General features: G+C 47.6%; 1 protein-coding gene across 2 annotated transcripts; it reads right to left on the bottom strand.

The window, feature by feature from the left end:
• Positions 1-220: 220 nt before the first annotated feature.
• Positions 221-39,597, bottom strand: LOC142571111 (uncharacterized). Of its 2 annotated transcripts, none has more exons than XM_075679409.1 (9): positions 39,332-39,597; positions 20,662-20,742; positions 19,280-19,433; positions 11,090-11,214; positions 10,540-10,682; positions 6,519-6,788; positions 4,830-4,864; positions 423-550; positions 221-331 (listed from the first exon to the last, which is right to left on the bottom strand). In XM_075679409.1, the coding sequence occupies exons 1-9, from the start codon at positions 39,485-39,487 to the stop codon at positions 257-259; spliced, it is 1,167 nt and encodes a 388-aa protein (XP_075535524.1). In that variant the 5' UTR covers positions 39,488-39,597; the 3' UTR covers positions 221-256. The 2 variants fall into 2 exon arrangements, with proteins under 2 accessions (XP_075535524.1, XP_075535520.1); XM_075679405.1 differs by having other exon boundaries at positions 423-565.
• Positions 39,598-72,089: the final 32,492 nt, after the last annotated feature.

Genomic DNA, 72,089 nt, shown 5'->3' on the forward strand with positions numbered 1-72,089 from the left:
CATGAAGTACAAGGACCAAAAGCAGATATGGCTTCACATGCACCGACATCTCAGCTTACACAGAGCCAGCTTGCATGCCCAGGAGCTCCATCAATTAGCCAGTTGTACAGTGAAGATCGCCTTATTTCCTTGCATTCCGGGTCCAAGGGAGCTCTTTCCCACAATCATTTCTTGCCTTTAGTGGCATGCGCTTTCAGGATGAGCCGACAAAGAAAAAAAATGTTACCAAACGAACAGTTTATTCCAAACACAGCTGCTAGTCTCTTGCCATGGGCTGGTCCAGGCGAATCTGCTTTCTGGACGAAGCTCTTTCAGAACTTCTCCAAATCCTCTGCACGCGCACGCCAGAAAAGGAGAAAAGTCATAAGCCGTTCCCAACCATATCGAGTCAGGTGCGGAAATATGTTGATGAAGCGCCGTACCCGTAGCATCGCCGACGTCCTCCACTGCCTGGCGATCAGCTCGAGATTGGTCAGGCTGGCCAGGGAGTCCTCGCCACGGTACGCAGACGCTCCGCGACGCAACTGGACGCGTCGCTCCCTTTCGGGCTCTGCGAGAGTCGAGTCTGCGTCATAGTGAACCCTGGCTTATTTCAGCATATTAGGCTATGCTGCTGTTGAAGAAATTAAGAGCTGGAGCTGTATGGAGGCTTGGTGGAATGCTTATCTATTGCCACCTGCGGCGCTTGAAAACAAAGTAGACGTTCTCCAATGCAGGAACAAGTACGTATTTCCGCGCATACGTGCTCCAGCTCCACGAGTATGATTTGCCAAAATCGTTGTCCTATTGTGCTCGGCAAAACTTCAGGAGAGCTAAAGAGTATGACGAGGGAGGGAATCTGAGTGGGGTAAAACTGATTGATTCATGAAGCAGTTGGCTATGAGGGACACCATAGAGGAGGGCCCCGGATTAATTTTGACAACCTGGCGTTCTTCAACGTGTGCCTATATACAGGGTGTTCCACATAACTTGAGCCAAGAACTTAAAGATGAAAGGCGCGTCGGAAGAGAATAAAAAGAAAATTATGGGGTTTTACATGCCAAAACCACTTTCTGATTATGAGGAAGGCCGTAGTGGGGGACTCCGGAAATTTGGACCATCTGGGGTTCATTAACGTACACCTAAATCTAAGTACACGGGTGTTTTCGCATTTCGCCCCCATCGAAATGCGGCCGCCGTGGCCGGGATTCGATCCCAGAAAATTAAACCGAACGCATACTATTTGCAATAGCCTATAGCAACTCAGACAATTTTTTGTTTTCCCCATAACTCACTAATTAAGTTTAATTACCCAACTTTTTAATTATTGACTGAGGACCCCAAGTATGATACGCAGACGCAGATTTGTAGAGCACCTTCAGAAACCACCGATCGAGTTGTTTCTTTTATGATACGTCTCACGTAGTCCTTTTTTCCGGGTTGCAAAGAAAGTCCGCGGAATGTGAAAAAAAAAAAAAGCCATGTGACGGAGCGCTTGTGCTGCTCTCAAGCGTGCGTTCGGTAAACAAGGTCGGCTGCATCGTGACTGGCGACTGTGAAGCGGTAGGGCGTTCCTTATCTAATCGGCAGCGCTCGGCCAGCAGCATGTATTTTCGCCTTCATCCGACGGGAGCCGATCTTGTTTACCAAACGCACGCTTGAGAGCAAGCAGCACTTTACCACTGCGCAAGCGCTCCGTCACGTGACTTTCGTATTTTGCGGGCTTTCATTGCAACCCGGAAAAGGGACTACGTGAGACGTATCCTAAAGGAAACAACTCGATCGGTGGTTTCTGAAGGTGCTCTAGAAATCTGCGTATCATACTCGGGTCTTCAGCCAATAATTAAAACGTTGGGTAAATTGTGAGTTATGGGGGGGGGATGAGTTACTCTAAGCTATTGCGAATAGTATGCGTTCGGTTCAATTCGCTTCCGACGCGCCTTTCATTTTTAAATTCTTGGCTCAAGTTATGTGGGACACCCTGTATATAAGTACACGAGCGTTTTTGCTTTACGCCCACCATCGAAATGCGGCCGCGGCTGCCAATAATCGAACCTGACACCTTGTGCTCAGCAGCAGAATGCCATCACAGAGCCACCGCGGCGGGTAGGAGTGAAACTGGTGAAAAGCTCTTAGCATCTAGACGTCAGAACAGCTCGAAAAGGAACCGACTTTAGCGGTAACGGAGGAAATGGTGCTCGACCCTCCTTTGGCGTCGCTGGGCCTCTACAGCGGCCGTACTCGAAGCCGCAGGTTCGATTGGTGGTTCGTAATCATGCTCGTGCATGACCTAGATATGGGTGTACGTTCAAAAGCTCCGCATGTTCATTTTAATCCGAAGCCTTCTCGGCGGAACCCAGTATACCAATAGGAATTTCACAAGCTCAACTCACTCATATGTCGCCTGGCTTCAACTATCACCTTCAGGCACTGTATGCACAACTGTGCACGCCAAGGTAGTGCACCAAATGTAAAATAATCAATGAAAATAATTATATTTGAAATGCCTTATAAATCGTGAAGCACTCATAACTGCGAATCCCGAATTTTAGGGCGCAGCTCTTAGGCGGCCGTTCCAGCGTTGAGTGTCGGCGTGCCTCGGCGTCCCTCGTAACCGAGGGAACAAACACAGCGAAGGATGAAAGCGCGAACGCGGAGCGCAGCGGGTGGTGAAAGAGGGCGATAGCGAGGAGAGCGCGAGGAGGAAGGCGGAGGAGGAAGGTATGGCGAAAGCGTGAGGAGCAGAACGCAGTGCTGCGCAAGATGGGCCCTGCGGCGACGATGGCTAATACCCAGAGTAGCGCGTCAGACATATGGAAACAAAGTGTTGCATGAGCAGATGCCCGTCTGCGGCGGCTGCTATGAATCGCGTGCACACGTCGCCCCCGCGCTGCCTCTCACGATCTCCCGATTAGCGAGGCAGTCGCGCCACACTTTTCTCCATCTACAACGTACCTGCAGCATGAGACTGTGCTGCAGCCAATATATACAGGGCGTTTCATCGAACAGTTTCAAAAATCTTTAAAAGTTGCCTGTGGCAAATGTCACAATTCTAGTTGATGAGCTGGTCTACTCGAAGCGGCGGACAATTCTTGCAAAAAAAAAAAAAATGAGATGCAAAACCGACTAATTAATAAAAATTCACAAATTAAGTTTATGACTAATTACATTATGGCCCATATTGCAATTTACAAATTCTAGCCGTGGAGTTCGTAAGGCGGATCCACTTGGAACGAATTTTCAAGATGACACCAGTTTCGATATATAAATTCCCGAACTTTGCGGAGAAATGCATTGGCGTTCCAGTTAATTCGTTAACAAAACGTCGTTTCATGCACTGAAGCACACAAGTAACTAGAAGGCCAACGCATTTCTCAGCAAAGTTTGGGAATATATATATCGAAACTGGTGACGTCCTGAGAGTTAGTTCCAAGTGGATCCGCCTTGCGAACTCTACTGCTAGAATTTGTAAATTGCAGTATGGGTCATAAGATAATTACCTAAAAAGTTAATTGGTGAAGTCTTGTTAATTAGTCGATTTTGCATTTTAATTTTTTGTGCAAGTAGTTTTCGCAGCTTCGAGTAGACCAGCTCATAAACTAGAATTGAGCTATCTGCCACAGGCAACCTTTAAAAAAATTTGAAAGTGTTCGCTGAAACACCCTGTATATATAGCGAAATGGAAACACGCATAGATCTGCGCTCAAGGTTCGCATTAGGGAGTATCGTAATCGTCGGTGAATTTTTTCGTCCAGTGTACGAATATGGTCTCGTTCTAGGGCTTTACGAATGTTTCATTAAATTTTTGCAAAAAAATAGATTGTTTGGGAAAGTTGTCGAAGGATGGGGTAGCACAAGATTGTAAGATATGCATACAAAGAAACAATTGTGATGGCGCCGTCCTTTTTGATTGCAGTTCGTGACTTCGAGTAAGTTTATTGAGACATATTCCTGAAGGGGGCCAAATCGGCAACAGCAAAGTAGCTGAAGGAGTCACTGATCAAGGTTTCTTTTCAGTCTGTTGTTCGTAGCTTCTCGCTAAATAAGGTGTGTAGGTATCCCACAAAAGATGCGTTTGCTTGAGGCAAACTTGAAAAATGCGTGCAGAGCGCATGGGAGCATACAGAAGCCCAATTTTGACTTATTTTTATGGTCTCAAGGTTACCTTAACCTTCAGGCAAATTTTCGAGGCACCGGCTTTACAACGTTTCAGTTTTATCTCTTGTTTGTATTAGCTTTAGCACTAGTCTGGGCTACTTAAAAGCAACGAGATGCAAAATTCAGCTTCAGCCCAGCTTTTGGGCGTGGTGCTGCCGCAGAAAACGGTCAACAAATGTTCTGACTCCGCTTTTCATGGGCTGTTAAACGATACGATTTATATACGGCACAGAATTACTACCCGAGGAAAATGTTTCTTCGCTTTGGTGAACTTTGAATGACCGCGTATCAGCACGCTTCACAATACGGATTCGGCCAGCAGCTGCACTTTGTCGCGTCATCGCGCATCCCGCACACAGAAGCAAAGTACGCCGGGTCAATCCTATGCGTTTTGCTGGGGAGCGCGGTGTCGGTGTGCGCCAGTGGCGGATGTAATTGCTAAGCACGCCGTTCAACGTTAACCACACCATCGTCAGGCTCTGGCGGACGTGGTCGCGTTATAGCTTAACTTGCTCGCGTTTAAATTTTTGGTATTTGGCTTTGCAGAAAGTTGCTACCAATAGCGGGACGTCCTGACCCCCCCCCCCTCCCCTCAATAGCGTAAGCTTCAAAAAAAAAAAATTGTTACGACGCCGGTTGTAATTAAACATGAGCACCGCAAGATCAGTTTCACAGTGAGCATAATTTCTTACCTACGGTACTGGTCGCCTTGCTCACTCCAGTGGTGCTGAAAAAAAAAAAAAAGACATTGGCTAGTTGTGCTAAAAAAAAAAAAAAAACAGGGTTGGGGCAGAGAATAAACTACATATATAGTAGTAGGCAAAGTATGCCTACATACAACAAAGGCAAAGTATGCCTTGACTTCTTGATGTCACAACTGAATACACAGAGCGGGAAACACATGGCAAACAGAGAGAGAGAGAGAGACAGAGAGAGAGATAAACGCGTCGCGAAGGGCACAGAGTTAACCGGAGACAGCAATGTGTGTCGTAGGCCTCCCTGACGTTGGTACTGTGCTTTGCTCAGAGAATTATGACGCCTTCAAAATTTCTCGCACATCTATCAGAGCTAGCATGTTCTAGCTACGTTACAAAACTACAACGCATTCACGTGACCAACTTCAGCCATACGTATTGTTGGCGTCAGCTGTACCACAAACACGACGTATTCATTTCGAGTAAATATTTTTTTTTGTGTGTGTGTGTGTGGTGAGCAAGAGCACTAACTGAAAGGCATACGGTCAAAACAAAGTGAGCTGTCATTGCCGAAAATTACTCGTGGTCCTGGCATTTCCGAAACAATTATTCGGACAAGAAGTCGCAGAGGTAACTTCAGTGCTCATCGCGTAGCTTTTTTTTCTTCGCCGTTGCCGCCTGGATCGGCCACTCAGCGCGACGTATAAATTAGGCAGATACCACGCATTGTGCGAATGCCTTATAGCGATGCACTTGCTGCTCAACGCATGTAATCCAATGTTTTAACGTTTCGGCTTGTACGTACTTCACTTCGGCTCTTAAGTGAGGCGGCCACTGAGGCCTTACCGGCCAGACGCGCATCGCTCCTCATAGTATGCCTCGCATTAATGTTGAAACACGAAACGCATCGTTACAAAACACGACCGCAAGTAGCCGCGTGATATTTGTGTCCGTGATGCAACGAATGCACTGAGCACGGGTGCACACGCATATAGCCATGGATCCTCGCTCGTGACACTCGACTGTCGCAGGCCCCGTACATAAAAAGCGCCTTATTCGGGCCAGTGAAAAGCGCGATGACATCCCGCTCAGGCGTCACTGCGAATTTAAACTGCAAGTAAACTGGGTTAGCTATCGCCCTCACTGCAAAGAACGGAAAACGTGACGCAGTAGAGGCCAGAAAAGGAACACAACAGGACGAGTGATGTGCCGAAAGTATAAGCAAAACATGGCGGTTGTACGCGTTGAGCGGGAGGCACACAACCACCAGAGGAACAGTGCTCAGTAACTCTAAGTTCTATGATGGCGTCATTTCGGCGCTATACGTTTCTTTTTTCGCTATAAACGAACCAAATAAAAATAATGGAACTTTCACTGTAGATGACTTCGGGCGAAGCTGCGAATTTTTTGTGATACTGGCGACACTGCACGGACCCGCTCAGTGGCTGTGGCGTTCTGCTGCTGAGCACGAGGTCGCGTGTTCGATTACCGGTCACGGTGGCCGCATTTCGACTGGGGCTGGAATGCTAGAACGTCCGTGTACTTAGATTTATGAGCGCGTTAAACAATCTCCGGTGTTCAAATTTAATCTCGAGCTCTTCAACTGCAGCGTCCCTGATAATCCACTGTCACGTTTCAGGACGTTAAACTTGACAATTTCAAACCCGGTTCGCGGACGGGGCTCACCGAGGGTTTTTGGCGAGGCTAGCACCACGATGATAGTCAACGGCGGCTGCGCACACGCTCTCGTCAAATGAATCACTGATGAAGCTGTCCAGGGCGTAGTCGTCGTCGTCGCCGAAGTCGTCGGTGGAGCAACCGGGTGCAGAGTCGGCGGATCGCCCCTTACGGGAGCCGCCGGGTTGGCTGGCGCTCGACTGGTCGCCGTCGGTGCGCGAGGGCCCAGGCCGAGAAAGATTTCCGCCGCACGACCCCGAGCAGCGTTTGAACGTAAACCTGTAATGAGGAGAGCACATATGCGGCGAGATGTCAACGGGGCCCCGGAAAAGTACGTGGCACGGGAAGCGCGCGCGAGAAGTCGCGCGCATTGGGTCCGCGTTGCTCACCACGTAGGGTCAAGTATTTTCTTTTTTTTTTTAGTTAAGCGACGCACCGGGGTTGCTGGTGAAGAAGGTGGGTGAAGACGGGTCAGTCTAAAGTTGTACGCTATTATCCTCGTGAAACAACGAGCCATTTTTTTTAGAAAACCAAAGCATAAAAAGCAGAGTAAACGATAAAACTTCAATTGAATTTTTTAACCAGGTGCTGTACCTGTTTGTTTTTGACATTTTCCTTAAATGTAGACGGTAGCGCGCCGGGGTACTTTGACATCTGCACTGGAATGCAAAATGTTCTCTGAAGGAATTGAATTTCAAAAGTCATTGTTCGCAAACATATATTTGAATTTGATTTGGTTGGAAAATAAAGTTTAACGCGCAAATACAGTCAGGGTCCACGGAAAAAAGGGAGGCCTAGTCGTCAGCGAGGCCTGGAAGTCTAAGGATTGTTTATTCCGAAAGAAATACAGCCCAACTTGCCTTTTCGAATTTAGCGTCCAAACGGCGTCACCGGCGACGAAATTGCAACTACCGATTTCTCTATTTTATCGCAGCGCGCACCCTTTTCCGCAAGAAAAGCGTAACGAAGTTGTCGGGTTGAATGATTGGTTATTTTTGAATGCAGTGCAATCTTATTGTTATTACTGAGCAATTAAGTATTGAAAATTTCTGAGAACGTACGTCCGCTGCAATATCGCGCAAACGCATGTTTGAAAAATACGCGCATAAAATGTCGCTGTGTGGAAAGAAATTGCCTGCTTCCGTAGCTATTGTTTTATGCTGCATTACTTTTTTTCGTGTGGATTTGTATTATTCTCGGATGTTATGCTTTGAAACGACTACAGGAATACGTCCACTCATAAACTTGCTTTGCCGGCTTGTGGAGCAAGATATGCTTTCCCTCATCGAGAGAAATAACGTAGCGAAGCAGCCTTTACAGGTGACGTGTGAGGGGCGGCGCAGCTTTGCAACCCAGCTGCACCTCCAGGCTAAGTCCTATCTTACTGCGTAAATGAACTGGCGCTAGATTACTCCCAATCACTGATCAGATTCAATAAAGTTTGTTGAAGAGAAGTAACAAAAACGGTTCACCCTATTATGCGTAATAATCGGGGAACGCAACTGACGCAACAAGATTAAATCTGTGCCCCAGCGAAGAGACTATCTCTGTATACATTAAACACAAACGCGTGCAATTTGAGTTTTTCAACGCCTGCCCGCTGTGAAGCTGCAATAATACGACATGGTGTTTCAGAGGACTTACATTTGACATTTATTTTGCAATATTCGCAGTGACTGAGGTGCTTGCGGGCTCCGTCTTCGAAGACACGGTATATTGAATAGAGATGGGCGCCGTGGCTGTTCGAATTCGTTATCGCATGGAACCTCTGGTGGTCACACACGAAAAACTTCGTCGCCATTACTCGAGAATTAATGCCGCCCTCAACTTTTGGATGAGACAAGAGAGCATGCAGCAAAGCTAAGCCGCACACGCCACCGCCTCGTTCTGGTGGATGGCTCACGGCTGGTAATATTGCGCACAAACAGCCTTAATCGTTTTACTGCCAGAACGCATGCACCGCTTCCAGAAGGCTCGGTGTGTGTACCAACTGAGGTGCTTTGGCCAACCTCCCAATTCTCGGCTACCTGATTCACCGCCAAGCGTCCGGTAGCTTGGTTATCGTCGCCTCAAATGCTTCGCATTTTATCTTGTATACGTCGGCCAAGTCGCTGTCATTCGTGAAGGATTCCATATGTTGAACAGGAAGCCGTGCAGATTTGCTGGAATTGCGGGGCTTTTACGCAATTGTTCAGCTTCTCGCACCCTGCGACAATTCGTATGAGCGCCGGCTGGTTGCGCGACCGACCCAGGTTGTAGCTCTCAATAAACCTTTCCACAGAGTCGCGGACAGGCACCATGTTCTTACGCACTCGAAATCCGTCGCTTACTGACTACTTTAAAAGAACTTCAAGCTGGGCTAGCGCTGGTACATGATTCTAACAATCCTACCTTCTTAAACATACGCTTTTTCTAATTTAGTCCAGCCAGTCAAGCATTGTCCTCGTCAAATTTGGGCTCATTTGTCTGTTTATTCTGCTCACCGTAGTCGCAGATCGGCTGATTACACCTGTGGAATCAGCCGTTATACGTTATATGGTTACACTTCGCGTCCGTCGTAAATCATCAGTTTTGACTAAAATACAGGCTTAGCACACAGCACATAGCACCGTAATGACTGGGTATTAAAGGGGCCCTGAACTACTTTTTATCGAAGTGGAGAAAGACATTTGAAGTGAAGATAGGCTATTTCAGAACCACTTTGCCGCAAAAAGTACTTCAATGCGTTCAGCAGAAACGGAGTTATCGGCAACCAAACACGGCCTCAGATGTGCTTACCTTCCTCCTCCAATGCCTTGCACTGCGAAGGCTAGGGTGGAGACGTCACCCTGGCGCGCGGTTCAAATTTCCGATTTGGTGCCTGTGCCGCGCTAAACGTAAGCCAAACGCGGCTGTCCTCAGAGAGCCGCAGCACGCTTAGCCACTGGACTCGTGGCGGCACCTCGCGGCGGCCGCGGTGTAGCCGAGCGCAGCGACCAATAGCAGCCGCGTGTTGTAGTGTGCTTTATGACGAAATAAAGCACACAGAAGAGAGCGAGGATCATGGGGTTTTTGAAACGAGAGCGTTTGAAAAAAAGGTGACTTCGCGCTCCGCTTGCGAGCTCCACGGACCGCGTAAGACAGCAGAACTTGGCTGAGATATTCACAATAGCGTATGCTACCCGCGGACTATGTTATTTTACCAAGCCCGAGGGGTGGTTCCGGGCTCCTTTAATTGCAATGGTCGCTCGACAGCAAAAGTTCTCAGTGCCCGAATAAGTTCCGTGCCATGGTTCAAAATACTGAATTTCCTGGAACACTTGCAACTTAGACTAAAATTTGGACGCGCAAGGGCTTTGTACGGCGACATATCAACCGCGCCTTTCTAATTCGAAGCCGGATGCATTGGCTGCGACGAAATGTTTTTTTCTTTAAATTCTGAACACGTACATTGGAAAGTTTTAAGCTTGGAAGTACACTGTTTACCAACCGTCGTGGTGCTCCGGTAAGCGCTATACGTATATGTACGTAAGCCTGTATTCAACCTGTCACAATAGACGCCGCCGCCGCCGCCGATGACCTCGGTCTTATTCAAACGAGTCCTAATCTATTACACCTGTCGCGCACACTCACGCACAAACACAAAGAAACAACACCTGGGAACCTAAAGCGCCTTCTAGCAGAAGTGTACAAGCGCATACACCTTAGTATCGATTTAATGGTGTGAACTTCAGCGTTTTTTCTATTTCATATAGGCAAAAAGGTAGCCATTATAAAGCCTAACGCTTATAGGTATAAGCGACGTATTAGCGTGCATGTCTTGATCTTCCATGTTTAAGCTGGCGCCTCTACAGCGATAGGACGGCACTGTGCAAAATTGGCCACTAGTGATAAGTGCATAGTTGCGAATGCGCTAGTGGTTTCCGCTCCAGTCGACGATGCAACTTGACCGCGCAGTCTGTGTCCGTTTGCTTCAGAAAGCTATTCTGCGCACGTGCTAGACAGCCATTCATGTAAGCAAGCCACTCCTGTCTGCTTTCCGAGCACTTGCCTCGGCGGTGGATGGCGAAGGCTGTCGTCGTTAGTGGACTGCGGCCTCCCGCCCTGTAGATGCAGCTCCCGAGACAAGCTGCGGTCGGTACCGTGGTAGACCCACTTGTACGGACGTAGCGTGATGTCATCCGTCTTGCCGTCCTGCGGAAATGGAAATACCGACTAGGGAACCCTGTAACTGTAGCGAAAACAATAGCGACGCGCGGACACAGAAGCATAAGGTGGCGTATTGATGTATCTCCGAATGTAGGCTCAGCCAGAACAGGGCGCCAGTTACCCGTACAGCCGCTGGTGGTGGTTTGAGCCCAAGTACGTCGAACAAACTCATTCAAGAAACGACCTCAGCAACGTCGCAGAATCACCTGTATTCTGTCGCTTCTTACCACAACCACCTTCTTTGCCATGAATCCTGGCCATTCGGAACACGCTGAAGTTCACAGGAAGGTTAGCACATAACTGGCACCTGTGGCCAGACGAAACCATGGCGCAGTGCCTGCGATTATCCAGCGTATAGTGTACACCATAAGGTCCATATAATGTATGCGCACCTGCACGAAGGCGACTGACTCTCTGGAGGGCACCACAGTCCGCATGGGGCTTCTTGTCATCGTCAGGAGGCAGCAGAAGGACAGCGCGACCACGATCGCCGGAATCACCGCGGACGCCACGTACACTGCACACACATACGAGCCCTGGAACTGAAATAATGGCGCCAGCAAACCCGAAAAGAAATGGGAACAGTTGGGAAAGCTGATGTAGAAATTAAATTTGGCGCAGAGGAAGAAGACTGCCACATATGCACAAGTCTTATCCAAGTCGCTCCAGCATATGGATAGGATGGCGCGATTCCAACTCCGCGACGGCTTTGCACATATAGACGTGCATTTATCAGTGAGCTTCTACCAAACGTCGAAGCTTAAATGAATGAACTTTATTTTAAACAACAGATGTACATGCAGGGGGGATACAAAGTCTCTGGATCACTACTTCAGAGCTCATTTATATTTATGCCGGTTCTATGCCTAACAGGCATTCGAACGTTCACTTTTAACGACAAAAACATCGACTACACGAGGCTTTCCGCCTTCACATATGTCACCGATGGATCTTACGCTATGCCGCCAATGCTACAGGAGAGACGAACATTTTCTTTCTCTTTTATTTCAAATTCACAGTGATTATAAAGCAAGCGGCGTGCCTAACGATTGCAGCTAAGGTGACAGCAACGCTCCTCTAGGCATCAAACCTTCCTTCCTGTTCTTGAAACAGCGCATTGAGGTGTGCAAACTTGACCAATAAGTACACCCTTATTTGTCGAAAGTTACTTTAAGACACTAAATTTGCGGTGTTTGCAGTTTGCATACCACTTCCTCGTCTCTGCTAGTTCAACAAAAATACAGAAACATTTAATTTGTTAACACGGCATCACCTGCTTTCACATGGCCCACCTTTCGTTCGTAGAACGTTATTGCATGCAATAAGCTTACTATGCGGCATGCCAATGTTCGCAATAATAGCGTCATGGTTACTTAATTGGTTTACAGGGCGCCTCAGGAGCCGCGGATGTTCTCCAACGGGCTTTGCTCTAACAGTTCTGGACGAATGTTCAAACATTGGTTTAAGGAACTGACACTGACGTAACGTGCGTTAAGATTACATCGTTTAACACGAGCGAGAACTCGCCCATTTGTGATCATTGATTTCTCTGCGCCTTATCTCTCGCAGCTACATATAAGGCCTAATTATTACATTGGATGCTAGACGACTTAAGGCGACTAAAGTAAGGACGTATAGAGCTCGTTTCCGGGTGCTCTGTGTCTCGAGTAAAGCACCAGAGTGCAGCATTAGAGACAATCATCATTGTCAGACTAATCTTATGTCCACCGCAGGACGGCGGCATCCTATTCGACATTACCGCTGTATTGCACCAGCTGACTCCATCGTATGTCTGCAAATTTCCAAATCTGATCACACCTAAACCGGCCTCCGTCTGCGATTATGTTACTCTAATATACTACATGTAATGTGCTCGACATGGCCAAGCCTGTTCAACTTCTTAATTTCAATTAGAACATAGGCTAAACAGACGTTTGCTCTCTAATGACCACCGCCGTTAACATTACTTCCATCATTTTTTTATTACCACTTTCGGTTCCATCGCTCGTTGCACGGTCCTTAGATTATCAAGCTTCTCTGCTTATCAAGTTTGTGCCCAATATGTCAGTAGTGGTAGAATGCAATAATTGTACGGTTTTCAAACCTAACGGTAACCCACCGGTTATGACTGCATGCTGCATACGCTCTAATTAATTTTTAATCTAACGGAAATTTCCTTCTTACGATCTGGGTCCTTTGCGACTAATTGGCATAGATAAGGCTCCGGCACAACTTTCTGAGGTTTACTACAAACCACGAATTCTTCTCATTGCAGTTCATTGCACATTATACCATAGTTTGTCAGTTTACCGCATACGCATCCTCAAACGTAGACTTAGACTGACTGTTAACGTCTTCATTGGTAAAAAAGGTGGAAAGGTATAAGGAGGCTATAGTATGGAAAGCTTGGCGAGTTGGGGGAAGTGCACATTTTACAAACAACATAACTAGACGACGACGAAAAAGATCACAACAAAAGGCGCTTTTGCTGTGATTCTATCTTATTCGTCCTCGTTTCTTGTTGGCACTGCTGTTTGTCTAAGTATGGAGGCAAACGTGAAGAGAGTCCAGTTGGCTACCCTACTCAGTTAAGAGGAAAGACAACGTACATCAAAACATTTTCGTCACTTAGTAAGGTCAGAAAAGTGTCGGCGAGTGAAATCCCTGCGTAAAGCCCGCTGAAGTTGAAGCTGAAGGTTAGAACGACAGAAAGCTGAGCTAGTTGGTAAGGATTCATGATGAAAAAAAAAAAGGTGAGGCGTGCAGATAAGACACTACAGAAGAGAAGTGGACAACACGAACGCCGGCGTTCGTGTTGTCCACTTCTCTTCTCTTGTGTCCTGTCTGCACGCCTCACATTTTTTGCATAATGAGCTGAAGGTATTTACAACACTATGGAAAGTTTTACCATTTCGACGAGTATATGACAATTCATCGCTATGTTAAAAAAATGCCACTTTGTTTAAAGCAAATTTTTAATGACATCAACTCTTTCATCAATCGCTAATACGGTTGCTTACTAAAAGAAGGTACAGTCGAGCGCGACAGTTCACGGACCACGCGAGCGCATGCCGAACTGTCCAAACGCGATACTTCCGGTCCGTCAGCAGCCGTCGAGAGACGCGCTGGAAATGTGTCCTTTTGTTCGTCCTTCGGTCAATTCTTTTTTTTTTCTCCGCCCGAGGCTTGTCTGGCTTTCTCTTTCTCACGCAACGCGCTCTTCGACAGACAAGCATCTGTCTCGAGTGCAGTATTATTGGAACATTGCGTAAGAACGAGGAAGAAGAACGGCATGCGGCACAAGAAAATTTACACGCCGGCGATAAGCAAGAGGACTCATTTCCGGCCTAACGCGGCTCTCGACGGCAGCTGCTACACTCGCAGTGGAGAGCCGGGTTAGGCCGATTGCTTAACCCTTCATTTTGCTAAGGCGTTTGATCATGCTCCTTGCTTGCAACTGATTTTACAATTAACACTGACTGGATCTACTCATTAACGCTATCATGGCTTCTTAATTTTCTCGACAGCACTCGTGTTTCATATTCCTTATAAGGTTACCACTGGAATAACGCAAGCTAACGTGCTTGGCTCTTTACTCTTCCTGGTGCACCTAAATTAATGACCGGCGTAATATCGTGTCTTGTTTTTGCACATATTTTCCGAAAATTGCACTATCTACCACTCCATTAGTGACACCGACGGCCCAGTGGTTCAACACGACCTTGAACGTATTAGCAATGCTGAACCTAGAAATAAGTACCGCTTGGCACTTATTTACTTTAACGAGGGGAAAAAAATCACCTGCCAAACCTTAGCCCTATTGTCAGTATAAGAAAACATATTGCCCTTTATAAAACTGAATACCGAGTGCTGGTATATACCAAAATTACGTACGAACTACGGTATGCCGATGATGCGCCAGACTGCCAAGCTTGCGCAACGATCTCGTTATAACCACGATAGATGCGTGTTGCAGGTCCGATTTGCATCATTTATTTTCTCTGCACTTACAGTTTTCGCTGTCCTAAACTTACTTTACTTTTTTAAATAGTAATGAAGGTAATTTATATTGCTTCCATGTTAGTGTTGTGTGCAGTTTTTACAAATATGCTTTCGACATATTTTTCTGCCCTGCCGCAGCCAATGTCACAGTGTGGGGCTTGTTGGATCTGGAGGACAATCCCAATTGCTGTCTCTCAGATATTGGACCCTGCCGTTGAGTGCGGGAGTTGGTCGAGGTTGAGGAGGACTTTGAGATGAAAACTAGAGGTCTATTTACAATATTTAAAGTGAGAGTGCAAAGAAATTAACAGTCATAAAGTCATTGCTGGCCGGCAGCAACTCGGACGCTGCGGCTCGTGGCATGAAGCTCGAAAGAGATGAATGAAGGAATCCTCTTCTTGCTGCTCCCGGTCTCTGGCTTTTAACCCCTTCGGTGTCTCGAGGTCACGTCCTGTTCGGCCAATCGGCGAGCCCGCTCAGGTGGCGTCATTTTCGGCCAATCGGCGAGCCCGCTCAGGTGGCGTCATTTTCGGCCAATGGTAGGCGCCCGTGCGAGTGTAAGTCACACTCGGCTCAGAGGGTCGCTCCATTGGCTCCACTTGTCCGAGGGATTACTTGTCCCCGGTATTGCCTCCCTGGTCTGCAACTGCCGTCACAAAGGCGGATGGGGAGGTTGCTCCCAGGGCTTCACGGCGCATTACAGTCGTCGTTGCCTCGCGGCTTGCAAGTGCTCAGCGGGGGCAGGTGGATCGTTCTCGAGCGACCTTTCAGAGCCTCAAAGCCTTTTTCCTCGGGACCCAGGTTACCTGGAACCGTGCCAGGCTCCCGTTTCATGTTCAGGAAGAGTCAAGCAGTGGGACAATAGCTCCACATAAAGGCGCACGAGATGGGGGACGCCAACTTGTTTGGACGCGCTGCGCATCGGGAACGTGGTAGATGTGCTTCTGCGCTCCTTAATTAGATGTTACGCGATTCGATGTGGTCTGGTGAACTCGAAGGAGGCTCAGGGAAAGGTCCCGTATCTAACAGGCTATAGTCAAGTTTTCTTTTAGGAACATTTAAAGCGAAGCTTTCCTTGGAAATAATAATAATAATAATAATAATAATAATAATAATAATAATAATAAATACGACTGCGCTAACTATGTGAAAGCTCGTCCCCTTCAGCCGCAAGTATGACACCTTAAATATATCGAATTATTAACGGCATGGACGCGACATAACCCTCAGAATTCTCCCTCCAGTATGCGTACAACAACCTTTTTTAGCTCTAGTTCGTCCTCGAACATTGGGTTAGTGTCTTAGATGTGATGGCCGCGTTCTCATTTAATCGATATATTAGGAGCTATCCAAAATAGGACCACTCGCTTTAATTTCACGAAATTGCTCATTAGAGCACTGCACGGGCCCGCTTTATGAAGCCCGAGTCCAGCCTGGGCCCACGATACCAAGCACGGGCTTGGCCCGGGGCCGTGGTTCCAAGACCGCCCGAGGCCCACGTGTGTGTGACCACGCCCGGCCCGGGCCCCCATGAGGAAATTTGTTGATGATCATTACTGGTGCCTTCCCGTTTGTAGCGGGCGATAAGCGGGAACATCCGGTTTGTACGTGCACCGAAATGTTGCTTTACCAGCGGTGGTAGCATGGCGGTTGAGTTGTTGCGCTGCTATGCTCTAGGGCGCGGGCTCGTTTACCGGGCACGGCGGCCGCATCTCCATGGGGGCTAATCGTAGAAAAACACCTGCGCACTTATATTTAGGTGCACGTTAAACAACTCCAGGTATTCGAAATTAATCTGGTCTCCACTACGGCGTGTTCCGTAATAATATCGTGCTTTTGGCGTGTAATACGCCAAAATTTATATGAAATTGTTATGCGGTACATGAAAAATTATTACAATAAAGGCATAGCGACAATAAAACACAGAAAAAAAAAGTTTTTGAAACGAAGTGTACAAATAACACGAAAACGCGGATAGGAGCAAACCCAGCGTATTCTCTTTAATATGCTCTTGTCTACACTTCACGTTGGAAACAATAATAAAAACACAAATTCTTAAAAGAGGGTCTTGATTAATAATTTGTTGCAGCAAGATAAATAAGCTTAAGGTTATATATGGGGAACAGCAAGCAAAAACAGGTGAAATGCATATCGTTCATATTCTGACTCCGATACGAAAATGTAGTCACGATGCACAATATGAAATACATAATGAAGCTGTCAGGCACCATACTCGGATCAGGCTATCCCAGATAAAAGGTTCCTCCCTTTTTTTATGAAAGAAAGATAGAATATACGCTTAAAATAACATGCACTGACCCAAGAAGACTGTACCTGAAAACGATGTCACAAGAATAGAACTGTGCGTAGGCCAGCAGAAGGCAAAAATCTACATGTTCTTGGGCAAAAACAGCAGCTTCTCCAGGTTATCCGGTTTCAAGCAGGTCTTCCTCTCTAGAAGTACGTAGCCAGCAGCAATAAAATTGCGTTCGCTACTTGAATTGTACCGCATATGTTAGCCTCATTTTGTCGGGGTCTAATCAGCTACAGTGTATATGCAATAAAAACGAAATATTTGTTTCTCTCATGGGAAAATCAGTGATATGCCCCATTGCCTGAGCTCTCACGCATTTACCTTGAGCGTACAATTTGTACTATGAGGTCATCGAGCATGTGAATATATACACAGATTTTATATATATATATATATATATATATATATATATATATATATATATATATATATATATAAAGAGATACCCCTTGCGGTAGCGCTAAAGTAATATAGTATCGAGATTCGTAATCGTGCAATCGCAAAAGCGGTAACAGGGACATGGTTTTAAGAGAGGTTTTTTGCATAATTTATTATTCTTACGCGGAACCAATGTTCGTTTTTGTGGAAAAGGAGGAAAAGAACTTCGTATGTTTTTCTATTTTCTTTTCAGAAGTCACTTCAGCTCGACACAGAATGCCTTGAACTATGCAATACATAACGTTCGCGTGTGCTCGAAGGCTCGACTTCGGCCCTTTAATGAGCAGGCCAGAGTCCGTCCCGGGCCCGTGGCTTCAAGACCGAGTCCGGTCCGGGCCCGCCGAAAAACGCTTCGGACACCCCGGCCCGCGGGCCGGGGCCCGTTCGCAGTTCTCTATTGCTGATATCGACTAAGCGCAACGCAAATTAAGCTTTACATTTTACTTCGGCTATATAAGCCACACGCCGTGACGTGGCCCGATTATTTCACAAATTTTCCCATACTAGTATGCCGCCATCAGTACATCTTAACTCGTCTTCAGGACTTTTGGTCATCATGCAAATTACATATTCACTTCAGCTTCGCGCGCATTTACGGGTATGGTAACGTTTTAACTCATCGGCACTTCTAGGTACTACGCTGAAAGCATCTACAACGTACACCTCTATAACGGAATGACGTGTATAACGAATGAATAATGCTGCCCGATTCTATTGTGAAGTGTGCGACCTTTACTCAAGGAATGATTTCGGGGGACCTAAGGTCACTTCATTACAAATGCGTTCGACTGTACCTGTTTATGGAATGACAATCCAGATATGATCAGGCCAGAACGTAACTACTGTATTACGCGATCATCTGAACAAATATTTTTGTACCATAACATTATATCTTTCGTTTTCCCCCTTTTTTATTCTCAGTGAAAGTAGCTGAACATTCGTGTCGTACATGTTTATTTCTTTCGCTCAACCACATTGCTGATTTGTACACTTTTGCACTCTTTCCTGGAGCTTTCCTTCCCCTCTCCTTCAATGTGGCCTTCTTTTCCCTCAGATTTGCTTTGTATTGAGTCTGATGGATGCTTATTTTTGGTTGAGACGCTATACATACACTTGCTGGTAGCGGTATAGCAGACTATAGTTTCATCGATGCGTTTTACGTAAGCCTTATGTCATTAAGGAAGAGAGAGTGAATCTCCTCAATACTTGCTCCTATAGCAATTCTACTTATGTTTAACCCCTGCCATTTCATCTCGATGTTTATGCCGGCTTGTCAAAAAAAAAAAAAAGAGAGAGAGAATTATGTTCTTTGAGCCATTGTTGCCCTTCAAGTAATTGAGGACTTCCAATTAACGGCATTCTTTTAAGCAGCAGTGGCCAGTGAGATCGGTCTATTAGACAAAGGAAGACTTCCGAGAAATTGTTGCGGAATTATTTTAGAGGCGGGCGAATATTTCGGTGCCGCGCCAGAGGTATACAAGTCTTCTCCCGCATGCATTGTTTCAACTTTGTATAGTTCCTATAACGTACATATAAATTAAATTCGGGGGTTTTATTCGCCAAAATCACGATATAATTACTAGGCACGCCGTATTGGGGGACTCCCAATAACTTGCGTTTACCCGAGGTTTTTTTCAACGGGCCCCCAACGCACAGAACACGGACGTTTTTTCTGCATTTTGCCCCCACCGAAATGTGGGCGGGATTTGATCCCGAAATCTTGTGCTTAGCAGCGCCAGCGCCATAGCCACCAATCCACCACGGCAGATTGTAGCGTCCTTTTCGCGCCGTGGCAGGCTACAATATCTTTTGAGATCGCGGGGCTCACCGTAGTCGAGGGCGACGAGCCAGTAGCTGTGGAAACGCGTGGGCGTCACCTGCTCCGCCTGGCTGGGCATCGGCGACGGCAGCACGACGAGGACCAGAGCGCACACGGCGTTGAACAGCGCCGAATGCCACGACATTGCCGCGCTGAGCCGATTCTGGGAGTTCCGCCGGCGGGAAAGAAAGGAAGCGCCCGGCTCAGTGCAACGCGTCACGAGTCGAGGTCTCAGCGGTCAGAGCGATGACGTCGTAATTGAACTGTTGTTTGGGCAAGTTTAACACGAGCCTGCAGTATCACAGAGATGTGCACACACAAAAAAAAGAAGCAACAAGAAAGAAAGGAAGAAAGAGAGAAAAAGAAGGAACGCCAATGACGACGCTCGAACAAGAGAGGTTAGGAACAAGACGAAGTGATGAACGGTGCCTGAACAAGGGGACTGCGTCAGCCCCGACGATGACAAGTGCCATTGTTTAAACGTTAGCTCCAGCCTGAGACATCCGTTGTTCAAACACTACATCGTTGACGATGAATGGAACGCATGCCCTAGTATTTATTCCTTTCTTGACCTTATTGCCTTAAAGGTCCAAGTTCGCGTCTGGTAGGGTAGGGAAACGGAGAGGGCAAAGGTCCAGGATCAGAAAATGAATGTCGGCAAGGAGGAGTGTATCGTGCTCACTTTGATTAGAAAAAAAAAAACGTTACGCGAAAAAAAAGATTATATTAATGCTTTATCAGTTCATGTACTTTGTGAGCGCTATCATTTGAAGTAGTTTTGTTAATGAAATTGAATCGCACTCTAGTGCATCAAACAATTGGCTGCTTCAGGTTATGGGTTATGTGTGATAAGTCCCGCTGAATATTTATTTGTTCTTCTATACCGCTAGTACACGTTAATTGGACACGAAACACACGCTGACCGTCGCTGACAGAAGGTTATAGATTAGACATGAGCGCTGCATTCTACATCGCGCAGCGAAAGCGCGTGAACGAAACGCTGCATCAACCTGCATCGAGCGTCCGCGGCGTCTAGGATCAGCAGCGCCGCAAAACTCACTGTGTATATCATACCGACGTCAGGGCCGGCATAATGTAAGGATTCCTCTCGCTCGATTCTATTCCTCATCCGCCTTTCACGACTGGCTGATCCCAATGACAACGCAGGCCGTGGTCTCCGAGATTGCAACGGCAGGAGCGCCGTCGCGATCTCGGAGGTCACGCATAGGCAGAACGCCGCTCGTACCCCTGACGAAACGGGAGAACGAACAGTATCGTTACGTTATCCTGGCCCAGGTTGCTTATCAGCTGTAATACTTAATACTCAGTTATGTAAAGAATTAAAGATGACATGAGCGATAAACGAAAAAGAAAACGCCGAGGCACCTTACCAGGTTGACGTACTCTTGCGGTTCACGACATTCCGCTCGCTGCGACAAGGCTGTGGAAATCGCGCAACCGAGAGGAATATTCTGGAAGAAACGTCGCGAGGGTGAGATGATTAGGATACGTAGAATAACGTCTGAGCATGTTCTTATACCGGGTGTTGAAGTCACTCTAGCCAAACATTAAGAAGTAATAATGACATACTTCGTAAACGAACGAGATCAGCGGCACATTTAGCTCGCAGTTGCCTTGAGAGACAACGTTTATTGTGTGCTTAGGTAATTGAACAAATGAGATCAGGTACGTAAATAAATTGAAGTTTATTTTGGGGCATGTATGAAGAAAAAACTGTAGACGTATCACACTTAAAAATACATGATGCAGCCAAACACCGTGTACCACATGGTATGCGGAAATGCGACCGAAACACCGACATGCCCCCTAACCCCCGCCCCCACACTGTAACAGTGGGAAAGCCAGCTCACCAGCCTCAACCCTGATGGCTGTCGTCAGCTGGTAAACAGGGAAATACAGGTCGCCAGGTCACATGGCTTTCTGAACTTTTTTTTTATTATGGGGTTTTACGCGCCAAAACCACGATCCGATTATGAGGCACGCCGTGATGGTGGTCTCCGGAAATTTGGACCACCTGGGGTTCTTTAACCGTCACCTCAATCTAAGTATACGGGTGTTTTCGCATTTCGCCCCCATCGAAATGCGACCGCCATGACCGTGATTCGATCCCATGACCTCGTGCTTAGTAGCCCAACATCATAGCCACTAAGCAACCACGGCGGTTCTAGCATCCTGGACTGAGGTTGCCATCCGTAAGGAAGGCGAGCAAACAACTTAATCTGCTCTCGATAAAGTTCAATTATCATCATCATGTAATCGCTTGCACAAACCACAACCCATCACGCAGGCTTTTAAAATCGTGAGTCCCTTCCATTTCACTGAATTTTCTGTTTTAGAACTGAACCATTACAGAATATGGTCTTTTGAATGTAACGCTCTTCAGTGCATATTGTTGTGCCATTACCACAAGCCCGGATTCCGAATCTGCAAGATGCAGAATTTATCCTGCGAGCGCCCTTTGGACAAACCCGGGGCTGCGCCGAAAGGCACAGCGCCCTAATTCTCCCTTGACAAGTCAAGATGCTGAGCCGTCAGGCAGTGGTGTCCTCCGGAGAAGCATCGGCGGGCAATATGTTCAAACGTGTCGCCAAGTGCCAGACAGCCCGGCGCCGTACCTCCCCTTGCCTGGAGGTCACCGCGCCCGCCAACTTTGAACGGGGTGGCCAGCGCGGTCGCTGGTTGCACCCCTCCAACGACCGTCGAGTGCTCACTTTGTATTGGGCCGTTTGAGTGACAATGGTTTCTGGGGGCTTATAAGCCGCGGCGCGCCGCCTGGAAAACCGGATCCGCCGACCCACCGGGAGCAGAGTGCCGCTCTCGACTGGAGTGAGATGTGTCACGCGTTTTCGCCGGACGTCGCCGTGCGGGAACAGTCGCGTTTGCTGTGAGCTCTCGGCCCCAGTGCCGATCCCTTCATGTCCTGTATAATGACCTGTATATAGTGTATAAAGTCCCTTTTGTTATTCTCACCGACGCCTGACTCGGAGTCTTCGCTACCAACGCTCTGTCACGAAACGGGTGACGAGCGCTACGGGACCACCTCAAAGTCGTAACAGTGGATGGCATCTACGGGATTGACCGGCATCAGCTACCTCGGCGCGGTGAGTGCCTGAAGTTTACCTCAAACACCAGACTTTCTCTGACACAGGTTATAGTAGCTTAGGGAAGGATTTGGTGTTGCATTGTGTTAACCTTGTGTGTTTCAAGCCTAGTGGGAGTGTTTTGGAAACCAGGGGATGCTGAGGGGGTAAACAGGGCAGTGTGTGAAATACTTGCATATTTCTTACTAGTAGCATTATAGTAGCGTACGGCAGGTATATTCAAAAAGGGTAAACAGCAGGAGGACAGTGTGCACGATGGAGAAGTACAAGGTCAAAGAACTTCTCCAAATTTGTGAGGAGTTGGGCATTGAGTTGGGCTCAACCAAAAGAAAGAATGCGATCCTTGAAGTCATGAGGACTGGGGACGTAACGGCTGAGGAAGCCGCAGAGGCCTGGGCGGATATCAATGAACGTCAGGAAAGGGAGGAGAGGGAGAAGGAACGTTGCGAGGAGGAAAGTAAAGAAAAGGAACGTCGGGAGTGGCAGGCAGAGAGGGAACGTCGCGAGCACGAGCTTAAAATGAAAGAGTTGGAGACCCGAAATAGCTCGCCGGCGCCTAGTCTCACTTCTAACGTTCCAAGAATACGCGATCAACTTCCACCCTTTGTCGTCGGAGAGGATATGGCCAAATACCTCGTGAAATTTGAGCACGTGTGCGAACGGAATAGCATTGAGCGATCCCTCTGGGCACAGAATCTGTTAGCCTTGCTTCCTGGGGAGGCATCAGACGTAATAACTTGCTTATCGAAAGAGGCGTTTGAGAGCTACAGTGATGTGAAGGAAGCGCTACTGCGGAAGTACAAATTGTCGCCCGAAGCTTTCCGGCAGAGGTTCCGGTATGCAAAAAAGGGGAAGGAGTCGAATGTTGACTTCGCGTTTCGTCTAAAAGCCGACTTGGTGGAATGGCTGAAGGGCGAAGAGGTTTACGACGACCGCGACAAAATTGTCGAATGCATCGCGTTGGAGCAGTTCTACCGTTGCATTGATGAGGATGTCCGGCTCTGGCTGCAAGATAGGCTAAAGGAGGTTAAGCTAAACAAGGCAGCAGAGTTAGCGGAAGAGTATTACACCCGCCGCAGATTGCACAGCAAGGCAGTGCGCGTAGAAAAAGCAGATAGGAGAGATGGGTTTTCCGGAAAGCCCGAAAAACGGAAATGTTACAATTGCAAAAAGCAAGGGCACATCGCTGCGAACTGCCCAGAGAAAGTTGCTTTTGCAACAAAACAGCGAAACGATACGACGCGTTCTTTTGAAAAACGGAAACCGTTAACCTGCTACAATTGCAAAAAGCAAGGGCACATCGCTGCAAGCTGCCCAGAGAGAATTGCTTTTGCAACAATACAGGAAACTCACAAAAACATACGTCTATTGGAGCCCTATGTGCAGGAAATTAAGATAAACGGTAAGAAGTGCCGTGCGCTTCGGGACTCTGCAGCAACTATGGACGTTGTTCACCCGTCTTTCGTCTCCTCGAGTGATCTTACGGGAGAGTGCGCTAGGATACGGCAAGTGGCCGAGGAGGAGAGTGTCTGTTTACCGATCGCAACGGTTATCATTGAAGGAGAGTTTGGGAAACTTAACACCGAAGCCGCTGTGTCAGCCGCCCTCCCGGAGCACTTTTCCTACCTCTTCTCAAATAACTCGGAGCAGCTGCTGAAGGATCAGGGCAAATCATTCTTTGCCGACGTGGCGTACATGGCGCTCACGCGATCCAAAGCGCTCCCGCTGTCGAGGGAACTTGACTTTGCGTCGGTGAGCGAAAGGCGGTGCGGCACACGGACTGATCAAGGTAACTTGAGTGGCGAGCAGTCACGGGAGAGGCAGAGCTCGGAGGCTGGCCTAGGCGAGCGGGTCCTGGAGGTGAGTGGGAGTGACGCGTGCAGTGCTAGCCGCGATATAGACGCGACGCCGCAATTAGGCGACGCGGGCTCCACACTCGCTCCGGTTTCCGCCAGCTGGCAGGAGCAGGCGGCAGTTGAAAGAGAAACTCTGATTCGCGAGCAACAGGAAGACTGTTCACTAGCCGATCTGAGGAAGAGCGTCAAACGGGGAGTGGAAAAAAAGTGGGTTTCATTTGGCAAGGAATCTGGCTTATTGTACCGCCGCTACACGGATAAGCAGGGTCGCAAATATAAGCAGCTTCGGATTCCGCGAAAATATCGCCGGGAAAAATGAATGACCTCATTTGCTTCCTCAGTAGTATGTTTTCGGTCCAAGTGATTTCAAGGGGACCATTCTATTTGTCATTGTTATTGCTGATTATTAATTGTTCCTGATCTTTTGGTGTGTTGTTCATTTGAAAAAGGGTTGTTTGAGCCTTGTATACTAGATCGTACACCTGCCTCTTGTTGCAGCGGGAGCAAAAAGGGGGATAGCAATTCAGTTAGGTTGATTTGGATTATAGCCTTGTCTGGTGTTTGACGGGAGACAGAGGGCACTTGTTCGTGTTGGGTGTTGCCTTTTGCCGGTCGGTTTTGCAAGCTGCAGAACGACCAACCGGGACCAGTGGCGAGAAGCAAGGGCTTAGGAACGACCCGAGCGGAGCTGGTTGAGGTGCCTTGGCGACAACGCGGTGAGCCGAACTCCTGTCCTGGCGAGTGGGACCTGGGCACGTGAATTGACCTGGCGTCCAGACACTGGACGTAAACTTGGACGAGCCTGACGAACGTGCGCGCCTGGCATCCGAGCCACGTGGAGGCAGCTCGTCTTCCCGGCGCCTTATCTGAGGGCGGGGATGCTGTTGTGCCATTACCACAAGCCCGGATTCCGAATCTGCAAGATGCAGAATTTATCCTGCGAGCGCCCTTTGGACAAACCCGGGGCTGCGCCGAAAGGCACAGCGCCCTAATTCTCCCTTGACAAGTCAAGATGCTGAGCCGTCAGGCAGTGGTGTCCTCCGGAGAAGCATCGGCGGGCAACATGTTCAAACGTGTCGCCAAGTGCCAGACAGCCCGGCGCCGTACCTCCCCTTGCCTGGAGGTCACCGCGCCCGCCAACTTTGAACGGGGTGGCCAGCGCGGTCGCTGGTTGCACCCCTCCAACGACCGTCGAGTGCTCACTTTGTATTGGGCCGTTTGAGTGACAATGGTTTCTGGGGGCTTATAAGCCGCGGCGCGCCGCCTGGAAAACCGGATCCGCCGACCCACCGGGAGCAGAGTGCCGTTCTCGACTGGAGTGAGATGTGTCACGCGTTTTCGCCGGACGTCGCCGTGCGGGAACAGTCGCGTTTGCTGTGAGCTCTCGGCCCCAGTGCCGATCCCTTCATGTCCTGTATAATGACCTGTATATAGTGTATAAAGTCCCTTTTGTTATTCTCACCGACGCCTGACTCGGAGTCTTCGCTACCAACGCTCTGTCACGAAACGGGTGACGAGCGCTACGGGACCACCTCAAAGTCGTAACAATATTTACTCAACAAAGTACATGCCGGGCGCAGATAAGTGACCAGATACGAAACCCAACAAGTCGGGTCGCATTTTTATAATTGCTAGTACAGCGGGGCGTGGCGTTTCTCGTGGCGCTCGACGTTTCTGCGCAGGCGCGAGTAAGAGCGGGTGCGAGAGAGAAAATTTGGGGGACTTTGCTCCTTGGATATGACTGCCTAGTCAATACAGAGGAGGTTTCTCAGCGCGTTTGTCCTCTAGATATGCCGGAATTGCGGAGTACGGTCGAGTTTGTTTACGCTCCGCCGCTGGCTCCCCGCGCGGTGAGGCAGTGAGCAAGGACTCGCCATTTGGTGATCGCTGTGTCTGAAGGGGCAAGGTTCTGGCTGGTGTTGTATAAGTCGCGGGTCGCTTTTTTCGTTGTGACTATAGATTGCATTTTTTACAAGCACTGCTCCAGGAGGGCACATGTAACCGGCAAACGGAGGCATAATTATAATAAAGCAGGCGGCGCAGGATCTCCAGAGAACCCCAGGGGTAGCGGGGGGGCGGGGATAAAAACTGGAAGCAGGGCTGCCCGTGGGTTGGGGCCGCGGAGGCCGAAGCGTGCCAGAACCCGGACCAGTCCAGGTTCTAGCTTTGGTGTCCCCGTTGCCGCTTTGATGTCCTGGATGCGCTGTCCAATAATGCGAAATAATGACACGCTGTTTTAATTAGTAAAAAAAAACGATTGCATAAATATAGTTACGTCCAGACGCCAACTTGCGACGCTAAGTTCAGCCATACCGCGACCCGCGACTCCTGCCGGCACACCTAGGGACATACGCATACAACACGCGCTAAGAACTCCTCCTTAGTGCCGAGGCAGAGTCATATATAGTCAAGGAGCAAAAGTCCCCACATTTCCTCTCTCGCACGCACTCTTACGAGCGCATGCGCGCACACGTCCAGCGTCTCCGCAAGTGCCACGCCCCGCTGTACGTATACTAGCATTTGTAAGCACGCAGCCGAATCAGCGACGTCGTCGTAAATATGAAGCTTTCTACCGAGTGTTTCACGCCCAACTTGAACCAAACTTCGAAAATATATAGAGTGGTACAGACGAATGAGACCGACGGTATATTGTTCGTAGTCGTCTTTAGTTACTTAGACTATTAAATTGTGATTAGTGAGCAAATAAGCTATTTTTATGACGATTATTGAATATACGTTTTAGAGCTAATTCGTACTCAGTTTGTGTAAAACAATTTGAATCTGGGGTTTTACTTGCCAGAATATTGCGCATGCGCCTATGAAGAGTGGAAAAGCAATTGAAGAAAGAATGACGTCATCGACAGTCATCCAAAACTTATACTCGTCATACGTCACCCCGTAAAAACGGATTATGTGGCTACTCGAATCGAGCCTCGCTACTCTCTGTGCATGCATAACACACGTTAGCTGTCTCGTGTACGTCACGTACGTCACACGAATGCAAATATTCCCGTGATTAGGATTCTTTTCGTTCATTATTGTTTTTCCTTCTTGTGCTCGCCTTGTCTCGCGTAACCGCACTTACAACGAACCTTTACCAACTAGCTCGGTTGTCAGTTCGATTGTGTGGTATTTAAAGCAATGTGGAATGTCTGTAGAAGATTTATTCGCTCAACTTCTTTCTAAAATTACGGCAAATCCAAGACTCATCGGAACTAGCGTTAAACGAAGCTTGAAACGTTGGTTGCAACGTTTCAATTAAATGCTATGCAACGACACACATTATGGGCGCAATTTTATTTCTCAACTATGCACAAAGAACGTTTCACGTTCGTGTCCTGTCGCAAAACTTGAATGTCAATTGTAACGGGCGTGTTCTCCAACGCTTCTTGCAGCGTGGCGAACACGTGCACGCTATCACGGCAGGACGGCAAAATGCAGATACCTCCCACCACGCTGGCGCGGATCACACGACCTGCCGGATCGGCCAAGTTTTAGTTGCACTGTCTGCGGGATAGGCACACTTTACTCGATATTATGCCTGGAGTACTTCCCTTTCGTTGACTCTTCCATCTTCAGATAAGTTTGCCATACTCGGCGATACTTGCTTTTCTTTTTATGCGTGCTCTATGCGATTGGTCAGGAAATTCAGAAAAAAAAGTGCGTTTCACAAAAGTAAAGATGATTGTCTTCCAGGCCTGCAGTTCCATGGTAGTTCGTTTCTCAACTACCGGCGGTCGTTCTGTCGCCGAATGCGTAACATTGGCGAGAAACCAACAGAGCCACACACGGGTAGGAAAGGGAAGAGCTTTGCTGTAGGGGAGAAATACGATCTTGAATGAGTATCTTGAAGGAGACGACTTAAGCACTAGTTTGATAATGTGTGAATTTTTAAGGTGCCATGGCCAGTTATGGTCAGAGAGCGCCAAGGTAGGGTTTTAAGCTTGACAATGGACATGACATTTAATATGCAACATGTCTGTAAATTGGCCTAAAATCAGTCGTTGTATAAACGTGTATATCATTAAAAGTAGGACAATTTATGTATTGGAGGTTCGCCGTGAACATAACATAACTTACGAAGTAATGATTAATTAGAAATGTTACATGGTGATAGTTGGCGAGTAGCACTACTGCCACGCCATGGTACTTGAATTCAAGGGCCGGGAGGCACGTGCTTCGTTAATGCTGACGACGAAGCAAGAACTCATTGCACTGCTAAACTGGGAGGCATGTGACCATATCACGACCGCCGCTTTCGCATTGCGATAGGGACGAAATGCAAAAATGCCCGTCTGCTGTGAATGTATCCGGAGCCCCCCACGACGGTGTGCGACATAACGTGCTTTTGGCCCTTCGGTTTGTTGCCCTAGTGCCGCAGCACTAATGCTAGCGCTGCTTGAAAAACATCAAAATGCAATCAAAATAAATGGTCGAAGTAGAAAAAACGACTGTCAATGAAAAAAAAAAATGCGGACCCCACGCACTGTGCGAGCCTATTTAAACGAAGCTTTCTGTGCTGTTTTTTTAATTGACGATAATTGATGATTTGATGAATTAATTTATGATTAATTGATGAATTGTTGACGGCGAGAGCTTAATTTTTTCAACATTTGGTCCAACCCTAGAGTGGCGAGTTGATGTTAAACGTTACCTTGCGTGCACCACTGATGTTTGTCTGCGTAGTGCTTAGAACACACAGGGAGACGTTTCCTTGAGGCGCTGCAGTGCGCCATACTTTATAACCTCCGAGAGGGTTGAGCATTGTCATTACCTCACATGGCACATCGCATCGTGGCAGAATTATTACCATTTAATTGAATTATGGGGCTTTATATGCCAAAACCACAATCGGATTATGAGGCACGCCGTAGTGGCGGACTCCGAATTAATTTTGACACCGTGGTCTTCTTTAACGTGTCCGTAAATCTAAGAGCACGATCGTTTCTTTATTTCGGCCTCGTCGAAATGCGGCGGCCGCAGCTGGAATGAAACTAATTAACTCGAGCAATGCCATAGCCGCAAAGCTACCGCCGCGGGCACAGAAGTGTTGATGCGGATAATTACAGCTCTCAAGAGGCTAATGTGACGAGGCCCAGGGAGCTCTAGAGGGCATTGTACACAAGCGACGCGACGGAAAGGTCCAAACAAGTTTCTCGCGTCGCATTTCCTCTCTGCCGCGCTCCTATCATGTATACATATGATCTGAACCACCCCCGACGCGGTAGGCCAGACAGCAGCAGCAGCAGTGGGAAAGTCGAAGGTAGAGGCAAAGAAAGCTTCGTTTTGAAATAACCATCGTCACCACCCGTCAATAAAACTGATGCCAGCCGAAGGGCACGCGACTGATAAGTTATATTGATAAACTTCATTCGAGGCAGAAGCGCGCGTCGCATTAAAAAAAATCACCGCCCAAGCACTCCATAGCCAACCAAGCTGGCTATGGAGTGCTCGGGCGATAAGTTAATGAAAATTAAAGTGAACCTCGCAACAAGATATTTAAATATACGTATAAGTCTTCAATAAATCTACGTAGCTAAGAAAAAGTCAGTGTATATAATGCGTCAAACATGGCAAATAAACATGTTGCGCAATTACAGATTCACAGAATCCTAAAGGCCGCCCCCTCCCTCCACTCCCCATCGATGTATCGCGCGCGACGGAAGGCGGCGCGATAGAGCATCGCACGCGAAATGCGAAGGTTGTGGGTTCGGTTCCCACCTGCGGCAAGATGTTTTTTCATCCACTTTAATTTCCATTAATTTATCGTTTCTTTATTTCATTTATTAAGCACAAGTAATTTCCCCTATTTTGTGCTTGGTGTCAGTGTTTGTTGGCTTCTTATGATATAACTAATAAAAATCGGGCCCCTCGGTTAACCCCCTTTCTTCTCGTTATATATATATATATATATATAGGCGGATTTTTGTGTGTGGGGTGTTACGGGCCAAAACCACTTCTTTCTGATTATGAGGCACGCTGTAGTGGAGTACTCCGGAAATTTCTGCCACCTGGGGTTCATTAACGTGCACCTAAATCTAAGTACACGGGTGTTTTCGCATTTCGCCCCCATCAAAATGCGGCCACCGTGGCCGGAATTCGATCCCGCGACCAGGCGAAAATCCATTCGGCCAGATAAAAACGAACACCCACCGAAGTGCGCCGCGAAGTGGCAGGGGCAACACGAGAAAAACGCATGCGCAATGGCAGCCCACCGGTAGCGAAAAGAAGAAAATTGAAGAGGCTTAATACGGTCCTCACGAATAAAAGTTAACGTACAAAAAGAAAACATAAGAGCGTAGTTAACTTTGCTAGCTTTAGTGTCTTGACATGGAAGCTTTGGCGTAGGTGAAAAAAATGTTGATATTCTTTTCTGTGACATGACGGCACAAATGAACCACTACGTACAACGCTTCGTTTCATCGGACATCGCCGCGCTTTCTCAACTTGTCTGATAGTGTGCCGATTTGGCTTGTCGCGTTGCATGGTCCGATGAACGACTTTATGAAAGTCAATGCACCTTTCGCGTCCACTGTTTATAACAACATTACACTCACAAAGTTCGGGAATTGAAAATATAAAACACGACTTTGGAAATGTCAATGCACCTTTCGCATCAAAAGTTCAAACTTCATTGGAGGCGAGGACTTACGCAGTCTCCATCTGTCGGAAGCGCCTCTATTGCGTATGAGGATAACGCGGCGCGCTCCTGATAGATTTGGCTTACCGCGCTTAATAAAAACACCACGCGGCAGCCCTCCTGGAGATTTCTGTAAGTACTCTCAAAACGAGGGAACCTTTTACTGTCAAAATAATAATCGTGGGAAAGTTAAAGCACATAATCGGTTTACTGACGCTATCTCTTTACAAGATGCGTACAGTGAACGCTACTGCGCGCGGTCGCCGCGATGGAGTCTCCAACACTGGCTTCTTGCGTGAAAGGTAGGCAAACGCTGAGAGCAAACTATGTGAAATATGTTCTTGTAGTGGGCTGTCTGTGTAACCGAATGGAGCATACTAGAATGAAGTCTCAATGCAGCGATCACACGAGTTCCACAGCGACCGACTGCGCGTCTGCATGCAAGCCCGCGCACAATGTTTTGCTTTCGCTGCGAGTGCGTGTTCGCACCGTGCCGTGATCTTTAGGCCACAGAAGATGAGAAATTGACAGTAAACAAGCAACCATTGTTGCGTGGACGCTATCAGAACTGTTCAAAAATAATTTCGTTATGGAGACTTCGACGCCTACGGCGACTGTGATGTGCAGTCGCCATGTTTTAATCTTTTTTCTTCTAAATTCTTTGACATTTCAATATTATTTCTCGAGCTGCGTCGATCTTTATGTTTGTCGGTCTTTTCAGCGTGCGATTTCCCGCTGCTTCTTTTTTGTAATCCAGTAGATTAATTCATAACACGAAGATGACCATGTGCCATGCCTTTCTTTAATATGCTTCTTGCCGCTCTCTTTCCATTCCAGCTCATTTGCGAGATTCTCGCATAAACAAGCTCATAGACCAAATAAAGCGTCATGACATTAGCCGGGCAGCTGACGCGGGCGAGCGTCTCAGTGCGCGTTTTCTTCTGCTCACCGAACATCGCAGTACCGACGCCGTAGCAGAAATCTTCCTCGCGTCTGCGCTTGCTGCATACCCGAGTTGTAGCCGCTATGGCGCGAGCCAAGCTTCACACAGCTTCCTGTCCTGCGGCTACGTGTGAATAAGGCTGACACCAGACTTCGTTGCGTACGCCCGGCACTGCGGCACCGAGCAGTAGCCTACCATGTTAGACGCCTTCAAAGACGTCCTACCTATTATAGTGCTTTCAAATGCTGTCGAGCAGATACCCAAGGCGGGAAAACCTCACCACTGAATCAGAACCGCAGCGCAGGTAGGACTTTATAAACTTTTGTTTTCAGTTCGCTTCGGCGCTTCCGAAGCAGCCGACGCAGCCGCTGTGTCCACGTGATCCCTCATGCCACGCCACGTGGTGGTGGTGAAAAGCTGGTGGCGCCAGCTTTTCCTATGGTGGAGCTCGCCCCCAACTGGCCTCGAGCTCCACCACTGGAAAAGATGGCGCCACCGTCGGCGTGACGTGCTATTAGGGATCACGTGGACACAGCGGCCGCGTCGGCTGCTTCGGAAGCGCCGAAGCGAGCTGAAAATGAGAGTTTAAATTGCCTCGTACACTGCGGTCCTCATTTAGTGACGATATTTTCCCGCATCGAGTGTCTCCTTTACAACGCTTGAGAGCACTACAATAGGTAGTGGCTGCCTTTGAAGGCGCGCAACATGGTAGGCTACTGCTCGGTGCCGAAGCGCCGGACGTACGCAACGGAGCCCGGTGTCAGCCTTATTCACACGTAGCCGCAGGACAAGAAGCTGCGTGAAGCTTGGCTCGCGAAACAAAACCGGCAAACAGTCATCGGCTACAACTCGGTTATGCGGCAAGCACAGACGCGAGGAAGATTTCTGCTACGGCGCCGGGTCTGCGAAGTTCAGAAAACGTGCACTGAGATGCTCGCCCGAGTCCGCTGCCCGACTAATGTCATGACGGTTTGGTCTATGAACTTGTCGATGCTATAGATACTGGCAAGTTCACTGGAGTGGAAAGGGAGCGGTAAGAAGCACATTAAAAAAAAGCATGACATATGGTCATGTTTGTGTTATGAATTAATGCACTGGATTACAAAAAAGCAGCAGCGGGAAATCGCACGCTGAGAACACCGATAAACATACAGTGCGACGCAACTCGAGAAATAATATTGAAACGTCCAGGAATGTAGAAGAAAAAAAAAGAAGATTGAATCGTCGTGACGGCACATCACAGTCCCCGTAGGTGTCGAAGTCTCTACAATGAAATTATTTTTGAACAGCTCCGATAGCGCCCACGCAACGATGGTTGCTTGTGTACTGTCAAATGCTCATATTCTGCGGCCTAAAGCTCATGGCACGGTGCGAAAACGCGCACGCGGCGAAAGCGAAACAGTGCGCGGACAAGCATGCAGACGCGCAGTCGGTCGCTGCGAATCTGTGCGATCGCTGCATTGAGGCTTCATTCTATTACGCTCCATTTAGTTATACAAACACTATAAGAACATACTTCACATAGTTTGCTCTCAGCGTTTACCTACCTTTCACGCAAGAAGCCGGTTCTGAAGACTTCATCGCGGCGACCGCGCGCAGTGGCGTTCACTGTACGTATTCGGTAAAGAGAGAGCGTCTGTAAACGATTCTGTGCTTTCAGTTTGCCCAACATTATCATTTAGACAGTAAAAAACTTCTCTCGTTTCGAAAGTACTTACAGAAATGTCCAGGAGAGCTCGCGCGTGGTGTTTTCAGTGAGCGCTGACAGCAAAACCTATGAGGAGCGCGCCGCGTGATCCCTCATACTACTCCAGCGAGGCGCTTCCGATAGATGGCGACTCCGTAGCTCCTCGCCGCCAATGCCCATAATGTTTCAGAATTGAAATCCATGTGCTCCGCAGATACCGCGAGATGCCGTGACGAGCCCGCTGGCCATCAAAACGCCCTTGGAACTTTGTGGTTGGATGGGACTCCTTGCTTTATGTGACTCCCCATGCATGGGCGTAGGCGCAAAATGCAGTCCGAGTTCGGAATGTTCGCGCTGAAATATCGTTTCGAGCGTGAAAAAGACATTGTAGACAAAATCCAGAACGACTTCCGGCGCCGGGGGTTGTTTTGGTCGGCGGTACATGACCGCACGAAAAAATTTCAGGGGGGCTGACACACACGCACACACACTCGGTGTCCCAGCTAACTTCAGCCAGATTTAAATAATATGCCGATGCACTATAAGACGACGCGTCCAGATATATGTTGCTGACTATTGTATGTAGTAAGGCATTATTTTTTGTATTCTGCTTAATTGCATAATTAGTCAATCTGGATTAACCAACTTCGGTTAGGCCATGTTAGGCAAAAAATTCCATATAGAAAGTTGTAGAGCGCTTTGCATAACGTCCGATTAAACGGTTTCTAACTTACTATAGGTATTAGTGTTTTTCCACTTATAATATTGGAGGTACCAGCGAAATACAAAAATCCCACTTGACATGCCCGCTTGCGCGTCGTGTTTGCAACGCTTACAAACGTTTCTTGTACAAACGAAGATAGCATCTAGCAGGGTGTGCTGCCGCTTAAAAGGCGACAGGGCAGCGACACAGGCGTTGGCTGTGCGATTTACGCCACCGATGTGCTTCCCTCTTAGCGGTTCATGATAACAATAAGCAGGCGCAGCGGCAGCACACCCGGCTAAATGCTAGGTTCATTTGTACCCGGAGCTTTTGACAGCGCTGCAATCACGGCGCGAAAGCGGAGATGTCACGTGGTATTTTTTTTCTATTTCGCGGGCATCTGCAGTCAGCAGAAAAACAAATGATACAAAGTTATAAACTGTTCCATCGACGTTTTGCTAAGCGCTCTAAAACTTTCTAATTGGAATTTTTCGCCTAACTACGTTGCTTCCGAAGTTGGTTAATTAACACAGACTAATTATGCAATTAGGCAGAATACAAAAAAATGACTTGATCCACACGATAGTCAGGAAGATGCATTTGGTCGCGTCGTCTCAGAGTGCATCGTCATATTTTTAAACTCTGGTTAAAGTTAGCTCGGACATATATATGGAGGTTGTAGATTAGTCAAACTCCTGGCACTCCCTGGTCACGAATGCTTTAGTAACGACATCGCACGTTTTGCAGCCACTTCGCATCAAATTATGCTATTATCCTTACGCTATTTTTAAAAATGATATTAAAAACTAAAATTTCTTTTACGAATTGATGCATTTACATAATGTATGTCGATGACCTAACTGGTACATGGCTTGGTAAAATGAACAGTGCTAAAAACGGGGCGGGGCCAAACAAGAACAAGGCAGTGCACTATCGTGGGTCTTCTCGTTTGCAGGCCAGACTTGTTGCAGCCCAAGTAACAGTGGAGATCACCGTTGTTTTTCAGCCAGACCTTCTAGTGAGTGGTACAGTCGCGATCAATTTGAAGGTGATCGTGTGAGCACCGACCGGCGTAGTGTTCCTGTATATGCTCCCGCAGGGAGCAGAGTTGCGCATACCTTTTCCGGCGCCGCTCGCACCGCTATTGGCCGAGCGCGAAAAATGACGTCAAATGATCCGCGCCGCTGCGAAGCCAACTTTACGGGCGCATCGCCAACTCATGCGAATTTGTCGTTTCCGTCAGTGCCATCGACATTGCAATCAGCGGACCGTCGATCGTGCGTTGAGAGGAGCAGCTGCGGGTTTCAGGTACGGTATTCGACGATGTGAAGTCAAGGACCTTGGTGAAGTGATACGAAACACATCGTACTGGCACTTGTATTCCAGTATGACAGGGTGCGGCTCACCACACTGCACAAACCGCACGGAAGTCAGCCATAGGAGTAAATGCTTCAGCCAAGCAAACTAGCTGGAGACACATTGATACTATAGTGAGAGTGTTGTTGCTAACAAGTCTGGGCTTCTTGAGTTTGAATGCACCCTTCAGATTTAAAAATTGAAATGAATAATATGTACCTCTCTCGTCAACCGCGATTTCTGAAGAGCTAGGACATCGTTGCAGAAAGTACACAAGGGAACAAGGATAAAACGGGTGCTAAGTTGGCATATGCATATTTAGCTCTCGAGCTGTGATAATTGTAATATATTCCTTCTCCGGGTGAAGTTTTGAGAACAGTAAAATTGATTCTAGTCAATTTATTGTCTTGAAGTGCACAGGCTTATTTATTTTGTTAACTAATTGCTGCCATAGAAGCTAAGCCGCAACTGTATGTGTGCTAGCTTGTGAGCATCATGTATCGGCCAGTGGAACAAAAACTTGTCGTTCATTTAAACACGCTAGAAATCTACGTTGTGCTTTGGTGAATGCTGTTTCCTGTGGGCGGGAGTGGAGTGAATGCACTGTTCAATGAGGTAAAATTTCCTTGCCTCTGATGGGATAGGTCACAAAGCTTTGTAACCTGGCTTTTTGGCCAAAAGCTGCTTCAGTGATTTCATTGATTTGATACAGTGTCTTCAACTACTGGCTTTTTTCCGAGTGGTAAGAGATCAAGAAAAATGTGTTGTCAGATTACAGTCTGCACTGTGTGAATAATTACTCTGCAAGTTTGCCATCTTGATGTGATTAGTGCAATAAAAATAACCTACTCATAATAGCTTGTTGCCTTTCCAGTTTCTTTGAATTCTGCCCCCAAGGTTCTAAGAACCAGCACACTTAGCCTGCTGCCAGCAGCCGTTCATGAATTCCCTTGTATGAAATAAATTTGATCTAGAAGCTCTTGCATCTTGAATCTTTTTCTACTTGCAGATTTGCTGCTACTATATAGCTGATTAGTCTGCGGTATGAATGAATCGTAAAAGCAAGCTTTGCTTAAAATGTGCGCATGTGAACATTTGAAATGCGCTTAAATCTGTGTCTGCACCGCATGTATCGAAAACGTGCAGCTGTTGTGAACGATGGTTAGTGATAAATGACGCTCTGTTAACGGTCACTGACATAACTGCAGGAACGATAGCTCTCTTGGCGACGGTCATTAATCGGCTGGTTTCGGCAGCCAAAATGCGCTAAGTGTCCACCTTAAGTGTGTGAAGTTTTAAACACTCTTTAAAACATTTCTTGCTTTCTGACAGTGATAAGACAACTTCATATGCATGCTGAAAATCATTGCACCGCGTTTTGTGGCAACGTACTGCGCGTTTGCGAGCGAACTTTGGAGCTGTTCGAGCCACGGGAGTATTTTATTTTGGGGAATGGAAGGCGGTCCTACCCCCTATTTGTACGTTCATGTGTGTGTTTGTATATGCGTGTTTACATAGGTACATACAAAGTTTCGGTTGGTTGGAAGCCCACCCCCTACGACTGCACGAATGACTCGTTCGAGCGTAGCCTGTATTAAGAAGTGCCCTTTGCTAAGCGCCTGCGAACAATTGGCGCTTGTAGCTCGCGACCACTAGAGAAAAAGGCGGAACACCGCGCGGCATTTGGCTCCTGAGAGCACGAGGAGTGGCTTCGCTGCAGAGCTGGATCACGACGGCGGACCTATGCGCAACTCTGCTCCCTGCGGGAGCATATACAGGAACACTAGACCGGCGGGCCTTCCAAGCAGCATAGCGGCCGATTTCGGAACTGCGAAGATAAAAATTGCGCGGAATTCTTCCCCTATTATGCTCTTCCAGGCTGCAACAATCACCCCCAAGACCAACTCGCCACATTTTTGTGTTTGTTTCCCTTTCATGGCAATGATCTGTGTGCGTCGCTTCCTCATGCATATTTTAGCTAACAATGACGCCTCTGCGCAAAAGCTCATAACGCAATCGAAATGAATTCGCAGGTTATGCCGTGAACGGTGACGGGAGTGACAGCTTTTCAGGGAACACCAAAAGAGAGAGAGGGGAGCTATCTGATGTTTCCCTCTCGACCGACGGTGATGACGTAACGTGGCGCTGCTCCTAGTTTTGGTCGCCGCTCGAGCGATCACCTTCAAATTGATCGCGACTGTACGGTCACGGCTACGTACGGGAGAGGGCAGGCACTATTTTGCGACTTTCCTATCACTGAATCGTGCTTTCGGCGTTGTGGGATGCGATATTATTCTAGATTTTAAAATAAAGGAAAGAAGCTTTGCGCTAGAACTTCGGAAGTATCATATGGTGCAGGTTTCACTCACTTTGGTGACCTGCTGCCCGAATTGTTTGAAGAGGTGTTTGGAAGTAACTTGCGATCATGGTATTGTAGTCGTTACGCGACGCATATTGTTATTTAGTCACACTCGGGAACTTATGAGGCAGATAGTCGGAAGCAGGGCTCGCACCAAGCTTTTGATGGCTCCACTTGCCCGAGCTTTCATGCCCAAATGGAACGCAGACCTTACAGAAGGCTTCTTGGTATTTTGAATAACGGAGCCAGGAATACTTCTGCCGCTTGGGCTGAAATTTGACCTTTCGACTTCTCACAGTTGTAAAGGAATAGTGACGATCAGGCATCCATGGGTTCAATAGCAATCGTCACCTTGTCTCGTCGTTTTCGATGGCTCGACGGTTCGGCTCGTTCGCAACGTGCAGTCTATGTCGTTATCTGAGACGCCGTCAACTGCTCCTACAGCAGCGCTGTCTCCAACTGGTTGTTGGGCGTAAGTTTCTTCCTGGGTCGTCACTGAACTTTGGCTCAATGTCAAAGCATCACGATCGCTAAAGGCACCACTGTCCCTCTTGCAGAAACTGTCGATGGTTGACCTCGTCCGTTTCGCTGAGGCCATTGCTCAGAATGTATAAGCACGGCCGCTGCGGATGTTCTGGCAGTGACTTGCGTGAGTCGAACCCTTCTGCTATAGACAAGCCCGCGTCAAGTTTTTCCGCCGACGCCAGTGCTTGTCTCATCCCTATAGGAGCGCAGCGAACTCAGACGGGTGTCCACGCCCGTCCTCTGTGCTCATCGCTTTCCTAGCTGCATCTGGCTCGCGTTGCACGTGGCAGCTGCTTTATTCAAATCATGTGCAAAGATAGAACAGTGGTCGTACATGGAATTTCTCTTGAGCCAGCGTTTCGACAATGCGAGTTGCATGCCACGGCCGTCAAAGTGTCAGTGATGGTCGACACGCGTATTAACACCGCTCGTAATGGCGAACGCTGTAGCAGACGACGCGTTTGTCTCCACGCTGCACAGAGCGTGGGAATGGGAGATCCATCTGTGACGTCGACAACTGCTTACAGTAGCGTCGTCTTCAGCATGGTGTTGGGCACAAGTCTGATCCTGGGTCGTGATGGCACTTTGGCTGCATGACGAAGCATCACGATCGGTAAAGCCCGCTTCAAGTTTCTCGAATTGAAGGCCGCTGAATGGACAGGCCCGGCCATGAAATTCCTATTCTTTGCGTAGTTTAACGACCTTTTTCTCCCACACCAAGCATGACAAAATAGAATAAGTGGGTGCGTAGAGTAGGATGGTATGGTGCCTGCATCCTCTCCCAATCTCACGCTCGTGTTCACACTCGTGTTTGAATATTGCTGCCTGAACGCGCCTAGACTGCATGAATGCGCCTCAAGCGCTGCTCACCGTTACGCCCAGCAGGAGGTTGAGGCCGAACTCGAAGTCATCCGCTTGGTTCAACCTGAGCAGGAGTGCGAACATGCACTGGACAACGCCCGCCACGCCTTGTATCAGTCCGGACGCGCACCTAAAGCAGGCAACCGCATTACACGAACACGCCATAGCTGTTGCCGTACAGCACTAAGGTCACGCCGACAACACGATCGGGCCAACTGAGCAGCCCAGTGGGCCGAGTCGGTGGCTTGCTGGTAACACGACTCATGCGCCGTACAGGTTGGTGGGCTTTGCTACGCAGCTCTGACACAGTCACGGCGAAACTGTGCAGCTTCGCGCGCATCGAGCTTATCAGAGCATGCCATTTATGCATTGCTGGCGTAGGTTAAAATTAAATGGCCCATAAACCACTCTGGGGTTGAATGCGAGCTAGCGGTTTCTTTCTAGCCTTCGCTACGCTACCCATAGACGCTCTCTCGTCTTAGCCGCGTACTTCTCCAGGTAACCACGCGGACACTAGGAAAATGTACCTGCAGTGGCTACATGAGTGTACTAAGTGTAGAAAGTCGCCATTTCATTTAATCCGTCAATCGGTGTAGAAAAAAAGTCGCAGTCTCCCCAGAAAGACTAAGCGTCCATTTATATAGCAAATTAGACAACCATACGAAGTAAGGATAGCACTTTTATCGGATTTATCAACTTGTAAAAATTCGCTTGCTAACTAAATTAACTAGCATGTTGCCAGCGCACACAGCAAACATGAACACTTCACACTAGATGATCGCGGACACTTGCTGTCAAAACGATGGCGTGAGCAAGCCAGGCAGCAGCAGCGAGCGAAGTGACCTCCGTGCTGTCTATCACTTCAACGCAAACAGCGCCAAGAACGCACAGCACGTATAAAGCTACGAGCCGTCGTTCCACCTAGACTTTGCCGCCTACGCAGATCGCTCTCAAGATACGGCCGGGCGACTGCGTGCAGCCGCCACATTTGCAATGGGAGTATAGAACGCCGCCCCTCCATTCTTCCCCTCTCCCCGTTGCCTCCCGCGTAACGGAAGACGGCAGGCTTCCGCCCCAATCTTTTCCCTTTCGCAAGGGCGAGATTGAACCGCGATAGTAGGCTCCCGTCGCACGCTTTCACTCGCACATAGAGCGTAGGGCGCGCGGCGTAGACTTTGTACGGATCCTCACGGTGACGCCGACGGCATAAATGCGCCTCGTGTGTGTGAGCAATAAAGCCGATAAAGCTCCCGATATACTCCAGCGTTTTCAGCGCACCGCACCCCGCCGGCCGAAGCTAACTACGTCGTGTCGGCGACGGTGAGCTGGGCAAAAGTTGGACAATCTAGCTACAACCAGCGGTAACGGCGCCGACATTTCGCGTTGCCACGCAACTGCGTTACGCATGCGCAGAGAGCCGCGGTGGTGGACATGCTATCGCGAGCTTCTTTTTAGAGGTGTGCCAAAGTTGGTTCTTTATTATATGGGTGTGCGCAGTGTCAGTTTCGACCGACGGCTTCATGGTGGTCGTTTCTAGCAGGCTTCGGCGGGGCGGCGCCGGTTATTCATCGGCGGCGGCGCATGGCCCTTCTTCGTTGGCAGCGGCGGCGCCGACGGCGTGGAAACCGAAACCACAAATTTAAAAAGCTGTTTCGCTACTTCCTTCTTTGCTAAAGTGGTAGAGATTCTGGCTTTTTCATACGGCTGAGAGTACCGAATACAGAGGTGTTGAAAGTGAGAGAAACACAAGACGTTTTGTAAGTATTTTGCTCTTCAGCCGACATATTTAAAAAAATAAATAAATTGGGCACATATCTAAAAGCGTCTCTGTTGAGTGTGTTTGTATATTCCTTTCTCCACGAATATGCAGAGCCTTGCTGTTGCGTACTAGCCGCAATTTTTTTCTTTTTTGCTATGCCTCGGTTCATGGGAGATCTTTTTCCATTGAGCAAAGAGTCAATGAATTCGTCTAGAATTGCTAAGCCAGTCCAGACGCTCGCGACACTTCCTCGATATGTTAACGTTGCTTCCACTTGTTCTGAATGAGATTGTGGTTATACAGTATGCTTTACATAAGAAAAGACCTCTTCTGTGAGTAACTTTTTCTGGGTTCAGCCCTTAAGCTGTCAACCAACCAGCAGATGTTATCACGCACTTTCCCGACTGAAATCACTTCTTCTGAATATCAGTCACCCTTTGCTTATGTAACTTTTCTTATAACGTCTCTTCCCCGGAGAAAAAAAACAATCATAATACTTTTTTTTCAGCAGTAGGTGAACACTTTTTGCCCAGCTGAGATATGTTAAGATATGGCAGAAATGAAATTTGCTCAATTTGTTAACTTGTCGTCACCAGGTTTAACGAACGAAGTGTGGATTAGTAGAAATGCAGGCATTTCTCGGATGCACAATTATTTCCGAAAATAAAGGAGTTCATTTTTAACCTGCCTGTCGACACTGCTTAATAGTTCAGTGCAGCTATCAGTGTCAGTTCCATTCAGTTTTTATGTGAATGCTACAAATAAACAGCACCAAGTAGTAGACATGTAAAAATATTTTTTTACATGTAGAAAAACTCCATCGAATGCAACGGCCGGAATAATGCGAAAACGTCCAACCGGCATCTTAAACACACCTGGGACAGAATTTTTTATCTTGCTACAAGTTACATCTCCGGCGCTCATGCCGCTATCAGACATATTGCCGATACTACCCGCAAATACACTGCCCACGACACTCAAGCTGCGATTCCGAAGTTCCATGGCCGCTGTTTCTTCTCGTTGCGCCATACTACGCTTTTAAGGAGAAGGTTCGGCATCCCAAGTTGCGCTGACTTGTGACGACACGCATGCGCAGCCGCGTGCAGAGCGGATTATATTTGTTTGCATCGTGTTCTTCATCGCTCCACTGCTTGACATGCTTCTATGCTTGAGACAAACAAAAGCATAAACAAGACAACAAAAAATCTCAAACGAAGCTGCAGTGACTTAAAAAAAAGATATCGTTATTCCTATTTAAATGGCACGCCGATATCGCCGACAAGAAACATGGGCGGAGGCGGCGCGCCGATCAGTTTGCGTCTAAAGCCCCTTAAACTACGAAATTTTAGGGGCTTTATTTACGTCGGCGGCGCAGCGAGAACAACCGGTGGCGGCGCGCCGACGTCTCGGCGCCCACCTCTACTCCTTTTCCCCAGCATGGTAGCGGCTTTCGCTGCAGCTTTCCATTGCGTCATTCTGCCCGCTCCGCGTGAGGAATGCTGGGATGCGTGGTCGGCGTGGCGCGCGAGAAATAGGTGCAATCCTGTTTCCTCGATGCTTCAACGCATTATTTGTAGCCGCTGCTGCCGCGAACGCCGGTATCTTCCTACGTAATTGGGGCGAAGAAAATCGAAAATAGTGACATAACTATATGGTGTCAAGAAAGGGAGGCAGCCGAAGTAAAACCTCCCGTCCCCCAGGTTCCTTGCTTGCGATGGAAGACGGCGCGCTTCCTCCCCGCTTTCCTCCCTTGCGCGCCCGAGATTGAGCCGCGATCGTTGGCTCGCCCTCGCACACTTTCATTCGTGCATACAGCATGCGGCGTGCGGCGACGGTGTCGTCGCCCTTGAACTTTACATTACACATTTCGGTAATGGCCACGACAAGAATGCGCCTGTAGTGTAGATAGAATTGCTTTCGCAATAAAAGACCTTTGTTCCCCGAACCATAGTCTTGCAGTCTCACATGGCTTTCTGTGTAAACGAGCGGGTTTACTTACGGGATCCTGAACGATCCATATACATGTATGGACACACGGTATCTAAGACATACGGCTTTTTTTTTTTTTCAATAGGCGTCACTTGATGTCAACACGTGGACCAACTTTAAAAGAACACTATAGGAAATTCAGTTAAATGTGAAGGTGAAGGTTTATTTTGCTTCTATTACAGAAACAGGAGCAGGAGCAAAAGGCTCTTCGGCGTGCCAATATACGACTTTGTCGCGTAGAAAATTGCGACCTTAAGTCACGCTGCTGCTCCTCAATATGAATTTCACGAGCTGACGTAAGCCGTACATGACTTTTCCCTCTGCCGTCCTCTGTGAATCAGCCAGTCATGCCACCAAATGGAATGCGCCATCGTCCTACAGGGGGCCTAATTTTTCGTTGCCATCATTTTTTACAGCGAAGCTCTCTATGGCTACGACCTGAAAAAAAAACTGTGTGTACCCCCCCCCCCCCCCCCCGTGCCATTGACAAAAACAAATCATCATGTCGATAGATCCCGGTGATAGTGCAAGAAGGGTCCAAGCTCAATGGAACATACCCCAGTGGGCTCCGGGAAGCTGCACCACGCCCTTGAACTACACTTGCCACACGTGGGGCCCAAAGAGGTCCAGGCACAAGGTTAACAACAGATGTTTCTGAAAAAAATGTTTTGTACTACTTTTTCAAAAAGAACTCTTAAAGAATTATCGGCGCCAATCGCGCAAACGAGCTAGTGCCACTGCTCGCGAGCTCATCTTCTTCCACAGCAAGTACCGTTGTGCAAAAAAAAAAAACAAAAAAACAATCATCATCAGCAATGGCTCGAGCGTCGTCGTCTTCCACAGTGGTTCCATCGCGACTCATCATTCCAGCGTAGAATTTCACTTCTGTTGTAATGGGAAGGCCGCGTTTACGAGGTATGAGCCATTACTTAAGGGGGTATGAGCCATTCATTGTCTTACGTGACGGACATAACAGAGGTGATACGCGAACTATCAGAACGTAGAATTTCAGATACTGTGGATTACAGGGGACCCAGGAAATAAAATTTGCAGGTTGCATGGTTTTGAACATAAAAGAAACGAAAATTCGTTAATTAACATTTATTTATAGACAATAATGCATACACTAAAACTATAAAGATAAAAGACCAACGAAAAACACAAATATTAAGCTGTTGCTGTAGAAATTCAGTCATCGTGGGCCAGAACATACGGCGATCACAGATCACGGGCCCTAGTCACAAGGGCACATCGATTCTATCTCTCCGAGAACACCACGGTAAACGGTGCATGTCACCCATCAACAAGACACGACGCACCGAGGTCCCAACACTAAGTACTGCTCGTGGTGAGGGCTTCGTCCAGCAACCAAAGCGATGCCGTCACAATCCAGATGGAGGCTTCATGGCCGAAGCTTTGACAGGCCTCACGACTGGTGACTTTGGGCTCGATAGCGGCCGTGGTGCAAAGTGGCGACGTTGGCAACCTCCACGCCCACGGGGGCCTGGTGAGCCGCGCTGCAGTGACGGTGTGGACAGCTCCAGCCCAACGCTTACCGATGTCATTGGTTGAGTCACAGTTGGCTGCGCGGATGGTGGGGCAAAAGACTCGGGCTGGAGCAGGGCCAACAAATCTTCGCATTCTGGCTGGGAAGACGAAGACTTCAGAGAGGGCAACGATGGAGCCTGCAGCGCCGCTGGGTAGAAACCACGGTAGCGTAAGGACTCCGGGAGTAGCTGGAAGGACCAGCGTTCAGCTGCAGCTTCAGAGATGCCAGCAGCTACGGCTCGGTCTAAGGCAGGTCGAGTGGCGGTGATGGACCGTGGGCTAAACCCGACGAGGAAGGACACGCAAGTCGTCATTGTCTTCTCCAGAGGCGGAACACGTCTTTGCATGATGTCTCGTGCAGAAAGGAATGGAACACGGCAGTGATGATGATGCTGACGACGACGACGACGATGATAATGCGCCTTCAAAACATGGCTAGTACTCCGATTGGAGGATGGGCCAAGACATGGGGGATCGTACGCAGAGCTAATGAATTCAGAAAAATTAACTTGAACATGTGAAGCTGCAAATAAAACATTAACGTGTACTTGAGAAGTGAGAACAAATGAATGGTTTTCATATTTAAAAAAATAAGACAATTAATTGAACATGTTTCAATGGAAGGAATTTAGAAAAGTTATAATATAGGCAAATAAGCAGACCGGAACAGTCTTCTGCTTTTTCCTATCCCGTATGTGGCTCCTATCCACTATTAAGAATTGGCCAAGAAATGGAAGTCTTGTATCTCTGCAAAGCGAACGAACGTCGTCTTCGTCGTTCACTTCCTTTTTCGTCACAGTATTCATGGCGTATTCAAGTTGTAATGTCTGTTGGTTTCTTCTTCTTCTTCTTACTTGTAAATAAAGAAACCAGGTGTACACCCAGTGATTGTTTCATAATATTTGATTTAGGCTTCTCATCTTAGCACTTTGCCTGTCTAGAGGCGAATATGTTTTTGCTATAAAATGCACTAATATTACAAGCAAAAATAATTCTTTATTGATTGGTAAATTTAGCAGTAGCTCACGGACAAGAAGAAACGCACTTCCTTGGCACTGCGGTGAAAGATCGAACCTTGCAAGTGCTGCTGCTGCTGCTGCTGCTGCTGCTGCTGCTGCTGCTGCTTGCTTGCTTGCTTGCTTTGCTTGCTTTGCTTGCTTTGCTTGCGGTGCTTGCTTGCTGCTGCTGCTGCTGCTGCTGCTGCTCTCAACATACTATGTACCTGGGTTGTACTTAACAGTGACCAGGGGAGGTATGGGTGGTGTATTCCGTGAAGTCAATGCCTTGGTCAAAAACAGTGTTTTAGATTATAGGTAGGAGTCTAAAAATGGGTAAGTTATTGTTTACCGAAACGTTTTCACAAATAAACGCTGAAATAACATTCATGTATTGGGTAGTCTATTTGGTGTCATTTCTACGTTTGTATTTCTGCAGACGTCAAAGAACCGGGGTGACACTGCTGTATTGGTGTTAATCATGAATACTTCCAAGACTAGATCAGTAGGTTCGTACATTGTAGACTAAAGGTGCAAGTATGCACTGAAGGACAAGGACAATGAAAATGTAATCTTTTCATTCTTGTATATAGGCCACACTTTGTAACCATTCATTTCATTTCTTATTAGTCTTACTGAGTGGCCAATCGCAGTGACAGTGGGGCTTCCTATAAGCCAATAACAAAGGGCAGAAAGAATAGAAAATAAATGTACTGTTACAAAATATAGCCTCAGAACACCTTATCGCTGCAGGTAATGAACATTCTCAATGCAACTCTGCTTGTCGTGTCGAGGGAAGATACTAGTACCAATTCTCTAAACAGTACGAACCTCAAGTACCTCCACTGAAAATTGAGCGGCACGGCCCTTTAAAGTCAGGAGTATTGTTGAAGGAGGACCTTGTTTAACAGAAATATGTGCATGTCATGCGCAATAATGGCTTATATTTTGCTGGGGCCATGTATATCCCTCTCAAGGGCAATTGCACGGACATCAACGGAAAGCACACCAATATGCCTGCTTATGCGTACACTCCGCAGTGTACACTGTGCTTACCAGAGACCGTTGCAGGTACACTCATTATGCTACAAAGCCTACATGAAGTGCAAGGACCAAAAGCAGATATGGTTTCACATGTGCCGATATCTCTCAGCTTACACGGAGCGAGCTTGCAAACAACCAGCCTCTCCATCAATTAGCCAGTTGTACAGTGAAATCGCCCGAGTTCCTTGCATTCCGGGACCAATGCACCTGTTTCCCACAATCATTTCTTGCCTTCAGTGGCATGCGCTTTCAGGACCACCTGACAAAGAAAAAAATGTCTCCAAATAAACAGTTTATTCGGAACACAGCTGCTAGTCTTGTCATGGGCTGTACCGGGCGTATCTGCTTTCTGGACGAAGCTCTTTCGGAACTTCTCCGAATCCTTTGCACGGGCACGCCATAAAAGCAGAAAAGTCATGGATGGATGGATGGAATAACTTTAATGAGAGGTCTTGCGAGCTACGGGGCGCAAGGTCCCATAGAGAGGGCTACTCCCACGTTGGGACCGGGAGTTGTAACTCCCTGGCCTCATCGTGGGCTCGCTGGACGGCCCAGAGCTGCTCCGCCAGGTCCGTGCTGCATAGTGCTTCTTGTAGCCTGGCGGAGTCTTGATCCTTGTTTGCGTGGGTCCGACCACACGGCCAGAGCAAGTGATGTACGTCTAGTGTGCTATGGCAATTTTCGCAATATGATGTTTTGTATAGGTCAGGCATGTAGTGATGTAGTCTGTTCTGCGTGGGGTACGTGTTTGTTTGAAGCATTCTGAACGTGAGGGCCTGAGGCCTGGTGAGAAAAGTCATAAGCAGTTCCTAACCATATCGAGTCACGTGCGGAATATGTTGAGGAGCCGCCATACTCTGAGCATCGCGGACGTCCTCCACTGCCTGGCGATCAGCTCGAGATTGGTCAGGCTGGCCAGGTAGTCCTCGCCACGGTACGCAGACGCTCCGCGACGCAACTGGACGCGTCGCTCCCTTTCGGGCTCTGCGAGAGTCGAGTCTGCGTCATAGTGAACCCTGGCTTATTTCAGTATATTTGGCTATGCTGCTGTTGGAGCAAGAGCCGGAGCTGTAATGAGGCTTGGTCAGGGGCGTCGCCAGGGGGGGGGGGGAGGGGGGTTTATCGGGCTTCAGGCCCACCCGAAATTTTTTCGTGCTGTCCATGCACCGTCGACCAAAGCAGCCCCCGGCGATTGAAATCATTCTGGATTTTATCTAAAATATCTTTTTCACGCTCGAAAAAACATTTCACCGCGAACATTGCGAACTGGGGCTGGATTTCACGGCAACGCCCATGCACCGGGAGTCACATAACGCAAGCAGCCCCATCCGAGCACGAAGTTTCAAGGGCGTTTTGATGGCGAACTGGGGCGCCGCGGCATCTCGCGGAGTCCGCGGAACCTACGGAGAGTATGGATTTCAATTCCGAAACTTTATGGGTATAAAGTTCTCATAAATCTTTGGTGTGAAACGTGCATTGGCGTTTCCAAAGTTGTGCTTTAGATTTTCAATTGCGGAACCTTGGGGGTTTATTGTGGTTATAAACATTTGACGCCAAAGGTGATTGACTTTTCTAATGTCGTACATCAGAACCTACAAGGAGACAAGCCAAATAACCACACTAACAGGCAACTTGACAAAGCACGCAGCCAGGTCAGAGGAGACGAAGCGTTGCGGTCGTTCATTTGTGCCGTCATGTCACACAAAAAAATCATCGACATTTTTTTACCTACCCCAGAGCATTCATGTGAAGACAATAAAGCCAGCAAGGGTAACTATGTTCTTATTTATTTTTTCTTCGTTGACTTTTATTCGCAAGGACACATTGAGCCTCCATTTTTTTTGTTCTCGCTACCCTACCCTCCTCGGGCTGCCAGAGCCAACTAGAGCGCATGCGTTTTTCTCATGTTGCCCCGACCACCACACGGCGCACTTTGGTGAGCGTTCGGTTTTCTCTGGCTGAGTATATTTCCGTCTGGCAAAGTTTCGGACGCTTTCTGGCTAGCAGACGAGAAAAAGAAACAATGGTCGCTCGCCGCCATCACTGTGGGGACTCGACGGATTGCACCGTGTTCGCTGGAGCGCAACCTCTCCGGAAAGTCTTGTCTTGTCGGTGCAGGATACCGAGCAGTATGTGTAAGGTTTTCTGTGAACCAAGCGTCTCACGTTTTCTTCGATATATCCATGGAACTATCATGCATCGGATACACCCCACCAAATAATGATACTTATGCCGATATTGTGATGTACCAAACACGCTCCAACACATGGTGTTGGTGTGCCCGCACCGCGAGGAAAACAGTCAAGAGGATGCCTCAGAACCGCTACAAGCGATCGAAGAAACGTGGGAGACAATGTTAAAGGCACAGAACCTGGAAGATCAGCGAAGTCTGGTGGACCGGGCCCCGGCTGCGGCATTAGCCAACGGGTTTCTGGACTAAGAGAACCGGCCACCTATAGGACGAAGAAAGAACACTTTCTCGCTGTTTCTCACAATAAAGGTTCATTCCTCTTCATTCCTCCTTCGGTAGCCACATTAGGTGCCCAAAGTAGGCATTCGATTGTGGCTAAGAAACTTTCCTTTGCATTTTTTTTATTTCGGTGCCCCCGCCCCACAAAAGGAAAAAAAGAAGGCATGTTGCGGCGCAACGAATTGTCGCATGGTGAAAGTTCGATTTTGTTACTTCTTTTGCGGAAAGTAATGAGCCACGGGACACATCAGTTGTCGGACACTCTTACTATATTATTGCCATAGAAACTATATGGACACTCCAGGCGCATTCTTGTCGTCGCCCTCACGTTTTGAATAAAGTCTAAGGGCGATAACATCGTGACCGCGCGCCGCATGCTGTATGTGCGACTGTCGACAATGGTGGCTCAGTCTTGTGTGCACAAAGGAGAGAAGCGGGAAGGAAACGCGCCGCCTTCTGTAGCACGCGATACATCGGGGGGAGTGGATGGAATGGGGGCGGGATGTAGGATTCTGTTAATCTGTGATTGAGCAACATGTTTATTTGCCTTGTTTGGCGCATCATATACAGTGACTTTTTCTTAGATACGTATATTTATTGGCGACTTATACGTATTTTAAATATCTTGTTGCGAGGTTTTGTGTATACGTGAAGTGAACTTTGTTTCCAGCGACACTTTTTTGCCCTTTATCAAGCTGTATCTTCGCATTTATAATGCGTGAGGACGAGTCAAATGAAAGAGAGCCTACCCACCCCACACAATAATGGTTCGGCTGATCATATGCGAGGCATGCGCGTAGCACACAGGCATCTTTCATTTACAAAAGTGACGCGCAGGTTTGAGGATAAATGTTCTTTAATGCTCTCATACACTGGGTTTAACATGATTGCGTGACGTAATGCACGTTCCAGAAGTTGAGCAGCGTGGTGCGGTGAAGTTTTTGATAGCTGATGGTGTTTCCTAAAAATAAATTAGTCGCCGTATGGTTGCTGTGTACGTTGAACATTGCATTTCATTGGGGACTGTGAAGCGTTGGAGGAAACGGTTCAAAGAAGGACGTGAAAGTTGCAAAGACGATCCAAGACCGGGCCAAAGCCGCTGTGCAATCACCCTCAACAAAATTGCAAAGGTTGATGAGCTGATGAGACAAGAACGGAGGATAAGAATAGGTGAACTGGCAGAGCGTGTGAACATCAGTCACGGTTCGGTTCACGCCATAATTTATGAACATCTTGGTTATCGGCTCTCGTGTGCGCAATGGACGCCCAAGATTTTGAACCACTGCCAGAAGACGGAGAAGTTTGGTAGTGCCTTGACTCATCCGATCCGGTATGAGAATGAGGGTGACGATTTCTTGTCTCCAATTGTGATTGCAGACGAACCATGGTGCTACTACTACGGGCCTGAAACACGACGGCAAATCTTACTTGTGGAAACATTCGAACTCACCACCTCCAAGAAAGCAAAGGCCGTCATTTCCACCGGAAAGGTGTTGTTGACTTCTTTTTCGATCGTCAGGGGCCATTACTGATAGAATTTTCTAAATCCTGAGAGTTTATCAATTGTTTTTGATATTGTGAAACGCCGGATCGGCTGCGTGTCGCAATCAAAAACAAACGACGTGGAAAATTGGGTAATGGGGTCATCTTGTTCCATGAAAATGCCCATCCACGTGTCACTGATGTGGTTAATACAAAACTGGCAAAGTTTAAGTGGGAAACGCTGCAACATCCGCCATACACCTCAGACCTGTCGCCTTGTGACTTCCATATTTTGGGGCACCTGAAGAAACAGCTCAAGGGAACCAGACTCGTGTCGGATGATGACGTGAAAGAGTTGGTTGCAGACTTTTTAAAGCAGCAACCCAAGGAGTTTTATGAGACGGGAATTGCTCAACTCGTTACTCAACGGGAAAAATGTTTAAATGCTCATGGAGACTACTTTTAAATAAAGTAACCCGTTTGTCATATATTCGCATTGGCTCACTTTCATTTGACTCACCCTCGTATATCATGCAGAATTCCTGCTTTTTATACTTGCTCTCTGTTGCGACTATAATTTCGGTGCAATTACTTACGATACAGGACCGGTGACGGTTGCTTCTGCGTAATACATTGGAGCAAATGACAACGTCGTTGAGATTTTTCACTGGCCGTTCCATGTGTGCAAGAATGTAAACAAGGTTCTTCAATGACAAAGTCTCATTAACATATTTATCCTCAACTTGTTCATTTATTGGCCATTACATTTTTCATATTAGCGGCATGCAGTGCTTTGCTGGTTTCGAACTGATATAGTTCTAAAGTTCGTGTGATATTTTCTTTACTTATTGAATAGACAAAAACATTGAAGCATTGATATTAGTTACTTTGGGCACAATACTTGGCACATACGGGTATATTACTTTATGAAAAAATACATATCTTACTTGTTTTGACAGTGCGTAGCGTTCAACAGTTCGGTTGCAGCATCTTTGGCAATGGCAATGCAGTTATTATTAATGTATTTGATCCCTCGACAAATGGTTTATGAGGAAGCTTTAGCTCGGGCCCAACTCCGACGCGGTCTATTCAAATACATGTAAAACGCAGAAACGCTTTTCTGAGATAACCTCTGGATCGCTTTTAGTAAAATTCGTTGCACTTGAGAGAGAAAGTTGAATTCTAGTGTCTGTTTAAAGCGGAATATTGATTTAGGGCTTCAATTTTGATTAAAATATTTTGAGACATTCGAAAGTTCGAAAAAAAATGAAACCACGGCGTTTACAAACTAATAGCTCTGCATCAAGAACACATATCGCGCTTCTGTAAACGCCATCTACTATAACAGCCAAAGCGCACAAATTTGGTGTGTCAATCTGTGTCTTACGTGAATTGGTTACGCTGTGAGCAAGGGTTCTGCAAAAGCCGTATTTCCATAATACTAAATTTTTTTGAGATTCATGTGTAACATATGAATTTTTTAAGCTTTAGATGTACTATCAGATACAATTCACAGAATTGTGATATCATTTTTTATTGTTGAGTTACAATGTTTTAAACTTGATAGTATCGTTTACTAAAAATTGGCGATTTTTGACATATTTTAATAAAGAATTGACAACCTAGATGAAAAGTTCAAAACAAGCAGTCCCTAGAATTTAAGTTTCTTTTTTTAAATGAAACAAACTTCGTCAAATATGGTGCAGTGGTTGCCAAGAAAAACGAATTCTCCTTCTACATGTATTTAGATAGGAGCACCCGAGCTAAAGCGTCCCCTTAAGGAGGAAGCCCAGCTACAACATGAGCACCCCCCCTCCCCCTCGAACGAAATTGCTGGCTACGCCACTGGGCTTGGTGGAACGCTTATATGTTCCTACCTTTGTTCAAGATTGTTACGCGAACGAAGGATTAAGAACTGGAGAGTATTTACGAAGTATATTTACAAAGGATAATGCAGCGCTGGATAGTTCAGCCGACAGCTCGAGAGCCAGAGAGCGTTCGTGGTCTTCGTCGGGGCGCCCGCTTGCATCGTCCTCAAGAAACACGCAATATGACGCATCATTATTCCCGGTGGCGGAAGCACCGTCCCGGTGCTTTTATATGTCGATGATAACAGGAGAGTAATATGGTTTGAGGCGTGCGACATTCACAACGTCAGTGGAATTCGGGGCAGATGAGGCACTGGTACTGACTGGGGCAATTTCGTACGTAACTGGAGTCACGGCACGCAGCACTCGATATGGGCCTGTGTACCGAGACAGGGGTTTTTCTGACAGGCCAACATGACGAGTCGGGGACCACAGGAGTACCAGAGATCCAGGCGAAAAGTGGACGTCTCTGTGTTGGTGATCGTGCAAACGCCGTTGCTTCTCTTGCGAGGTCAGGAGGCGAGCGCGGGCAATTTCGCGTGCTTGGGCTGCCCTGGTGATGGCGTCAAATGCATACTCGCTGGTCTCTGCTGAGGTAGATGGAAGGCATGCGTCCAGTGGCAATGTGGGTTCTCGGCCGAACAACAGAAAGAAAGGGGGAATAACCGGCAGTGTCGTGGAGCGAATAATTATATGCAAAAGTGACATAGGGTAGGGCAAGGTCCCAATCAGTATGGTCAGACGAGACATACTTTACAAGCATGTATGTTATGGTACGATTCAGACGCTCCGTGAGACCATTAGTCTGTGGATGGTAAGACGTAGTCAGCTTGCGCTTGGTTGAGAAGGACTGCAGGATGTTGGCGACGACTTTAGAAAGAAATGTCCGACCACGGTCAGTGAGCAGTTGGTGTGGAGCGCCACGCTGCATAATCACATCGCGTAAAACAAAATCGGCGACATCTGTGGCGCAGCTTGTTGGAAGCGCTCTGGTGATGGCATAGCGCGTGGCGTAATCTGTTGCCGCAGCGACCCACTTGTTGCCGGACGTGTATAGAGGGAAACGGCCAAGTAAGTCCAAGACAACGCGAAAGAACGGCTCCGAAGGAATGTCGAGCGGTTTAAAGCACCCGGCAGGGAGCGTCGATGATGTTTTTCGGTGCTGGAATTTCTCACACGCCGCAACGTATTTCCGGACGGAGCGGGTAAGGCCTGACCAAAAGAAGCGTCGGCGAATCAGGTCGTAGGTGCGGGAGACGTCAAGGTGACCTGCCGTTGGTAAATCGTAAAGTTCTTGGAGAACGGCTGACCGGAGGGGCTTAGGAATGAGGAGGAGTAGGGCAGGACTGTCGGGGCGTACATTGTGGCAGTATAATACACCATTCCGGAGAACAAACAGATAAAGGGGCTAATCAGAAGACGAAGATTCTAAGCCATCAATGATGGTGCGCAAGGTGGCGTAACGGCGTTGCTCGTCGGCAACGTGTAGCAGCTGAAAAACGGAGAAAACGCAAGCATCGGCATCGGAGTCAGGGTCGGCGGGTGGTTCGTTCACTGGGTGGCGTGATAAACTGTCTGCGTCTTGATGTAATCGACCCGACTTGTACACTACTGCATAGGAATATTCTTGCAGCCGCAGAGCTCAGCGACCAAACCGGCTGGTAGGATCTTTCAGTGAGGAAAGCCAGCAGAGGGCGTGGTGGTCCGTGATTACAGAGAAGTGCGTGCCATACAAGTACGGGCGGAATTTGTAAAGCGCCCCGACGAGAGCCAGGCATTCAGGATCTGTAATCGAATAGTTGCGCTCCGCTGCTGTGAGGAGGCGGCTAGCGTAGGTAATAACACGATCTTGAGCCTGTTGGCACTGGGCTAAAACAGCTCCGATACCGTGACCACTGGCATCGGTACGCACCTCTGTAGGAGAGGACGGGTCAAAGTGGGCCAGTATAGGTGGCATGGTGAGAATGTTGGTGAGCTGGGCAAACGCGGCAATTTGAGCGGGGCCCCACGAAAACGGCACGTCCTTCTTCAGAAGGTCAGTAAGTGGTCGGGCAATCGCTGCGAAGTCTTTAACGAAGCTTCGGAAGTAGGAGCAGAGTCTTACATAACTTCGGACGTCTTTGACAGACTGAGGTACAGGAAAAAACGTGACAGCACGAATTTTCTTCGGGTCTGGTTGAATACCGGAAGAGTAGACGAGGTGGCCCAGCACTGTAATCTGCCGACGACCGAAGTGACACTTCGATGAATTTAGTTGCAGCTGAGCCTCGCTGAAGACATGAAGAACAGCTGATAAGCGCTCAAGGTGTGTCTCAAATGTAGGTGAAAATACGAGATCGTTGTCCAGGTAGCAGAGGCATGTTGGCTATCTCAACCCTTGAAGAAAAGAGTCCATCATACGTTCGAACGTCGCTGGGGCGTTGCATAGACCAAATGGCATAACTTTGAATTGATATAGACCATCAGGGGCGACGAACGCGGTCTTCTCTTGGTCCTTCTCATCCACAGAAATTTGCCAATAACCTGACCGAAGGTGAATTGATGAAAAGTATTTGGTACCGTGGAGACAATAAAGGGCGTCGTCAATGCAAGGCATGGAGTCGACGTCTTTCTTGGTAATGCGGTTTAGATGACGATAATCTACGCAGAAACGCCATGTGCCATCTTTATTTTTAACAAGTACCACGAGCGACGCCCAAGGGCTAGACGAAGGTTGAACAATACCTTTGGCAAGCATCTTGTTCACTTCACCTTAAATAACCTTACGATCTGAAGCAGAAACTCGATATGGCCGGCGATGAATAGGAATGGCATCGCCAGTATTTAATAATAATAATAATATTTGGGGTTTTACGTGCCAAAACCACTTTCTGATTATGAGGCACGCCGTAGTGGACGACTCCGGAAATTTCGACCACCTGGGGTTCTTTAACGTGCACCTAAATCTAAGCACACGGGTGTTTTCGCATTTCGCCCCCATCGAAATGCGGCCGCCGTGGCCGGGATTCGATCCCGCGACCTCGTGCTCAGCAGCCCAGCACCATAGCCACTGAGCAACCACGGCGGGTACGCCAGTATTTATGTGATGCTTAGCAATTGAAGGCTGCCCCAATTGGCGATTGTTGAGGTCAAAGATGTCGTGGTAGGAAACCAAAAGGCGACACAGAGCTGCTGCTTGTTCAGGCAATATGTCGGCAGCAATCATGGGACAAAATATTGCGTCTGGGCAAATAGCATCTTGTGGACATGGTGAAGAATCTGAGCAGACGTCTACTGAAAACGTCGTGACGTGGTCATCTCCTGTGACACGCAGTGTTGCAACCGATATGCCTTGGGGTAGAACTTCCTTTGTCAGGCCAAAATTGACGACGGGGAGGCATGTCCGGTTATCGGTGACGGTGACGACGGAGTGGGGCACAGTGATATTGCGCATCAAAAGGACATCAGGAACAGGTGTGACGATGTAATCACAATCGGGCACAGGAAAAGATGATAGCAAATCAATGAAAGTCAAGGCTTTAGGTGACAGGCGGACGAAGGCGGTCGTTCTAAACTTGTTCGGCAGTTCGGCACGAATATGCGCGAGTAGTGGAAGTTCGAGGCAAAGGGTATCGGCATCTCTGAATGCGCCTTAATCTGAATGCGCCGTAACAAAGTCGAGTCCGAGGATTAGGTCATGGGGACGATTGGTCAGCACCGTAAAAAGAACAGGAACGTGGCGGTCGGCGATACTGATGCGGGAAGTACACATTCCAGTGACGTCAACATTGCTACCATCAGCCACGCGTACGGCTCGAGTAGTAGGAGGCGTGAGAACTTTCCTCAGTCGATGACGGAAGTTACAACTCATTATGGACAGCTGGGCTGCAGTATCTATTAACGCCATCAAAGGGACACCGTCGACGTGAACATCAAGTAAGTTCTGGTTCTTTGGGAGCGTCAAATGAGGATTTCGACACGACGAAGATAATGTCGCACTTACCCCCAGGAGCTGCATGGTCTAGTTTTCCGTCCTGGAGAGGGCATAATTGGTCGGTGACGAATGACGTCGTGGCTGGGGCAACGGGGACCGACGGCGCTGAGGTGACGGCGAGCGAGCAGGATGACTGTCATCGACAGATACGCCTGAGGTAGGAGGCATACGGCGAGGCGAGTAACGGCGCGAGTCGGCGTATGGACGAGGAGACGGGGAAAAGGAATTCGAATGCGGCTACGTCTAGGAGTTTCGGCAGTGGCGAGTGACGTGGCCAGTGCGGAGGCAACGGAAGCAAATGGGTTTGTCGTACACAGTTCTCCACTCAGTACGGATGCGGTATCTGGGAGGGGAATACAGATCGCTGTGAGGCGTAGCTGTCGGCACCGGTTGGGTGTCAGGTCGGGGGACGAAGCAGGCAGCAGGCAAACAGAGGTTGGCTAATTCTTGCCGCACAACTGCCTGATTGAGAGAGATCGCTGGGGCTGGTTGGTCAACGGTGGGGTCAGGTGGGCGTGGATGGAATGGCGGAGGACTTGTAGCCTCGAGCTCGCGGCGAACAATACGTGTGACGCGCTTATTTAATGGTGGTGAAGCGGTAAGGTCGACGCAAGACGACGTCGCAGCCGTGTTAGGGATCCGGGAGAACTGTACGTGGAATGACGTTGAGGCTTTTGGCGAGTTTAAAGCGGCGGCATTCCTTGACAATGACGTCGATGGTGGACACATTGTTGAAGACCAAGAAGTTTAACGCGTCGTCCGCGATCACTTTGAGTACGTGGCCGACTTTGTCAACCTCGGCCACTTTGTCGTCGACTTTCCAGAAAAGAGCGAGCACGTCTTGTATGTACGAGACATACGATTCAGCAGAAGACTAAACTCGGGTAGCAAGCTCTTTTCTAGCAGCCAGCTGCCGACCGGTGGGATTTCCAAAGAGGTCGCTGAGCTTCTCCTTGAAAGCATCCAAGCTAGAGATCTCATCTTCGTGTGCTCGGAAGCAGACACGAGGAGTTCCGCCCAAGTAGAATAGGACATTCGCTAGCATAATGGTAGGGTCCCAGTGGTTGTTTTGGCTAACACACTCATACAGGTTTAGCCAGTCCTGAACGTCGATATTATCTTGGCCGGATAATATTCCAGGATCGCGGTGGTTGGTAACCGCAACGTACGTCGATGGGGGGGGGGGTCGCAGGAATCGAAGCAGACGAAGTGTCGTCACCAGGAGCCGTGGCGGAAAGCAGGACGGTGCGGCCGCTGCGGAGCTCCGTGGTGAGGACGGGGAACGGCACCCTCCACGAAAATGTTACGCGAACGAAGGATTAAGAACTGGAGACTATTTACAACGTATATTTACAAAGGATAATGCAGCGCTGGCCAGTTCAGCCGACAGCTGATGATGATGATGAAGCCTCAATGAATGGCACAAACCCACCATGGGGGATAGGCCCCGAATCGGGTGGTAATATGATTAAATAAATAAAAGAAATTTGTTAATAAACAACTAACACAAGAATTAAAATAAATAAAATCCAAGATGGAAAATAAACTGTGCATACATGAGTAAAAGTAGTGATCAATACTATAGTAAGCCTTGCGTTGATAGGAATATTAAAAAAGAAAGAATAAAAAAAGCATATATCTGAACTTGAGTAAGGTAAATTTTGAGTAATAATACTAGTAAGATTTAAACTGTGCATTTGTGCTTTTACTTTTTAAATTTTCTAAACTGAACTAGAATTAAATCAATTATGGAAACTAAGAACTATTCACAAGGCATTATTTTCGTGCCACATAGAAAATTATAAATGGCTAGGGAAAGGTTCCTGTGGCTGTATCCCAATACTGTTGCTCCAAGGGAGAGAATAACAGTACTGCTTCAAGTGGGATTTTCAAGTGGGATTTCTAGACATAGCTTTCGATGAGCAGAAAAGCGCCGACAGGATAATAAAATATGATCTATAGATAGATCCGGTTCATTGCAGAGGTAGCATAGAGGGGATACCGCCAGACCACATCTGTGCAAGTAAAAATTAACTGTTGGAATACGACAACGCAGCTTAGTAAATGAAACTTCAAATTTCCGGTTAGGAGACCATTTCCGGTTCCAAGAATAATTTAGGTGCAAAAAATTGGTACATTTTGCTAATGAAAGGACTTTTTGTCTTCGCTCAAAGAAAAGTGCCTATATCTGGCTGCAGCGATGTGCGCCGTTGCCGGCAGCACAGATAGCAGAGGACCTGTTAAAGAAGCTCGTACTAAGGAATCGGCTACTTCATTAATATGAATGTCTCGGTGGTCTGGGACCCATACCATATGAACGAAACTTAAGTGAGGCGGAGCTAATGAATAAAACGTGTTCGATGTTGTCGACTTTGTAGACGCAGTAAGTGCGCTGCATACAGATAGAGAATCTGCGACGATAATAGGTCTTGTAGTATGGAGGGGTAATTTCCGCAAGATAAGAACTATTGCCAGAAGTTCGGTATGAAAAACTGATGTGTAATCTGGTAGACGAAGAGAAAAAGACCAATCGAGGGATGGTGAGTAGATACCCACGCCTGCCTTCTCTTCACACAAAGAAGCATCAGTCGTTATTGCATTTATCTTGAAATGGGCCAAACATTCTTGTAAACGGTCATTCAAATGTGTTGTGGGCAGAAATTTTGCATTGTTTGGAAAAATGTCTGCAAATTTCGAGAGCCAGAGAGCGTTCGTCGTCTTCGTCGGGGGGCCCACGTGCATCGTCCACAAGAAACGCTCAATATGCATGTATCAATATTCTGGGTCACCGCTGCGTCGCGCGCTAAACAGCTTCGCTGGTCATCCACCTTGACATAGTGGAATGGTTCATGAATTCCTTTTGGTTGCAAATACTCTGCCCTTGCTAGGAATAGCAAAGTGCTTATTGCGGAAGCCCAATTTTTCAATCTCTCTCGACTTACTATTTCCTTTAGTGTCGCTTTACGACGTAGTTATGCGCGGTCCTGACATGCCCGGTTTCGGTTTTTCGCGCTGAATGGAGCAGAATTCTTCGCGTAATCGTGCTTTACATAAGGGTTTTTAAGCTGCTCAGAAGCTTAATTGTTATGAGCTTACTACAAGCTACAACACCGATTTGGAACAGACGGCTTAACATTGGATGACTGAAAAGTGTATTACAAAATTTCAGTTAAACCTATACATAATCCGTGAGGAATATTTCATTTGTCGACCCCACCGGTGAATCGTGACCTGCAAAGGCTATCATCGTTCATCGAATCCACCCGGTAGAACACCTGGTAAAATTACTTTTGCGACAAATAAAATGATTTTTGGTGAGCTGCTATAGCTTCATTATTGTTCCATTTAAAAAAAAATGCCCTTAAGGATGTTTATCGTATCCTTTGATTTCTTTTATTCGGTTTATAACAGCTGAATCATTTAAACATTCATGCGAACAGCGATTAGAATTGTAGATATTGTGGATTACAGAGGACCCAGGTAAGAAAATTTGTAGCTTGTATGCTTTGGAACACAGAATAAACGGAAATTCGTTAATTAACATTTATTTAATGACATTAATGCGCGCACTTACACTATAATAGTAAAAGGCCAACTAAAAACACAATTATAAAGCTGTAGCGGTAGATATTCAGTCATCGTTAGCCCAAACACACGGCAATCACAGATCACGGGCTGTAGTCACAAGGGCGCATCGATGTTATCTAACCGACAACACCACGGCAGCCGGTGCAAGTCACCCATCAACAAAACACGACGTACCACAGTTTCAGCACTAAATACTGCTCGGGATGAGGGACTTGATCTAGGCAACCGAAGCCATGCTGTTAATATCACGAAGAGGCTTCATGGCTGAAGCTTTGACAAGCCTCATGACTGGTGACTTTGGGCTTGATCGCGGCCGTGGTGCAAAGTGGCGGTGTTGGCAACCTCCAAGCCCACGGCGCCTTGTGAGCCACGCTGCAGTGATGGTGTGGACAGCTCCAGCCCAACGCTTACCGATGTCATTGGTTGAGTCACAGTTGGCTGTGCGGATGGTGGGGCAAAAGACTCGGGCTGGAGCAGGGCCAACCAAGCTTCGCATTCTGGCTGGGAAGACGAAGACTTCAGAAAGGGCAACGATGGAGCCTGTAGCGCCGCTGGGTAGAAACCACGGTAGCGCAAGGGCTCCGGGAATAGCTGGAAGGACCAGCGTTCAGCTGCAGCTTCAGAGGTGCCAGCAGCTACGGCTCGGTCTAAGGCAGGTCGAGTGGCGGTGATGGACCGTGGGCTAAACCCGACGAGGAAGGACACGCAAGTCGTCATTGTCTTCCGCAGAGGCGGAACACGTCCTTGCGTGATGTCTCGTGCAGAAAAGAATGGAACACGGCGGTGATGATGATGCTGACGACGACGATGATTATTATTATATGCGCCATCAAAACATTGCTTGTACATCCTATGGAGTTAGGCCAAGACTCGGGTAATCATATGCACAGCTAATGAATTAAGAAAAATGAACTTGAGAATGTGAAACTGCAAATAAAAGATTAGCGGGTAATTGAGAAGTGAGAACAGATGAATGGGCTCTAATATCTTTAAAGGAAAAAAAAAGAGAATTCATTGAACAAGTTCGAATGGAAGGAATTTAGAAAAATAAATTATAGGCATATAGGCAGATCGGAATAGTGTTCTTCTACTTTTTCTTATATCAGATGTGGTTTCTACCCACTATGAGGAATTGGCCAAGAAATGGAAGTCTTCTATCTCTGCAAAGCGAGCCAACGTCGTCTTCGTCGTTCACTTTTTTTTGTCACAGTATTCGTGGCGTATTCAAGTTGTAATGTCTGTTCGTTTTTCTTTTTCTTTCTCTTCTTCTTCTTATTATATGTAAATATAGGAACCAGGTGTACACCCAGTCATTGTTTTATAATATTTGCTTTAGGCTTCTGATTTTAGCACTTTGCGTGTCTATCGGTGAATATGTTTTTGCTATAGAAGACACTTGTATTACAAGAACAAATGAAAAGAAAATTGAAAATTAAATTATGGGGTTTTACGTGCCAAAACCACTTTCTGATTATGAGGCACGCTGTAGTGGAGGACTCCGGAAATTTCGACCACCTGTGGTTCTTTAACGTGCAACTAAATCTAAGTACACGGGTGTTTTCGCATTTCGCCCCCACCGAAATGCGGCCGCCGCGGCCGGGATTCGATCCAGCGACCTCGTGCTCAGCAGCCTAACACCATAGCCACTGAGCAACCACGGCGGGTAAGAGCAAATGAATTCTTTATTGATTGGTACATTTAGCAATGTACACATTGCGAAAAGGCCGCCATTGGAATCTGAACCTGGCAACGTTTAACGCTAGAACGTTATCTAGTGAGGCGAGTCTAGCAGTGCTATTGGAGGAATTAGATGGCAGTAAATGGGACATGATAGGGCTCAGTGAAGTTAGGAGGACGAAAGAAGGATATACAGTGTTGAAAAGCGGGCACGTCCTGTGCTGCCGGGGCTTTGCGGAGAGACGAGAACTAGGAGTCGGATTCCTGATTAATAAGGATATAGCTGGTAACATACAGAAATTCTATAGCATTAACGAGAGGGTGGCATGTCTTGATGTGAAACTTAATAAGATGTTCAAATTGAAGGTCATACAGGTCTACGCATACTCTGCGCTAACCCTGGCATCATACAAGATGTGGACGTGCTCAGCAAGGTGCGCTGCAGTGACCATAGGATGGTAAGAACTCGAATTAACCTAGACCTGAGGAGGGCACGGAAGAAACTGGCACATAAGAAGCCGATCAATGAGTTAGCCGTAAGAGGAAAAATAGAGAAGTTCCAGATCAAGCTACAGAACAGGTATTCGGCTTTAACTCAGAAAGAGGACCTTAGTGTTGAAGCAATGAATGACAATCTTGTGGGCATCATTAAGGAGTGTGCAATGGAAGTCGGTGGCAGCACTGTTAGACAGGTTACCAGTAAACTATCGCAGGAGACGAAAGATCTGATCAAGAAACGCCAATGTATGAAAGCCTCTAACCGTACAGCTGGAATAGAACTGGCAGAACTTTCGAAGTTAATCAACAAGCGTAAGACAGCTGAAATAAGGAAGTATAATATGGATAGAATTGAACATGCTTTGAGGAACGGAGGAAGCCTAAAAACACTGAAGAAGAAACTAGGAATTGGCAAGAATCAGATGTACGCATTAAAAGACAAAGCCGGCAATATCATCACTAATATGCATGAGATAGTTCAAGTGGCTGAGGAGTTCTATAGAGATTTATACAGTACCAGTGGCACCCACGACGATAATGGAAGAGAAAATAGTCTAGAGGAATTCGAAATCCTACAGGTAACGCCGGAAGAAGTAAAGAAAGCCTTGGGAGATATGCAAAGAGGGAAGGCAGCTGGGGAGGATCAGGTAACAGCAGATTTGTTGAAGGATGGTGGGCAGATTGTTCTAGAGAAACTAGCCACCCTGTATACGCAATGCCTCATGACCTCGAGCGTACTGGAATCTTGGAAGAACGCTAAAATAATCCTAATCCATAAGAAAGGGGACGCCAAAGACTTGAAAAATTATAGACCGATCAGCTTACTGTCCGTTGCCTACAAAGTATTTACTAAGGTAATCGCAAATAGAATCAGGAACACCTTAGACATCTGTCAACCAAAGGACCGGGCAGGGTTCCATAAAGGCTACTCAACAGTAGACCATATTCACACTATCAATCAGGTGATAGAGAAATGTGCGGAATATAACCAACCCTTGTATATATATAGCTTTCATTGATTACGAGAAAGCGTTTGATTCAATCGAAACCTCAGCAGTCACGGAGGCATTGCGGAATCATGGTGTAGACGAGCCGTATGTAAAAATACCGAAAGATACCTATAGCGGCTCCACAGCCATCGTAGTCCTCCATAAAGAAAGCAACAAAATCCCAATGAAGAAAGGCGTCAGATAGGGAGATACGATCTCTCCAATGCTATTCACAGCGTGTTTACAGGAGGTATTCAGAGACCTGGATTGGGAAGAACTGGGGATTAGAGTTAATGAAGAATACCTTAGTAACTTGCGATTTGGTTATGATATTTTTTTTTCTTGATACTGTCAACCCTCTGCTGAGGGTTCTTACAGGGAGGGTTTAAATACAGGCAGACCATATATACAGGTGCATCAAGCGGCAGCGGAATCACAAAAATAGATGTTTAACTATTTTTCAAATTTACAAACATCACTGGCATCTGTCACAAAGCTTGGTATCGCGTTCCAGAGTTCAATCACGGCAGGGAAGAAAGAAAAGCGGAACACATCACTGTGAGCAAAGTATGGGCGTAAAACATATTGATGATTAACACGACTGCTTCGTTTACCTGGAAGCTGCACATACTCATCTTTGTTGATTTTTAAATGTCCATGTAGTATTCTAAAAACACTTTCAGACGATTTTTTTGACTTCGTACTTCTAGTGTTTCCAGTTCACAAGACTGCAACATCAGTGTAACGGAATCTAAACTGCGGTACTTTGAGCATATGAAGCGCGCGGCACTACGTTGAACTTTTTCTAACTTTGTAGTCATTTCTTTCTGATGAGGGCTACAGATGACTGAGGCATATTCAAGTAAAGGTCTAACAAAAGTTTTATAAGCTATCAGCTTTACATCTCGCGAAGCTTGACCTAGTTTTTGCCTTAAGAAACCTAATCTCTGATTCGCCTTCGAGCACACATTTTCTATGTGCGTATGCCATGTCAGATTATGCGTGACTGTAACACCTAAATATTTAAACTGTTTAGCACGAACTAACAAATTACCATCGATGTAATAGTTAAAAGGCAGAACGTTTACTTTCTTAGTCATATGTGTGTATGTTGATTTAATGTAGTTTATATGCATACCCCATAATTTACACCATCGGCTGAAATTTTCTAAACAACGACTAATTCTGAGTTGATCCTGAACATTGGTTACGGTAGAATAAATTAGGCAATCATCTGCAAAACGCTTCATTGTTACCGGTTCTTCAACAACAGAAGAGATATCGTTTATATATATAAGAAATAACAGTGGGCCCAAGACTGACCCGTGAGGAACACCTGAAAGCACTTGGAGTGGACTCGACAGGCTGCAATCTAAACTTACAGTCTGTTTACGATCACTTAAATATTCTTTTATCCATAGCACTAATCTTTCGTCAATACCTATTTCTCTCAGTTTAAAGATCAGCTTATTATGCGGAACCTTGTCGAAGGCTTTCGCAAAATATATACAAATGACGTCAATCTGGTGCTTCTCATCTAAGGCGGCAGCGAGATCATGAACTACTTCAATTAATTGTGTAATGGTTGTGGGGATGCGTGACTCTCACGCCTCCCCTGAGATCTAGTTTTCCCGCATAGCTCATCTCCTGCAATCCCGCTTCGCCGCGTGGCCTGCGTGAAGCCCGCGGTGGTCGATGTGGTTGGGGCGCAGTGCGAGAGATGGCGAGAGTGTTGCGTTGCTAACGCCGCCTCACGGCAGGGTTACTTGGGGGCGCAGTGGAGGACGGGCTGCCTCTTTCCCGGCGGGTCGGCGCACGGCGCGGACATCCCGCGCGCGCGCGGCGGCCCATGCTTCTGCGAGACCGCCTCGCGTGGCCGCCTTCGAACGCGCCACGATTCGCGTGACCATACACGCGAAGGACCAGGCGTTGGGATCCAGCATGGGGCGAACATATTCGCTCGCAAACCGGTCGCGGTGAGTCGGACTTCTAGATTTGTCGCGCGCCCATCGGCATGTTTTGTGGATAGCAACTCGGCTAGCAGGCATTGATCTATGAAAGGTGCAATAAATGCCCTTGTGATTGTTTGCACTACTGTGTTGTCGTTCCTTTGTCCCAAAAGCACGGGTGTGAGTACCCCTCATGGTAGATAGTCCAGTACGGAAGCCATGCTGGTATGAGTAAACTATTCACTTCTAGAAATTGTAAAATATGTTTTGCGATGATGTGTTCCAGAAGTTTACAACTGATACATGTGAGTGAAATAGGACGGTAATTATTTACAAGTGTGCGATCACCGCCTTTATGCACTGGTATAACTACGGCCCTGCGCCAGTCTGTGGGTAGAGAATGCGTATGTAATGATTTCTCGAAAATTATCGTTAAGAAGTATGACATCCATTCAGCATAGCGTTTCAGAAATTCAGGACAAAATCTGTCAGGTCCACTAGATTTTTTTTCATCTAAACTCAGCAGCAATTGCAACACCCCTTCTTGTTTGATTTCCAGATTTTGCATTGGGTAACGTGTAATATATGGTAAATGCTCGTCTGTATTCATGTTTGTATTATTAGTAAACACAGATTGAAAGAAGTAATTAAAATGTTCGGCAATGTCCGCAGACTTTGTTAACTTTATGTTGTCCTTTACGATTTCTTCAATTTTATCTTTCCTACTGCTGAGATATCTCCAGAATTTTTGTGGAGAACTTTTTAGAAACCCTGTCAGTGTTTGTTCAAAGAATTGCTTTTTGGATAGTGTCAGAGTATGCCTCAACTCTGCGCTAAGTGTCGGTAATTCGTCCGAACCCTTTTTCTTTTTACGCAGTCGCTTTAGTTTTCTTTTCTTGTGAATAATGCCGCGGTTAATCCAAGGTTGGCGTTGTTTAGACTTTTTTTCGAGTTGGCACAAATCGGTCCACACAATGGTTTACTATATCCTTAAATTCATTCCAAAGCTCATCTACAGTTTTTTCCTTTGCATGGTTCTCAAATTGGTCAAACGAGAATTCCAAAAAATCTAATATTGAATTGTCATCAGCATGTTTGTAGTCCTTTACCGTAATTACAGGGGAGCATTTCATACGGGACATACTGCTAGTAGCCACATTCACTACAATCACTCTGTGATCGGAAATACCGTCTTCAATTGTCAACAAATGATGTTCCATATTATTGGATAGGAACACTAGGTCCAACAATGACCGCGACCTAGAAGTTTTTCTTGTGTCCTTTTGAACGATTTGATTTAGATTAAAAGAAGACATTATATCTAGTAGTTTATCAGCGCTGGATGCTTCAGCGCCGCTGCAGAGTAGGTCTTGCCAGTTAATGTGCGGTAAATTGAAGTCTCCGGCCATAATTGACCGCGTGTTCCTATGTACATGGTTGCACAAGAATGTATTCAATCGGTTTAGGAAGTCAAGCGAAGTCGAAGGTGGCCGATATATTGCACCGACTAGATAAACGACACTTTGAAAGAAAATTCTGCACCAAACTGTTTCAGGGATGTCACTATCAATTAGAGCCGCGTGGACAGAATTCTTTATTATGATACACAGCCCATATACATACATATTGCCTTGCTTAGGGGATCACTCAGGGGATCAATTGCGATGCATGCTCACTATTGGACAGGCAAAGCAGAAGGGTGGGTCTGAAAATTAATCTGTAGAAAACTAAAGCAATGTTTAACAGTCTCGGAAGAGAACAGCAGTTTATGATAGGTAGCGAGGCACTGGAAGTGGTAAGGGAATACATATACATAGGGCAGATAGTGACCGCGGATCCTGATCATGAGATTGAAATAAATAGAAAAATAAAAATGGGCTGAGGTGAGTTTGGCAGGCATTCTCTGATCATGAACGGCAGGTTGCCACTATCACTCAAGAGTAAAGTGTATAAACAGCTGTGTCTTAACAAGGCACGTATCCCGAATTTTTTTTCGGTGGGGGCCCAAAATAGGGGAACTTTTCTATGAAAATGAGGGAGGGGGTACTTTTACTAGTACAAATGTCAATAATGCCCGCATTCGTCATAAAGACGCATAAACCCGCAAAAGATAAATGAAATAAGGTGTATATCACAGGTACGCTTATGAGATACACCTCTCCTTTACTTGTATTTGGATCTGACTGCTGGTACGATCTGTTGGGAACTCGGCGCTGACGCCCGTGGTTGTACCTGGGTCGCAAGCCCCAAGGGTAGCGTTGGCCTGGCGGCCTGGGGTACAACTGCAAGCATCCGAAGGTCCCGGCAAAGCATGCGTCGACAGGTAACAACGAAACAACTTGTTTATTTTAACATCGCAAAGAGTTGGCGGTCAGGTTTGACCGAAGTAGAGAGACGGGAGAGCACTTCACTCAACGGAAGAAATCGGAGCCCTCTTCTGGCGTCCGGGGGCAGCTGTTTTTATACTCTCGCAGTTGAGGGCAAGAAGGAACCCCTCAAAAGACGAGCACGTGAATGTACAATGGGCTAATGGTGACGCACACTGTCGTAGCGATGCCGTAGCACCATGTCGTGGCGCTGCGCACGATCTCGTAGCACCTGGTCGTGGCGCTGCGCAGCACACTGTCGTGGCGCTGCGCAGCACACTGTCGTGGCGCTGCCGGTCGGACACAATGACTGTAACGAGAAGATGGTCCCTGCTTTGGCATCGCCTGTTTCGGGCACAATGACTGGAACGAGATCCCTGCTTTGGCATCGCCTGTTTCGGGCCCAATAACTGGAATGAGATCCCTGCTTTGGCATCGCCTGTTTCGGGCACAATGACTGGAACGAAATCCCTAGGCGGTCGCATCGCCGCAGACGCGCCTGGAAACACCTGGCGATGAGTGTTGCGGTGACGACGATCGGGCCAAAATGTCCGCCGCCCCGCCGCCGTCGCGCCGGCAAAACCACGTGTCGCAGGCGAAACGCAACAGACCGCCCCGCCGGGGAAAGGAGATCCCGATGGACAGGGGACTGCATCCGCTGTCCGGAGGGATGTCGCTCGATGATGCTCATAACCGAAGTCGGGCGTCCCTTGACGTTTCTTGAGCGCAGCGCACAGAGAAGGCCTCGTTCTCTCGTTCAGGTTCGCACGGGACACTGCAAAGTGACTTCGGGAGAGTTCACATTTTTGTTCTCGTTCCCGGCAAGCGTTAGAACTACGCTGAAAACTCAACCGCTCAGTCAGCAAGCACGGCACAACCCTCACTAAGCCCCGCCAGGCTCTTTCCCCTTTTTATACCACTGCCTAGTTCCTTACAGTAGTCTAGCATCACTCAGAACGCGTCCACAAATTGAAAAATTGCACTAGAAAGCATATCATCACTTTGAAACACTAAACAAAAGCAATATGTTAAAAAAAATCCTGCCTCAGGAAGAAAAACATCAGTAACAAACAATTTTGAGGCTGATTCCTACGTTAGGGGCTTCGACTTAAGCCATCGGCGTTACCGTTGAGACTCCCCTTTTTGTAACGCACCTCAAAGGAATATTGTTGTAAAGCGAGGCTCCAGCGCAGGAGGCGGCCATTTTTGGGAGAGATGGTCTGCAGCCATTGGAGAGGGCAGTGATCTGTCTCAATGATAAACCTCGAGCCGGCTAGATAGCATGACAATTTCTGAACGGCCCACACGAGACATGCACACTCTTTCTCGGTGGCGCTATACGCCTGCTCACGACTGGTCAGCTTACGACTAGCATACAGGACGGGGTGTTCTACTTCTCCATTTTCCCGTTGGCACAGTACAACGCCCATGCCTCGCTCACTAGCATCGCACTGAACAATGAACCCTTTTGTATAGTCTGGCGATCGTAGCACAGGCTGGCTTGTTAGGGCACTCTTTAGGGCGCTAAAAGCTCTTTCCTTTGTCTCGTCCCAGACGACTGTTTGAGGCTCTGTCTTTCTTAGAGCATCCGTCAGGGGAGCCGCGATATCAGAGTACCTAGGGATGTACCTGTGATAGTAGCCGGCGACACCTAAGAACGACCGAATATCGGTCTTTGTGCGCGGTTGCGGAAAGTCTCGCACAGCGGCCACTTTTATTTCAGAGGGGCGGCGACGACCCTGACCAATCACGTGACCGAGGTAGACAACCTCGGCCTGTGCTAACTGGCACTTAGGAGCCTTGACTGTCAAGCCCACTTCGCGCAGGCGGGTTAGCACTGCCCGCAAGTGTGTCATATGCTCAGACCAGGATGCGGAGAATATCGCTACGTCGTCTAGATACGGTAAAGCGAATTCTTGCTGTCCCCGCAACACTTTATCCATGAGACTTGAAAAACAGTATGGCGCGTTCTTCAAACCAAAACTCAACACTTTAGGACGGAATGTTCCCATTGGTGAAATGAACGCCGCATACCTACTAGCCTCTTCTGTAAGTGGAACCTGCCAATAACCCCTGACAAGATCTAGGGTGGAAATAAACTGAGCGCTACTAACTTTCTCAAGGCGCTCCTCGATGTTAGGGATCGGATAAATTTGATCCTTAGTGATGGAATTAAGCCTGCGGTAGTCGACGCAAGGACGAGGTTCCTTGCCCGGTACCTCAACTAAAATCAAAGGGGAGGTATAATCACTCTCACCTGCCTCAATAACACCGAGCTGTAGCATTTTCTTTACCTCAGCCTCCATAATATCGCTCTGGCGGGGTGACACCCGATACGCCTTGGATCGTACTGGCTCTGTGGAGGTAAGTTCTATATCATGAGTAAGTACAGAAGTCCTACCAGGCCTCTCAGAGAACAGACCTTGAAACTCTTGTAATAGCTGGTGTAGTTCGGTTTTCTGCTCAGGCGACAGCGGTGCTTTACTGATAAGGTCACTAATGACTTGACCGGTGTCTTCCCTGTTCGTCACTGAGCCTAGTCCCGGAAGCTCGACTGGAAGCTCTTCAGGAACGTTTACCATCATGCACACCACTGCTTCCCTTTGTCTATAAGGTTTGAGCAGATTACAGTGGTAAACTTGCTGTGCTTTCCGCTTTCCTGGCAGACTTACCACGTAGTTAACGTCCGACAGTTTCTGAACAATTCGCGCTGGGCCCTCCCACTGCACGTCTAGTTTGTTGTTTAGCGATGTGCGCAATATCATGACCTCATCGCCAACCTCAAAACGACGGGCCCTGGCTGTCCGATCATAATAAACCTTGGCCCTCTGCTGGGCCTTTGTCATTGCTTCACCTGACAACTCCTGTGCCCTTCTTAAGCGTTCGAGGAGCTTAAGCACGTACTCCACCACGACTGGGTCGTCGCCCCTACCTTCCCATGATTCTCGAAGCATGCGAAGCGGAGATCGAAGCGAGCGACCGTACACCAGTTCAGCTGGCGAAAACCCCGTAGCCGCATGCGGCGCGGTCCTTAAAGCAAACATCACCCCAGGCAGACACAGCTCCCAGTCAGTTTGATGTTCAAAACACAAGGCTCTCAACACGCGCTTCATGACGGAGTGGAGCTTCTCAACGGAATTCGACTGTGGGTGGTACACTGAGCTGTGTAGCAGCTTTACCCCACACCTTTCGAGAAAAGTTGTCGTCAAAGCGCTAGTAAACACTGTGCCCTGATCTGATTGAATTTCTGCAGGAAAACCAACTCGCGCAAATATGGACAGTAGTGCATTAACTATCTCAACTGAGCTGAGTTCTTTAAGCGGCACTGCTTCAGGGAACTTTGTCGCTGGGCAGATCACAGTCAAAATGTGTCTGTACCCCGTGGCTGTTACCGGCAGAGGTCCCACTGTATCAATAACGAGCCGTCTAAAAGGCTCCGTAATGATAGGTACCAATTTCAACGGCGCCCTCGATTTGTCCCCTGGTTTGCCCACCCGCTGACAAGTGTCACATGTCCTCACGAAATGGTCTGCGTCCCGAAAACACCCTGGCCAATAGTACTCTTGCAAGAGACGGTCCTTAGTTTTCTTAACTCCTAGGTGTCCGGACCACGAACCCCCATGTGACAAGCGCAACAGATCCTGACGATAGCATTGAGGCACGACCAGCTGATCGAACTCCACTCCTCGGCGGTCTAGATACTTCCGGTACAGGACTCCACCTCTTTCCACAAAACGCGCAGTTTTCCTGGCGATACCTTCTTTGACATTGCAGCGCACGTTTTCCAGGCTGCCATCCTTTTTTTGCTCGGCTATCAAAGCCGTCCGGCTGACTTTTAGCAACCTATCAAGTCCGTCTGACGTAGGCGCGATGAGCAAATCAGTAGATAGCTCTTCTAACTTTCCCGCGTCGGGATTTTCCTCTCCAGTATCTGGCGCCTTCAACGCTACAGACTCAATTCTATTCTGTTCGGGCGTGCTCTGAATATCAGCTTGCTGCGCCTCTGACCCTTTTTCGTTGTTTGATAACGTCGGCCCCGCAACTACCGCCTTTGCAGCGAGCTCCCGAACCTTCGATCTGGTTAAGGCCTGAACACTAGCTTCACCAAACAAAAGCCCCTTCTCGCGCAGGAGGTGATCGGACCTGTTTGAAAATAGGTACGGGTACTGGGGTGGCAGCATAGATGACACTGCCGCCTCCGTCTCAAGCGCTCCGAAAGGTCCTTCAATAAGCACTTTTGCTACCGGCAGACACACGCTATGAGCTTCCACGGCTTGCTTGATCCACGCGCACTCGCCCGTGAACATATGGGGTTCTACGTAAGACGGGTGAACTACATCCATCGTAGCTGCGGAATCGCGAAGCACTCGGCACTCTTTCCCGTTTACGAGGAGGTCTCGCATGTAAGGCTCAAGAAGCTTCATGTTCTCGTCAGTGCTGCCTATTGAAAAAAACACAACTTTTGGTGTTGTTTCCGGACACTGCGCCGAAAAGTGACCCGGCTTCTGGCACGTATAACAAACGCCCGCTCGCCTCATCTCGAACCGCTTTCTGCGTTCGGCTTCGGCTGCC

Source organism: Dermacentor variabilis, chromosome 1 (genome assembly GCF_050947875.1).
Source record: "Dermacentor variabilis isolate Ectoservices chromosome 1, ASM5094787v1, whole genome shotgun sequence".
Lineage (NCBI taxonomy): Eukaryota > Metazoa > Arthropoda > Arachnida > Ixodida > Ixodidae > Dermacentor > Dermacentor variabilis.

What these genes read in the sequence shown, in the direction of transcription:
- LOC142571111 (XM_075679405.1), bottom strand. Translation starts at nt 39,487, where the DNA reads ATGGCGTGTTCGTGTAATGCGGTTGCCTGCTTTAGGTGCGCGTCCGGA. An exon ending in CTTCGCCATCCACCGCCGAG is followed by an intron (nt 6,789 to 10,539) that starts GCAAGTGCTCGG and finishes TCCTCATTACAG; the next exon opens with GTTTACGTTCAAACGCTGCT. An exon ending in AGCCTCGCCAAAAACCCTCG is followed by an intron (nt 4,865 to 6,518) that starts GTGAGCCCCGTC and finishes TTTTTTTTTCAG; the next exon opens with CACCACTGGAGTGAGCAAGG.